At 35.5% G+C, this 72,089-nt stretch overlaps 3 protein-coding genes and 3 non-coding genes across 6 annotated transcripts; 2 read left to right on the top strand and 4 right to left on the bottom strand.

The window, feature by feature from the left end:
- The first annotated feature begins 514 nt into the window (after positions 1-514).
- On the top strand, positions 515-8,337 carry LOC123317242 (L-dopachrome tautomerase yellow-f2-like). The gene is made up of 4 exons (XM_044903672.1): positions 515-1,042; positions 5,321-5,629; positions 5,782-6,242; positions 7,826-8,337. The coding sequence occupies exons 1-4, from the start codon at positions 610-612 to the stop codon at positions 8,285-8,287; spliced, it is 1,665 nt and encodes a 554-aa protein (XP_044759607.1). The 5' UTR covers positions 515-609; the 3' UTR covers positions 8,288-8,337.
- On the bottom strand, positions 4,234-4,305 carry Trnae-cuc. Its single transcript has one exon. It is a non-coding gene; the product is annotated as a tRNA-Glu (tRNA).
- Trnae-uuc lies at positions 4,821-4,892 on the bottom strand. Its single transcript has one exon. It is a non-coding gene; the product is annotated as a tRNA-Glu (tRNA).
- Positions 8,338-11,637: 3,300 nt separating the features above from the next.
- Trnae-uuc lies at positions 11,638-11,709 on the bottom strand. The gene has a single exon. It is a non-coding gene; the product is annotated as a tRNA-Glu (tRNA).
- Positions 11,710-48,410: 36,701 nt separating this feature from the next.
- On the top strand, positions 48,411-50,733 carry LOC123317022 (segmentation protein Runt). The gene is made up of 3 exons (XM_044903369.1): positions 48,411-48,980; positions 49,615-49,767; positions 49,889-50,733. Exons 1-3 carry the CDS (start codon positions 48,536-48,538, stop codon positions 50,425-50,427), a joined length of 1,137 nt encoding a protein of 378 aa, XP_044759304.1. The 5' UTR covers positions 48,411-48,535; the 3' UTR covers positions 50,428-50,733.
- A 16,586-nt stretch (positions 50,734-67,319) lies between these two features.
- LOC123316975 (pyruvate kinase-like) lies at positions 67,320-69,138 on the bottom strand. Its single transcript, XM_044903301.1, has one exon. It carries the CDS (start codon positions 69,041-69,043, stop codon positions 67,391-67,393), a length of 1,653 nt encoding a protein of 550 aa, XP_044759236.1. The 5' UTR covers positions 69,044-69,138; the 3' UTR covers positions 67,320-67,390.
- Between the last annotated feature and the right edge of the window lie 2,951 nt (positions 69,139-72,089).

A 72,089-nucleotide genomic window follows, 5' to 3' on the forward strand; every position in this document is an offset into this window, starting at 1 on the left:
GACAACCAATTCTACTTTTGGCCACATCGCTGAATAGGTAATCAAAATAACCATCATGTGATGTGTCACAATCCATATATTTCTATTTGAAAAAATAATGTAGAAGGGTGCGGGGCGTAGGGGGTGAGAAATAATTAATTCAAAAAAGCATACGATAATTGCTTCGGACATAAAAAATCGACAGGTGCCAAGATTTTCCTTAATAATTCTTTGTACAAGAATCATAGCAGTTACTTTTTTGGCACGCTCATTAATTGAGGGATTTTATGGGGGTATACACATAGAGAAGATTTTATGTTCGTCAGTGGAAAAGTAGACTTCATCAACAGTGTTATCATACCGTGTTGTTTTTTTTTAATGAATGTAATAGATTCTCGACAAAACAGAGGTCAAGCCAATTCAAAGACTATCATTAAATTAGCCCAATTAATTTAAACTTATTGTTCTGAAGACATAAAGCGTAGTCCACTAATCAACAACTTGGTACCGATAAGAAGCGACTGGTGAATACGAGCGCCGATGTTTTCAAGATTATAAAATAAAGATTTTATAAAACAACTTCTTAGTCGAGTGTCATCCTCGTAGACGCGAAGGTTCAAATCAGCGACCATGAAATCGCCGCTTTGTTTCTGTCTTGTTTTCGCGATATCATCAGTGATCGCTGTGAACAACCTCAGAGAAGAATTCACATGGACCAGGATCGACTACGACTGGGGGAATAACAGGAGGACCCGCGATGTTGAGCTGGAAGAACGTTACGGGTATAGCTCCAACAGGGGGACTACCAAAAGGCCCGAAACGCATCATCAGCAGGAGGAGCTTTACTTCCCGGATTCGGCACCTGGGTACAATTCTGGAGCAAGGCCGGGATCAGGCTTTAGACCTGGCGGCACCAACGGAAGAAAGCCAACATTGAAACCATACAATCCACAGAATCAAAATTATGGCGGTGGCCATCAGAATCAGGGTGGAAACCGTGAGCAGAGTCAAAATTTGGCTGGGGGTCAATCGAGCAGTCAGACCAGAGAAAATTATATTTATCGTAAGTGATTGTTGAAATTCTATTTTTCGGAAAAAATAGAAAACTGTCCACATTTAACGATATGACTAGGAAATTATTATTATGTGCGATTTGAACAATATATATAATTTATGTATAGCGATCTCACAAAATATCCACGTTCGTGAATTTTACTATTCAATATAACGTTTAAATTTGACTATTGTAAACTATTTTAAAACAAATTCTAAACTGTCAACGTATTTCATCCTCAAATCGCAAGAAGTGAAACTAGAATGGATTTGTATGAAAAACAATATCTTATAGGGGAAAAACTAAATGGATAAGCCTGAAACACCTTTTATCAGGTTTGTTGGGAGCTCTGAATCATTTTTTTTTTCAGTATTCAACGAGGAAAATATATCCATGTTGTCTATGTTTCAATGAAAACTTCGAAATTCGATATAGCAGAGTATTTATTGAACCATAGACAACATAAATATATTTCTAAATGCTGATCTTATTTCCCCAAGATAAATTTGAGTAAAATGAATTGGAGTAATTGAGAAGTTACTTTTATATTCATTTATACAGAGTGAGTCTTTTACTCGTACAAATATTTTCAAAGTAGATTCTTGAGGTCAAAAGAAACACTTTTTTCCATACCATTTTTTCCTGTTGAAAATCATAAGAAAATGTTATTTTCAGTTCTCACAAACGCGTTCATCCAATAAAATGAATTTCAGAATATGGTTTTTCATTTATACGATGAAACTTTTTCGATTACAAGATATCACCCAAGTCTTCCAATTTTTCATTATGACTATTACGTATAATTAAAAATTCTAAAAAGAAGAAACCAGCTCTGGAAACTAAGTTGGACGATATCTAATGAATATTTGCACGTTTTGTGAAATAAGAGTATTCTTATTTTCTCCGTTTTCGAGTAATTTGATGTACAAAAATAAGAAATATCTGTGATATTCGAAAAATTAGGTACTTTGTTTGGATCCAACCCTGTTTGAAAGATCCACACATGTGTTCTGACATAGATTTAGCTTTTTTTTCTGAAGGGAATTTTGTTTCTCCAGGGGCGGAATAGCTCATTATAAAAACTTAAAATGGCAATATCTTTTTATCAGAGCCGAATCGGAAAAAAGTGTTTCTTTTAACCACTATTGAAATATTTGTACGAGTCAAAGACTCGCCCTGTATATTCGAATTGTGAATTTATAGAGAATCCAGGAATTATCAGAAAGTATATTGTGCAAGGCAAAGTTTGGCGTTTTCGGGGAAACCGGAATTTGAAATAAGAAAAATATAGTCAGAATTTGTCTCAGCCGAATGTTTTCGAAAACCAGTAAAATCTACGAAAAATGATTTTTCCATGCCTATGTTCGATAGTTTTTCCTATGGACAGTTTTTGAAAAATACTTTCTCGTTGATGCTTCACTTATCAATGAACAAGTGAACAGCTTATGCTGCTTATGTAAAACATACAATGCATCTTCAGTATTTACGTGAATTCTTTGTGATTGCTAACTAATCAACTTTATTTGGTAGGTACTTATTAATATTGGCGATTCAATAATTTCTAATTTTGAGTTGCTCATTATATGGAGAAGTTTTTGAGGGGACGTGAAACATTGATAAAAGAACTCAAAACAGATTATACGATTTTCACTGAATGACACGTGTTTCGCCATCACAATGGCATCTTCAAGTGGGAGAAGACGTGTCGTGGTTTAAAAACCCGTTTTGTGAAAATCGTTACATCTGTTTTAAGTTAAATAATGGCTTTTCATCAAGTAAGTAAGTATCGGCCACATCAATTCAATATATGAGGAGAGCTTAAACCAGCTTCTTGACCACCTGGTACTTCAATTATTTGGTACGAAATGCCATGATTTCTCATAATATTTGGTCCTAAATTCAGCTTATTGATAGTAAATTAGTTCCGAAATCATTCTGAACACTAAAATAAGTTTTCCGCAGCTCAAGTAGGTAAATAAGTATAGGTTCATTAAAATGGATGAAAATCGAACGTAAAATTCAATTCACGTGTCGTGGTTTAAAAACTCATTTTGTATAATCTGTTTCACGTTGAATTATGGATCGTACGTATCGGCCACATCAATTAAATAATTGATGAAAGACGAGATGAAAGGTATTTTTTCCCACAAAATTACAACAGCTAGGCATTCAATACACAGCTATTTTGGCATATTTCATGAATATTATAATAAGGAAAAAACGGGTAGATGAATTTATTAGTTTTGAAAAAATTACATCAGGGCTTACAGTATTCGACAAGATTTAGTTCACCTACAAATAAAATAAATTCACCTATATTTAAACAACAAAAATATCGCACACCAAAAACATCCTCAGGTTTTTGAAAATTTCATTGACTAAGTATATTTTTATGTGTATTAACGAAATTTATATAGATTTTACCATATGTTGATATGCTACTATAATATAATATAATATAGTCACATCAAATTTCGAAGGATTATAGTTGTTTTTGTAAATTTGTACATTCCTGATCTTGTTGCTTTTTTGATCTTATACAGTTTAAATGTTTCATATCTCATGTTTAATTTAAATTCACCGAACAATTAATTTGACAATTAATGCTTTCAGAGCAAAAATTTGGGGCTATATTATTGTTGATTATCGATATTCGTACTATACGTATTTCGATCTAGATGATTGCATTGAAAAGCTGAACTGTATTAGAGTGATCATCGTAAAATTTTATCTCGTATACGGTTATTCCAAATGGGGTCAGTAGTAGATGTTAAAAAACAATTATGTGAATAAATATGAATAAATAAAAATAATAATTCAAACTAATTATCCAAGTGGTGATAAATTAGATTCCGAAACCAGAAACGTAAAAGAATTCCTATGTAGAAACAAACAAAAACATTGATTATATATCAAAATGAGTTCAATGATTACAGCTTCATTATTTCAGTGTTATTATTTTTGATCGTTATATTTCCGTCCGCTTCAATTTAATTTTCATAGTTTTTTATGAAAACTTTCCGTCTGACACATTCCGTCTGTTCCGATATTCCTGAACAGTACTGTCAGTATTTCAGAGACGATACCCATTGGCCCAGTCTTTCGAGTTCTATTGTTATTCGATTGCGGGCCAGTAAAACCAGCAATATCGGAACAGGCCCATTATTTATTGAATCATATATTCTTTAAAATCAAAAGTATTCCGATACCGGGAATCGAACCCGAGCCTCCTGGGTGAGAGCCAGGTATCCTAGCCACTAGACCATATCGGAGTATATGTATTCTAAGATCTGATCGAATGCCAAATCTATGATATTCATTTTTATTTTTAAATTTTCGACAAAAAGTAATCAAACATGGAATCGAACATAAATAGGTAATATTCTATTATATCTCTGTTACTTTTGATGTTATTAAGATGTCACTTTTCGGGAAATAATAGACCATACTATATATTCATACATATATTATTATAAAAATGAAAACCGATTCTTTCTGAGTTCTGCAATGATTTTTAGAATTCCTACTTTTATTGTATGTTTTGAGTAAAACAAAATAGAGATTTTGATTATTCTATCTTCTGTTAATTTTCCCTTCTGAATCTCCTACATTCAGTGAAAAATAAAATACAAGAAGCTAGTATTAAAATTTAAATATGTATGCAGAATATACTGACCTATTTACATCGGAGATACCATGCCATTTTCTACAAGATCAAATTGTATTTAATGACAATTTCTGGTATAGCGCGTAAAAAATTTTCTTGGAATTGAGACATAAAAATTAATTCCGATACCGGGAATCGAACCCGAGCCTCCTGGGTGAAAGCCAGGTATCCTAGCCACTAGACCATATCGGATTATGGATACATTCCCGCCATACGAATACAGACACGGACTGTACCTTTTCTTTCTATCTGTGCATAAAATAGGGTCAAAAAAAAGTGACAGAGAGAAACTGAACATCGGCCCTGCTAGTTGTCTTTTTCTAGAATTTTGATTGGTCCGCACTCACCTCTATGTCAATTGTCAACAGAAAAGAGATAGGTAATGGCCCGACGATCATTTCTCTCTTTCAAATAGAAAAATTTCATGCTAGTTTAAGGAAAATAATGAATATATTCACATGATGTTTATTTCGTCAATCTTTGTAACCAACAAACAAATTTTTCTCAGATACCCTTATAACTATTCGAAGTCAACCAGAGATATTACTTATTAAACAGACTACTTAACTTATACTTTCATATATGTAAAAATAAATCAGTTTTTTAATATTTTTTTGCAGAGAACAACATACCAATGGGGGCGGGTGTCTGGGGTGACAAATTGTTCATCACAGTACCTAGAAGACGACATGGTGTACCGTCAAGTTTGAATTATGTCAGCCTCAACTCCCAAAACAAGCACAATACTCCTTTGATCCCATATCCAAATTGGGAAATGAACGCTCTACCAGAAAACTACAACTCGTCAAATTTCGACAGTTCTTCCCTCAGCTCTGCTGATAGAAATCGTTTCGTGTCAGTCTATAGGGTTGCTGTGGATTCTTGCGATCGACTATGGTTTGTTGATACAGGAAGATTAGAAATACCTGGTAAGTTCAATGAGATGAGCCTATGGAGATATGGATTGTCAGATTAATCAGAAAGATGGCTGTTCTCAATTGGTATTTATTCCCTACCATTTTTCATAGTGAATATCTTCATTATCTCAGTTGTCACTTCACTGATATATTCTTCATTTCAGATGCACCAATTCAGGTACAATCTCCCAAACTGGTCATCATGGATCTTCGCACTGATAGAGTTTTGAGGCAGTACACATTCCCTGAAAGTGACCTCAGACAAGCATCTCTTTTCGCACATGTGGTCGTAGAAACCGAACCAAACGATTGCACAAACGCTTATGCTTACATACCGGACGTGGGAGGCTACGGTTTGGTCGTATATAGCCTCAGAGACAACAGATCTTGGAGGGTGACCCACAATTACTTCTATCTGGAGCCCTTGAGGGGTGAATTCCAAATTGCTGGCCATACCTTCCAGTGGAACGATGGTGTTTTCAGTACCGCCTTGAGTCCATTGTACAATGGCCGTAGAGACCTGTATTTCCATTCTATGGCGGGCACTAACTTGTATAGAGTCCCAACGGAGATCTTGAAGAATGAAACTGCAGCTACCAGGTCCTATCATGGCCAGGATTTTGAAGTGAGTACCTTGGTTGTACCAGGAAATCTAGCTTTTTGAGGTATCTCGATACTAATTTGCAAAAATTTAATAACTACACTGCGCAAAAAAATTAACGCACATTATGGAAATCTCAAATTTATTCTACAACTGAAGGTGTTCTCAATGATAATTATTTTTATCAGAATTATGCATGCATATGTTATCCACTTTCAACGGTTTTCTTCAATACAGATGTTTTTTCCCAGCAGGAATAAAAAAAGATGATATTATCAGATTTTGAATGTATTGGCTCCATTCTGAAATCAGTTGTTCTCGATCAATTCTAGTGATCAATAGTTTTTCTTTCGTTTGATTTTCTACACTCGATCGCTATGCAATGCGAAACACGCAATTTGACCCAAGAGGAATAGGCCCAAGCGGTAGTTTTGCGAGAAGAAGGGTGGACATACACAAGAATTGCAGAAAGGTTTGGAGTTTCCCATACAAGTGTGTCCAGAATGTTGCAGCGATTCAGGGAGACAGGTAGGAATGTCCGAAGACCAGGACAGGGTAGACCACGGGTAACAACTGCCACGTTACTTGAGAGTTTCTTCGTTGAGACAACGGTTTGCAACCGCTCGTCTCCTTCAAATTCAGCTTGAGCAAACTCATGAGGTGCACATTAGCACTCAGACAATAAGAAATCGCCTCAGAGAATATGATTTAGTCCTCGTGTCGCCGCAAGAGGCCCAGCTCTTACCCCAGCCCATCGAAGGGAGCGGTTGGATTGGATGAGTCTAGATTCTGCCTCTACCATTGTGATCGACGTTCCCTTGTATACAGACGTCCACATGAAGGATATGCTCAGTGCAATTTCCTGAATACTACTGGTTTCGAGGGAGGATCGATTATGGTATGGGGTGGAATATCTTTGACTGCTCGCACAGACCTAGTGGTCGTTGATAATGGAGCTATGAATGCTGATAAGGAACATTCTTGAAGAGCATGTAGTGCCATTTGCCCCATACATTGGTGAAAATTTCATTTTTATGGACGATAATGCCAGACCCCATCGTGCGCGCATCGTTCAGGAGTACTTTGAAGAGAATGAAGTCTCTTCTTAGGAATCCAACTCGGAGAAATCTGGGAAGGATTAGATCAGAACATTTTAAGATCACTCATTTCGAGTATGAACCGTCGTTGCCGAGCTGTAATTAACGCAAGGGGTTGAAATACCAAGTATTAAATCACTTATCAGCTTCTCAGTATTTTGAAAATTGTTCATTTCTCTTCTTTCACATAAGATTCGGTGAAATCCTGAATTTTTCTTCCATTTAATGTGTCTTGTTTCGTTCAAAACCTTCCCGAGAGAACATAAGAAATAAGTTATAAAGTCAATGTAGTAGAGTTAACTTTCATTAAAATTGAGATTTTCAGAATGTGCCTTAACTTTTTTGCGCAGTGTATATCAGATGTTCCCAGTTCAGAGAATGTGCCATAAAAATTGTTTTATGACTTTGATAATAACACTTACCCCTGATCAAGCTTCCTTGACTGTCATTTAATGACCTAACTATTGGATATACACCACGTTTAGTCTTGAATGTTTCTTCCATTTCCAGACCATCGGTGATCGTGGAGAAGGAAGCCAGACTTCAGCATCGGCCCTAGATGAAAAGACTGGGGTCCTCCTCCTTGGTCTGGTCAACCAAAACGCTTTGGCTTGCTGGAATATAAACAGGCCTCTAACCGACGTGTCCATTGTTCAGAGAGACGACGAGAAAATGATCTACCCTTGTGACCTGAAAGTCTACAACGACAACATCTACCTGCTCACAAACACCATGCCCGGCTTCTTGTATGGTCAGCTGGACTACAACATAGTGAATTTCAGAGTTTGGGTCCAGACCGTAAGGGAGGCCATAAAGGGAACAAGTTGTGAGGCGGGATCTGGTAACTCTTACGGCGGTTCTGGTGGTTCAAGAGGGGGATCTAAAGGAAACCGATATGGAAGTAGTGGTTCTAGAGGCGGATCTTATGTTGACAATGGAAGTTATGCTTCCAGAGGAAGTTACATGGGATGAACTTTTTATTCTGAGAATTTGCCATGATATTAAATGTGAATGATTTTTTTTTAAGTTGTGTTTATTTTCAAACCTACATTGGTGAAAAACAGAATCCGAAAAATTATGCCTTTCGGGAAATACAATGGTCAAGCCGTAAGCTGTCCATACACGTTCAGATTAAACATACAAGTTTCCTGAACAAAAATCCAAGTAAAAAACTGAATTTAAGGTTTGGGCAACTTCCAGTTTTTCCCTCGTTTTCCTATCAGTACTCTCAGTTTTTTTGGGTATGACGTTCGAGGTTTTGAATTGGAAAGTGAAAACTGCAGAAATTGCTCAGTTTATTCAGTTAATCACTCAGACTCACTCAGCCCCAAATCAGAGACATGTGCAAGAAGACAACGATCTATTTTCCTAAAAAAAATATTCAACAGGTTGTCCCAAAATTAATGCAACCAAATTTGGTCACAGATTATAGAGGCAGGAAGAGGAGACTCATATTTTTTAGGAAGCCAGCTCTCGGAGTTACAGCCAACTGAGTTTCAGCCCTACAAAAAGTCTTTTGATCATCTCAGAATATTTTTATGTTATGAAAATCACTGAATTTGGTACAAAAGAGTTTTTTGATAGGCGTAATCTCGAAGTGCTTTAGCAATATGGATCTCCTTCTACTGTGGCATGATGCCTTTGGAAGCACATTTTTTTAAATCCTTGAAATTTTTGAACGATTAGAATGCCCCCTTAATTGAAAAACTCTCCTGACTCTTGCGATTGTTCATGTTACACAAGCTTTTTTGAAAAATCTGAAAATCATTGTGATAACAAAAAAAGAAAATTGAAGAGGCTGCAACTACGAAAGAGGAGGGATTCGATTAAAATCATCAATTATATTCATTAAAATGATTCGGTCATATAAATGACGAGTTTTGAACACATGGAGAAGATAACTTTCGAGTCAAAACAACAAATTATTTACCTATATCAATATTTTAAAATTTTAATTGAGCGGAAAAAAATTATTGAACTGAATGTAGTGATGTAATTTTTCAGCATAGAAATTTTTAACTTGAGTCAAATCTAGATGTTAAAACAATGTGATGGCAGAGAAATGAAAAACAAATAAATAGCAGGTATAAGAGCAAAAGCTACAACCGTCGCTAATGCCGATGATGGGCGTATGAGTCTCATGGGCGAGTGCATGTTGTGTCGAGAACTGGATCAACGGTGTAATTATGGAGAGTAGAGAGAAGGAGAACGATCGCCGTACTAAAAATGTGTCTCCAAAAACGGGGAAAATAGGTGTCGCTGCGATTACAACGGGTTTCGATAAGGAGTGGGGATTCAAGCGTCAATTTGAAATGAACAGCCTTCATTTTATTTAAGGTTATGTGTCATCGTGGTTTTTCTGATGATTTTTCAAATACCTTTCTTCAAATCTATATTGAATATAAGTTCTCTGAATTATATGCAATAAAATGCAAGTCGAAATCAATGAAATTCAAAAGAAATCACTGATCAAAAAAATTGTACCTACTTTTGTTTATCATTGTTTATTGAAAGCAGCTATGTTAGTTGGTTTACTAATCTTCAAAATTATATGAATCCGTAGTGAGGAGCAGTACACATCAAGACAACAAAAGGTAGCAGTCTCAGATTTATCACTTAGGTATTAGAGTAGATTCTTTTGCCAATACTCAGCTGAGAACCGATATAAACCATATATTATGTTATGCCAACAAAATTCTTCAAGAATATTTACTTCTGAACCATGTAGTTTTATTGGTTAAATATTCTTATTCAGAAGAGTCAACTTCTCACGAGGGATGACAATTTCGATTTCGTTTATAATGAATCCATCATCTTTTTGATATCTTCATCGCAAAAGTGCTCTTGACACACAAATTGATTGGGAGTTGATTCTTGAGATAAGGTTTTTTCCAATTTTCTCTCAAAAATGCTCTCGGAAATTTTATCTCTTCTCCTTTTCTTTCCGATGCCAAAACACTCTTATACTAGCGCACGCTTCAACATTTCACCGTGGTCATATGTTGTTCTCTTATCAAAAATCGACAATAATAATATTCCTATCATCTGTCACCAGGGAAACAGTTCACTCAGCCAACGAGCCAACTACAATTTGATTTGTGTAAACAAAATTTTGCACTCTCGTGATGGCCAGCGCGCCTGTTGGCAAAAGCATGAACTACTACTATTGGTACATATTTTAGGGGACAAAAAATCTGTGGTCTCAAAGCAGCGATCGTTCTCCTTCTCTCTACTCTCCATAGGTGTAATGATCATATCATGAGGCCAACAATTTGTTTCGGAGATGGGTCAGGAGCTCAGTGTCAATTTGCGCACAGATCTTATTTCAGTTATGACCCCATATATCTATTATATAATAGATATATGTATGACCCAAACTGAAGCGGCCCATAGACGAGCAACCAAGTTGGACGTCTGTGGGCCGGTTGGTGGTTGATATTCCTTCAACTTCGTTTGTTTACGACCTCGTTGAAAACATAGTTGTCAACTAAGTTGCTCATCTGTGCGTCCTTAACGCACTTATAACAGCATTGAGGTATAGTGAATTAATTGTAGAACCTATTACTGTTTTTTTTTACGGCAGCCATGGCCGATTTTTTTTAAATTATCGATAATGCTCGTCCATACCTGCCTAGAATTGTAAACGGCCGCATGCAAATGCGATGGACCAGCTGCCTCTCCAGACCAAAACTGTATTGAGCATGTCTGGTCTGCCATGTTACAGCAATAACAGTACTTACTTGACCCACCGCAGACATTGCAACAGTAAGCCAATGCTTCGAAATACATTGGGCGAAAAATTCTTCAAACCTTCATTAACAACCTCTTTAACACAATGTCGAATGAGGTAAGAATACTACGAAGAGCTTCCTTAAGCAGACTCTTCTCGATATTAAACCTTGATTTCAAGGTGATAGAAGATTCCACCAGAATAGTACCTTCATTTTGGTTATTTCTTCACTAAGTTGCCGCTCTAAAGCAATCTTTCTTACTGTTGACATTTCAGCAGGTTCAGCAGGTATTAACTGAAACTGTACAGCTAACCGTTCATAATATATTATTACATGTTCGCAAATTATCCACTTTTTGAACATTGGCTGTATTCGGGTTCGGCTTTCTGACAGTCCGAGAATTGTTCTAGGACTGCGCAAAACTGTTGCCACTGTTGCGCCCTAGTATTAAATCCTCTGCGCAGTTCTAGAACCATTCTCGGACTGTCCGAAAGCCGAACCCGAATACAGCTATATTGTATGTTTCTCATTCATGCGACATAGCTAATATCAAATACCTATTGTATTTCCTAAAACTTGTAAAAAGTTATATTCCGATACCGGGAATCGAACCCGAGCCTCCTGGGTGAAAGCCAGGTATCCTAGCCACTAGACCATATCGGATCTCGTTTCTTTGAGGTGTTAACAAAATGGAATGGATATAGTCCATTCACTTTTATAGAAGCACTCTGACACAACGGACTGAAATTGGTACTCATAAAATGTCATTAATATATTAATTGCCACATCTTATATTAATTAATATCACAAAAATGCTGATAGAGATTGAAAAAGAGAGAAGACAGAGTATCAGGAAGTGTTACTTAGAATTGAGGGGCCGCTCATTCAAATAGTAACCCTCATAGTCTAAAATCTACAATATATCAAACTGTATCGAACATATTCAATGCAGGTACATTTATATTATATTGTTTGTAGCATTTGCTCTGATATTGAAAGAAAATAATGTTCAGGTGCATTATTGCTCAAACCCATTTAGCTGACCAACTGAATGGGGGATAACATTTGAATACTGAACTCAAAAATAGAAAATTTCGCGAAAAAGTGGTATGTACTTCCCCATTCGAAAATGGCTCAAATTAGTCAGGTTTTTAATTAATCTAAAATGTTTTTTTTCATATTGAATAATATGATGTAATTAATATATCTAAGTGGATATTCTCCCTTATCAAAAATTTAACTTTAGTCCGTAATTGGCAACTAAACCAATGCAAGTAAAAATATGCACAAATTCAAGGTCTTTTCTTTAATTAATCCGCATTACTTCCCACTTTATTCGAAATTAGAAAAACCACTTTTATTTTTCCCCTTTTGATTATTTCATTCAATCATTCTCTTCTCTTTTTCTGAAAATCACAATTTTCAATGCGACAATTTCAAATCAAATATTCAAAACTCTTCACTTTGCGTCTAAATTCAATGTTAAAAATACAGTTCCGATAAAACTCAAAAAATGGTTCTATTTCAAGATGTTTATACAAGGGAAAATTGAAAGAAGAAAACAAACAAAAGGATGAGAGGTTCCTTCAAAAGAAAAGTTAGAGGAACATACATCGATAATACAAACCAAGGTGGTCCCATTGAAAAAATACTGCCGTCATGGTTTCGAATACAAATTCCTGAATGGAATATGCCTAATTTGGTGAGCTTGAGAATATTTGAGAACCATATACCGAAATAAATCGAGTCGGGGTAAATATTAGAACGTTTTCCACTACTACGGTTTCAAATGAGGCTTGTTTGCTTGTTTTGCTAATTCAATCGGATTTTTATTTGCATTATGGCCGATATGGGTTCACATCGGCTTACTCCGGTATTTCTTTGACGAGGGCCATTTCGTGCTTAAAGGTAGGCACACACAAACAGGTAAATCTGCGTGGCTATATTGTCTGCAAACTAAATTCATTACTGAAAAGAAAATGGATATTAACTGTTTTATCGTTTTTCACTTGGTTCAACTGATATAAGGTTTCATTGAGTTCAGAGTATATTTCTCAAAGAAAGCTGCAAATTCCACATAACTTGAATACAATTTCACAGCATTTGTGGCTTCATCTACAGCATATGACACAGTATGGAAGGATGGTTTGATTTTCAATATTTATACACATTTGAATTGTGGAAAGATGGTTCGCTTACTTAGAAAACATTCTGTCATATAGAAGATTTCGTGTTTTTGTTTATGATAACAGTAGTAATTTCAAAACTTTGAATAACGGTCTTCCACAAGGATCAGTTTTAGCAGCTCTTCTATTCAATTTATATCTGTGTGATATCCCTACTACTCCTTTTAAGAAATTTATATACGCTGATGATATTGCCCTCATATTACGTCATTCTGATTTTAGATGTATAGAGAATAATCTATCTACAGATTCAGAAATTTTGAGGAATTACTTATTCGAGTGGCGTTTGCGTTCTAAGCCAAATAAAACCGAGGTTTCGTGTTTTCATTGAAATAATCATCAAAAATATAGAAAATTGAGTGTAGTAAGGATAAATTCATATGCATACCAATTATTATTGTATTCATTGCCTCCCTGTTAATAGGCGTGATCATTCTTTATTGAGTGTAGTTTTCTGTAATTCTTTTTGGAACATAACTTCAATCCTAAATATCTGAAAGGATGTATTCCTCGCTGAATTTGAAAGCCCATTTGGAGAATTTGCGTCAAAAGTTAAAAGCTAGGAATAACAACCTGCATAAACTAGCTGATGCAGCTACTCTTCGAACGGCAGCCCTAGCTTTGGTTTTGTGGCTGCTGAATATTGTTGCCCCGTTTGGGTTAATAGAGCTCATGTGCAAAAAATGTATGCACAGCTGAATCTTTCTCTCAGAATTATAACTGAAACTATTAGATCTTTACCTATTCAATAGTTGCCAGTTCTTTCAAACATTGTAGCACCTCATATTCGTAGACAGACATTCCAGAAAATACGATTCTAAGATTGAAGTCGCGTGAACCTTTATGGTCCAAATCTTTCCTTAATTCGAATATAAGGGACAAAGACCTTTGGCAGTCTAAATGGAATACGTGCACTATTTTCAACCAAGAATTACTGATCCCTCGAATAGAGTTCCTGGTTTTGATCTTCCCAGGAAGGTGTATTCTGAATCTTATAAGAACAGGTCACAGACGTTGCAATAGTAGAGTCATTCGGGGCAACTGTGCGCACTTTTGCCTTTCAAGCCATACACTATTTCAAATGTTGAAGCTAGGAAAATTAAAACATATTCATAAGAAAGAGAATTTTCTAATCTATAAAAAAAACATCAAAAATCAAACAAACAAGAACGTTTTCTTTCCGCAAAAAAGAATTTAATAGAGAAAGTCGGAGTGCGTTTACATGCCCCGTATTGCGGGTAAGTGTGCGCACCCTCACGGGGTAAGTGAACGCAGTGCTTAGTGAACCACACAATCAAAACAAATTACAAAATAATGTCATCAAAATGTTACAATATTAGAGAAATGCTGTTTATTGTCAATACAGAAGCGCCTTCTTACAAGCAGTGCATTATTGTTCGTGCCACCATTTCTGTTAAACACAACACTTTATATATTCCCCTGTTGGTGGCACTTCATATTTTTCTGAACCATTAGGACAATATTGATCGAGTCTTAACCAAGAAAATCAACAATGTCATAATTTATTCCTCACTGAACTAATGCCCATATAATGAATCTATGCGCACACTTACCAGCGCACACTTTCCCCAGTAAGCCAAAATTTGAATTGACGTTCTTATAGAGTTAAGCAGCTAAGAGAAGCTAAAATTTTTTATTATATATTTAGATTAATATGCCCATGATCGAATAAAATATTGTTTAACACTGAAGGACTCGGAACTTGGACCTGGCAGAATGTGCAGAGATGCTAAAAATTAACAAGAAAACTAGTGAATTTGATTGATTGCAAATAAAAAGTTAAAGAAACGTGGCACGGCGCACTCCTATGAAAAACTAATATGGCGATTCTGCGCCCTTGCTTCACCCAAATGAACCCCTTTTTCATACATTGCATAGTCGAGATATACGCACTGCGCACACTTACCCACTGCGCTCAGTTACCCCGAATGACTCTATGCTTTTCAGGTGGAATTCAATTGAAAACCCAAGTTGTGAATGCGGGGAACCACAAGAAACCATAAATTATCTAGTTAATCATTGTCCAATTTATGAATTTCTGGATGGTTTTAGGGCTATTCATGCAGTTTCCGAATCTTTTTTTAATTGGGTTCACAATTTTAGGTCAAGCTGACACATTGATTCTAATTTTATTATTTTAACTTTTTCTGCTTTTATTTTCTCTCTATTTCTAGTATCTTGGAGAAGACGTATGGCCATATGCACCGTTTCATTAAACGAGATTAATTCCTTAAACATCTTTTTTTCCATAGGGATTCTATGCGTTACGTTGTTTTTTGGCCGTTTGCACCGTTTGTCTAAACAACGATTGTATTCTTGAACAACGTTTAATTCCTTAACCGGGTTGCACCGTTCCTAAACGTTGATTATAAGGCCCTTAAACGTTGTTTAAACTAAACGCAGAAATTTGCTCGATTAAAGCTCGATTAAAACGTTGATTGAAGTAATACTGATGATTTGGAAGATGAGATATTACTTGATGATGATCTTGATGCACTTTGGCAATATCGTTCAATCAAACGTTGCATACTGCCACTACTGGATCCTTTTTGTCGAAGAAAGTATCAATTTTTGCAGTACGAGTTACCCTTCAATACAAAATATTTCAGCTTATTTCGTGCACCATTTCATTTCTTCAACAGCACTTCAAAGTTAGGTCGAAATAATCGATTTTATTTTATTATAGCGGGGAATTGGTCGAACTTATTGAATTCCAATTTTTCATGCATTTTAAGGTAAATGATACTTTAGGAGTCGATGATATTGAAACCATGCCTTCTTTGTAATTGATCTTAATACGTAATTGGTGAAATATCTGGAACAAAAATCACAATAACAAGAATGTAGACCAGATTATCTACAACAGGATGGCAAAACATGGAACTTTTCTTATTCGTTGTATTTAAAAGAATGATACTGCTAAGAGAAAATATCATAGGACTCATAATATGTAAAAAATGTATAATTCGAATTCAACAAGTCTAACCATTTGACCTAATAATAAAAAATTGTTGATAAAAAAAACCTGTTTGAAGCATGTATACAAAATATTAAATACCGACGATATGAATTTTGTACGTTACTTTTTATTTACTCTGAATGTTGCACCTAAAATGTAGGAACCTAGGCAAATAGTTTTGGCTAGTAGAAAAATCCAACATTAGTAATTCAGCAGTGATTGAATATCAAATGTCAACCACGCCAACCTGACGAAAATAAAACTAAGGAATATCGAATTGATTGGAGAAAAGATTCAGTATAAAAGAATTTATCGACGACCTAGATCTTTTTAAGAATATTATAGTTCATGGAGGCCTTTAGCAGTGCAACTAAGCCTACAGTAGCAGAGTAAAGTAAAAACCATTTGCCGCAAGCCGTTTAGTTTTGGTAATAGGCGGCTATTGTGAGGTTGTTCTCCCATTTTTCCGTCCCGTCTTGCAATGTACCATCCCAGTGGATATCTGTAGCAATAAAATTGTTTGAAGTATGCCGATACAACCGAAATATGCCGAAATGCGGTGAAGCCTTCAATAAAACCTGAAGATCTTTCCTTTCGGTACCACGCAACTATTTTACAGTTATTGGTGTATATCTTTCACTTTACAGCTTCCAAATACTGCCTACTTTCTACAATAAAATTTCTCCAAACCTTTATTGGGGTTGAATATCGTATAACTCGGATTGACATATAAAGGGTCCTCCGAAATGAACGCCATTTTTTGAAAACACTGAATTCTTCCGGATATTTTGACTTACACTAATGACAGCTGTGGTTCAAAAGACAAATTGACCTCAAAAGTGAAAATCTTGTTGAGAACATGAAATTCATTCGTGATATCCAGAAGAAAAAATTAATCCAGAACAAATATAAGGAGATAATGCAAAAATGTTCGCCAACATATCCGTAGTAAAACGCCTAAAGAAGATCTAAAAGCCAATATCAGACTATTTTAGCATGCCAAATAGTAGCTGGGGTACGTTTTTATTACCAATGTGAGTAGGTAGTAGTGTGTGTTTTGTTGTTTTTATATGCATTTTTTTAAGTTAGTGATAATCGAGAGACTGAAATAAAAATAAACAGTATGGTAAAATTAGTTTTTCTGTGAACTGTTGGTTGAAATAAATATTCAATTTTATTCCAAAAAAATAACTACAATCGGAAATAAATTACAGTGATTCAGCGTTTTAATTATTGTTTGAGATACTATTGACTTTATTTTTGATTCAAGACACTTTGGTATTTCTTCTGATAATCACAAAATAAAAAAAAATAAAGCTAATGGTGAATTTCCATTTTGCATGAGCTTCTCAACGAACAACGTAAGTTGAATGGGGGGTGCGCTAAGGGGTTGAATAAAAGCACTAATTTTGTTTGCAATAAAATGGGGACAATTAAAAATAAATTGATCATTTTGAGTTATAAGTTTTAAAGCCATATCTGTTGATCACACAGTTTAAACGTCACGCCTTCAATGTATTTTGCGCACAGATTAACAGGTTTTTATCATTTTTTCCGAATTTTTTGGTTATAACACTCTGAAATTATTATTATAATTTGAGTTGCCCTCAAATATTTTCTCAGATCGCGAAATAAATTAAATGCATCTAAACATCAGTTATAAAATAAACGATGATTTTAAAATACTTTTTTGCATCTTCTGATACCTGATCGACAAAAAATAGTTCATTTATTCAATTATATATTAATAACCAGGAAACGCAATACGGCGAATAACAATTAATATGTTTCACAAATATTATTGCATGAAAAAATACAATGAATACTGCCAAAAATATTATGAAATGTGCGTTCAAAAAATTCGTCAAGTAGGCTATGGAATTTTGAACATCGATACTTCGTGTCTGAACGTAATTCTTAGCTGTACTATTTTCCAGGTGAACTGTCAAGTTAACGTTTGGATTGTATTAAAACTATCAGAGAATTATAAAGATGGACGTGCAAAAAGCATTTACCTACCATTGAATCCTATTTCACAATTGGGGGAAAATAGAAGTGTCCAAGCAAAGAAGAAAACCCCAGAGATAGTCAGCAATAAAGAAGATGTGATGACAGAAGCTCCACGAACCTCTGTTCGGGTTTTATTCCAAATGCCTGGAGTAGATATCCGTTGGCATATACCACACGAGTTCAAAAAGACATCATTTTGTTTCCATAAAGATTGACATGTTATCAGAAAGTTGAAAAGTTTGATTACCTACCCTTGTAGCGTTCAAAAAAATTGCAGTTCGGTATGCATCAGTCAAAGCCAAATCGTAGGACCTACTTTTTAAAGAACTTTGACAGTAGAACGTTTAAAAGAGAAATCATCATGTCTTTTTATAACCGAATTGAATTTTGATAAATTGTCCAATTGTTATTCTCTGTAATTCAGTTATTTCGTTTAGTTATGGATTTTCAGTAATGACCAAATCAATTCAATATTTTTTATAGATAGGTAATTAATAAACATATTAGGATTTTGTGTTTTATTCATATAATCATTGAGTTTAATACTCAATCATATTACTGAAATTGCTAGAAACTTTTAAGGAAAAAAAAACAAAATTGTTCCACGATGTATTCAATATTCATGTATCTTACGTATGAAATTTGTGGACTTCGGATAAAATTATGCTTTTCTAAAGTTGGGTGAAGATATTACAGGTTACTTTTTCTGAAAAGTGCCTTTCCACCTTCCAGAAAAATTACGATACATTAATAGGTTAATGTGATCATTGTTTACATTTCGGGAAGATAAAGTGATTCAAGAAAAGACATACGTTCGGCCACCGAACATCGACCTTCGAAATTCCATAGAATACTTGACGATGAATTTTTTTGAGGCACGTTATAACTCCGCCATATACTCCGATACTAAAAAATTATTTTTCTTATAAGAATTATTATTGAATTCGTTTGAGCAATATTATTGATATGCTCGAAATTTGTCGTTGGGTTTGAACTTCCTTCCTGCAATATAAATATTCCAAAAATAGAAACCAACCATTGACCGAAGACCCTTAACCAAATATAAAATTCGGTAGTATTGCCTTGTAATATTCTGGCCATATTTCATTTTATGGTATTGTAAATATAATCCCTTCAATATTTTTTCATACCTGGTTTCATGACTTTACTGTGAAGTATGCAGTAAAACAATAAAATTGTCATGTCGGTTTCCTTGTGGTTTGACCCCACAAAAATTTTTTGAAAAAAAGGGATTTTTATTGCGGGTCTTTTATAAACAGTAGCATATGCATCTATGGTTTATTGCCAACCCTCCACTTCTCTGTGGTGTTTTTAGCGGCGCGAAGATCATTGCAACACATTGGTAGCAAGTTCCTGCAGTCGAATCTTCATTTAATTTATGCAACAAAAATGTAACGACTAAAGATTATGGTTTATACAGGGTGTTTTACAAGCTCTATGACAAACTTTGGCAGATGGTAGTTGTGCTTATTCTGAACTTTTTGTTGAGAAGATACAACCATTTTAAAAATTATATTTTTTGTGAATGCAAGCTTTATATCGACGAGCTAAAGATGCCGTTACTCGGCGGATCAGATTTGGGACGTTTCGTTTTTGGTTTCCTGCATCTTGAATTCTATCAAGTAATTGTTGATGAGATTGGATTTCAACATGACAAACAAGCTGCTTCATACGTCCCCATAATTAAAAATCTATGGGATTTAGATCAGGCGAACGAGGTGGCCATTGTATTGTTCCTCCTTGAACTATCCATTTATTGTTTCGGAATGATTCACGAAATACTATGTGAGCAGGTTGGTTTCTATTGGGATCTTTTCTCCAGTATTCTCGAGATGGTCTTCTGAAGTTTCTATTAGAATACCCATACTAAAATGCAATATCTGCATATTCCTGGGTCGTAAAAGAATGCATTGTTATTCAAAACGTACACCAAGTGTCAAATGAATACTTATAAAAATAACGTCAATTAGCATCTTAACCCATATTTTCTGTCGGCTTACTTAATCAATACATAAAAATAATACATTTTTTAAATGCTTGTGACTCCTAAATGAAAACGAATCGGGCCTATGTTAAGAGGGAAAAAAGTTCAAAGGAAGCTCAGCTTCCTTCTCCTTCTGTCAAAGTTTGTCATAGAGCTGGTAGAACACCTTGTAAAATCTCTATAATCGCTGGTAACGACTGTTAATTTCGTACCTGTTAATTGAAACGAAAAGACATTCTATTCTCCGCAGACTAAGCGGATCTCTGAGGAAATCACCATACAAAAATATCCTGCAGGGAAAACAAAGAAACCAGGGGACTTAAAAAGACCGTAGTCTCCCCAGCAAAGCGATCGACTCGATAACCGATAACCATAAAACTGTCGCGATCTTACTCTTTTCCGGTAAAACCCCGGTAAGGACACACTAAAACAGTGCATCGTCTGCGAAATCTGCACATATATCGTCGGGGCAATCTTGATCCCGGCTTTTGGCTTACCAGAAATCGCGCCTGGAATTGTTTCCTTAACGTATCGCTCAGCCGATACCAATTGCGAATATATATGGTATTCTATTTAACGATGCGAGGGTGAGGGGTGGTTTTTGTATCGATCCTCATCGATAATGTTCTTACTTGCCTTAGGGGTGAACCTATATTAGATCGATCAAGTTGTCTGATATCGCTCGAATGAGAAGCATATATGTATACTGTATACATATATATTATATATATATAGACACTCCATTCGCTTTTATTTTAGCACTCAGTTGGCCATGGAAATTTGACACATTTCACTCCGTATAGTACGAAAATGTGAGGTTATGATAATTGTCAAAACATTTTTGGGTTTTAAATCAAGTAAAAGTTTCTGTTATCAAGTATTTTATAACAATGTCGAATCTCTTCGGAAAATGTGTGACGAACATAATTGAAGTTTATACAAACTGATTGAAGGCATACCAAATGCAGTTATTTGCATGGAAAATACAAGAGATCAGTATAATATCATAATATGCACTAGCTAGAGGAGAGTTAATGTTCGTTATCTTTTTTGGCTAAAGTTTAAAAACGTTACATCAGTTGTAGATTTCAAAAATATTAACCCGAAGATGAAATGCATATGATGCAGTGGTTGGGAATGGGCATCTCCCGAAGGAATTAACAGATAATGACAAGAATATTAAAATCTTCAACAAAAATCATCTTGCATCAATGTAAGTAAAAGGAATTAAAGGAAATTTCAAGTCAAGATGAACTTGACCTACGAACAAAAATTTTACATGAATAAGCAATTAACAGGATAACTGGCGCGTATTTGTGACTGTTCATCTTAATACATTGATATAATAATGATAATTAGGTATTTATTGGTACCTTAAGACATTCACAATGTATAGGACAAGTCAAATGAAAAATAGAAAAATCAATTTTCGGGATTTCTTAATAAATTTTTAGGGTTTTCACTTCCAATCTCTGAAACGAAATCAATTAAAAATGAAATAAACAATTTGCTCCTGCGTAAATTATTGCACTAATTTGTCAGGAGCAAATTAACTATAAAAAATTGTTGCCTGACAATGAACTGAAAATAAATAACGTTGAAATTATAATTTTATGTTGTAACGTTTCGGAGTCTATATCAGACTGCTTCATCAGACGAAAAATCTATTTTCGAAAATCTTCTGAATTGTGGATTTTGTTTGACATTAATTGTCAATCGATATCCAATTTTCGGGAGATTATTCTATGATGAAATTCATCGAAAATCTTTTCGCATTAATTCACTCAAACATAAAATTCTCAAAGGCCACCACTTTTCTGGGTGTCCCAATAGAAGGAAATTGTTTATTCTCCTCTTCATTCAAAATCTTTCTTATTGTGGAAATATTCAGCTGAAATATAAGTCGTTTAGATCCAGATGAAACATTATATAAAATCTCTTACATTGAATGTTCGCTACCGTCTGACGTATTGTGGATTTTAGAATATCAGGGTATAATTTGAATGAGCGGACCTGAATTCTAAATAGCACTTCCTGAAACCCTGTCTCTTTTTTCAATCACTTTCGGCATTTTCGTAATAAAAATTGATATTAGTTGTGGCAACGGCGTTACGACATTAACGACATTTCATGAGTGCCAACCTTACGCCGTTCTGGTTACAAAAACTTGAGAAAATTATTTCATGGCTAACCGACTGCTAAAATAAACGTGAATGGAGTATATTCTGCATCACAAAAAATTTACATCAAAATACAAATATACTGCTCCACAAAAGTTGAGGAAGTTCAAAAATACCCGTATTGAAATATAAGTGTACTACAAGTTAAAACCTACTTTGTAAATAATGTACAGTGTGTCCTATTTTGCTTGAGACTGCACTAAATCTCAGTTTTTATAAAAGATAAAGACATGCGTTTTTGACGACCCTGTATCGCTTTTTCATAAAACTTTTGAAGCCAAAAGCAGAAATATTCCAACTACTGTTATTCCTGAAATACAGGGCGAAATCGAAAATGTTCACTTATGGAGATATTATTATTTCTCAGGCCCTGTATAAGATAGAAAAAAAATTAAAACTGCCTATGATAGACATTTTCACATAAAAGCCAGTGAAATAATAAATTTTTTTTCAGAGCACTGTTTTCAAGATTGGGCACAAACTTGGTATTTTTTAAATGACCTTGTATATCTTGACGTCAAATTTTTGCAATTTTTTCTCTGAATGCATTGATGTATCACAATCTGACATTTAATAATTTTTAGCTTCCAAAATCAGAAAAATCCATATTTGTGTTTTTTTTTCAGTCATGAATTCTTTCACACATGCATTTAATTATTACTTTTTCAAAACGCCCTGTGATTTGAATATATTTATTTAATTATATTTCAAACTTTTTTAAGTTTATCTTGAAGAATGATATTTTGAGTTTATGTTTGAAACATAAATAGATTTAAATCACATGACGTTTTGAAAAAGTAATAATTAAAAGCATGTGTGAAAGAATTCATGACTTTTTTTTGTCTAGCAGGAAATCAACTTGATTAATGTCAATTTAGAACATAAGATTTTTTAAGAATTCGTCTGATGAAGGAGTCTGATATAGACTCCGAACCGTTACGAAGCTATCATTTTAAAGTTCCATTTTTAATTCATTGTCAGGCAACATTTTTCTTTTATCTGATTTACTCCTGAAAAATTAGTGGAATAATTTAAGCAGGAGCAATGATTTCAATTATTCAATTGATTTTAGAGAGTGGGAGTGAAAACCCAAAGAGTGTCGGAAGAAATTGATAAAGGCTACTTCAACAATCTGATCTAAAGTGTGTAAAGGTGTTGTTGTAGGCTGTGGTGGATGTTCGAGAACACATTGAACACAATACTCTTTACTGATTTCATTTTTACAATTTTTTGAGTGAACAGATTTTGTGCTCTCCAATCCCAAATCAAAATCAGGTTGGGCCAACAAGGCATAATAATTTATTTCAAAAACAGGGGACAAGAGGAGCAATTTAACTACTCGTCTTCGGCAGTTACAAACCTCCACGTAAGGATTAACTCGCTCTTGACCTGTAATTCCATCGATTTAACTCTGGCAGGGCTGGAAAGTGCATCGAAAAACCGGTCATGAAATATATTCACTGAAATTGTCTGGGGATTACATGTAAAACGAGGTTTTTCTCTCTTTTATTTGTGAAATGTAGAATGGCTCTAATTTTCCAACGTACTGCCAAGGGTGAACAATGTTGAACAACTCGGCGTATTCACGGTTCACAAAATTCATATTGGTTTGAAAATTATTGTGAATATCAGCATCATTTCATATAGTACAGTGTGAGTAAAAAGAAACAAATAAAATTAATATCTTTGGTATTTAGTTATTTGCAGAAAAATGATTGAATATCTCAATTTTATTTTCAAATGTATAAGTTAGGAGTTATGCACCCTCCACGAAGGTTGGAGAGTAGTTATTTTGTTTTGCCAGCACGTGACAGTCGATTGACTAATATATTATTTCCAAGCTTACTAAATTAAAATGGTCACATAAATATACTTTAGAGTCGAATACGAAACCTCATCGACGAAAATTTCTTTCACGTTTGATCAAGAATATTATGGTGAGTTTATGCAGAGTTACTATGAGTTATATCTAAGAAAGAAACCAATCTCATGGGCGGATAGCAAACTCTTGCATGCCATCTGACATTAATCTGTATGAGCCGCTGTATGTTTCACTTCGAGTTTCCAGTTTAAGATCACCCTGTTTTCAACTAATACTTATACTCCATTCACTTTTATTTTAGCACTCGGTTGGCCATGGAAATTTGACACATTGCACTCTGTATAGTACGAAAATGTGGGGTTATGACGTTTGTCAAAACATTCTTGGGTTTTAAATCAGAGCTATGTTGTCCGTTCTACTTAAAAATTTCAGTAATTACGTATTTTACCACAATGTCGAATCAATTCGGAAAATATGGAGTCGAAAATATGAGACGAACATAATTGACGTTTATATAAACTGATTGAAGGCAAACCAAATCTAGTTATTTGAATTGAAAATAAAAGAGATCAGTTTTTAAATATATTTATTTTTGCAATGGAAGAAAATTGAATCATTTACAATTACAGTAGATTGAGGACAGTTAATGTTGGTCATCTTCTTTGGCTAAAGGTTGAAGTTGTTACATCAGTTGAAGATTTCAAAAAAATCAATCCGAAGATGAAAGGCATCAGGCATGTAATGCAGTGGTAAGGAAAGGGTACCTCTCGAAGAAATAAACGGGTAATTACAAGAATGTTAAATTTTTCAACAAAAAATCATCTTTCATCAATAATTGTCAAAATAATTAAAGGAAGTTTCAAAGTGGGAGGAACATCACCGCTAAACAAAAATTTCACTATAATTAACAATTAACAGGATAACTGGCTCGTTTTTATGGCACATTTTTGATACTTTGATATAATAATAATTATTTATTCACTGATCCCTTAGGACATTTACAATATATATATACTTCATTCAAATTTATTTTAGCAGTCGGTTGGCCATGAAATAATTTCATAATCTCAAGTTTTTGTAACTAGAACGAAGTTAGGTTGGCACTCATGAAATGTCGTTAATGTCATAACGCCGTTGCCACAACTAATATCAATTTTTATTACGAAAATGCCGAAAGTGATTGAAAAAAGAGACAGGGCTTCAGGAAGTGCTAGTTCAAATAGTTATACTCTGATATTCTAAAATCCACAATACGTCAGACGGTAGCGAACATATTCAATGTAAGAGAATTTATATAATGTTTCATCTGAATCTAAACGACTTATATTTCAGCTGGATATTTCCACAATCAGAAAGATTATGAATGAAGAGGATGACAAAGAATTTCCTTCTATTGGGAGATCCAAAAAAGTGGTGGCATTTGGGAATTTTATGTTTGAGTGAATTGATGCGAAAAGTTTACTACAGGATTTTCGGAGAATAAGTTCCCTAAAATGGATTTTTCTATTTTTCATTTGACTTGTCCTATACAATGTAAATGTCTTGAGGTACTTATAAATACCTAATTATTATTATTACATCAATGTATTAAGATGAATAGCACAAATACGCGCAAGTTGCCCTGTTACTTGTTTATTCATGTGAAATTTTTGTTCAACGGTGAAGTTGCATCTTAAATTGAAAATTCCTTCAATTCCTTTTACTTATATTGATGCTAGATGATTTTTGTTGAAGAATTTAACATTCTTGTAATTATCTGTTAATTCCTTCGGGATATACCCATTCCCAACCACTGCATCATATGCATTTCATCGTCGGGTTAATATTTTTGAAATCTACAAATGATGTAAGCCAAAGAAGATAACGAACATTAACTCTCCTCAATCTAGTGCATATTATGATATTATACTGATCTCTTGTATTTTCCATGCAAATAACTGGATTTGGTATGCCTTCAAACAGTTTGTATAAACTTCAATTAGGTATGTTCGTCACATATTTTCCGAAGAGATGCGACATTGAGATAAAATACGTAATAACAGAAACTTTAACGTAGAACGGGCAACAAAGCGTTGATTTAAAACCCAAAAATGTTTTGACAAGCTTCATATATAACCCCACATTTTCGTACTATACAGAGTGAAATGTGTCAAATTTCCATGGCCAACCGACTGCTAAAATAAAATTGAATGAAGTATAGGTCAAGTCAAATGAAAAATAAAAAAATTCTGGAACTTTTACTACGATAACATTAATCGAAAATCCTGTAGTAACTTTTCGCATTCGTTCACCCTAAAATGAAATTCTCAAATGCCATCAGATTTTTGGGTCTCCCAATAGAAGAAAATGTTTTGTCATCCTCTTCGTTTACAATCTTTTTGATTGTGGAAATATTGAGCTAAAATATAAATCTTTTAGATTGAGATACAACATAATATAAATTTACTTACATTGAATGTTAGCTACCGGCTGATATATTGTACATAAGTATCAGAATATCAGGGTTATCTACTATTTTAATGAGCGCACCTGAATTTTAAATGGCACTTCCTGAAACCCTGTCTTCTCTCTTTTTCAATCACTTTTGGCATTTTCGTGAAAATATCTGATATTAGTTGTGGCAACGTCGTTATGACATAAACGACATTTCATGATAGCCAACCCTACTCTGTTCTTGAGAAAATTATTTCATGGCCAACCGAGTGCTAAAATAAAAGTGAATGGAGTATATAATATGCATCCTATTAACCATTTTAGTAGGCAAAAACCTCTTAAGACAGAACATTTTCTTCTCTCTTCATTCATCGAACGGTCCCGCTTGATAAACGAAGCAGATAGATGATCTCGATAAGGTCGGCATCAAAGAAAGGAAACCGAATCCGTGAATGGCAGGATGCGGCAGTGCCGATTTAAACTGCTGGTGTACCAAAATGAATCAATTCCCCCGCGACTACGTCGACGATGGCAATCTCCTGAGCAATGGGGAGCGACATACCCGTGCTACCTCACCGGCCGCATTGTTACACTAAACTGGTACCTTATCTCCGCATTTATCAGGGAACATCCCTGCATCCGACGGGTTTCATAATGCCCCTGAAGTGGTCCCAAACATCTTTGAGGCACAATGTACTGGACGGAATTGATGTCAGACTTTAGTATCCGAAACTTTACGTGGAGATGGGAAAATTCGAATAATATGGCTGATTCTTCTCCCTAATTATCAGCAGATTGTTATCAGTTATCCGTAATTCACTGTCGTTATTCGTGGTCCGCAGCTCACCGACCGTTGCCATCCGTTATCTGTGGTTCGACATGCGTTATCGCAGTTCACCGTGCGTTACCCGCTGTTCGCCATCCGTTATCCATGGTTAACGGTCCGATTTTTGCAGTTTATCATACTTTTTGTCAGTTCGCCGATCGTTACCCGCGGTTTGTCATCCGTTATCTGCGGTTTGACATCCGTTATCCGGGGTTCGCTGTCCGTTATCTGCTGTTCGCCGTCAGTTCTTTAGGATTAACCGGCACGTTACCCGCGGTTTGCTTTCCGTTATCCGTGGATCGCCGTCTCTTACCTGCGGTTCGTCATGCGTTATCCGCGATACGCCATGCGTTATCTGCTGTTCGCCATCCGTTATCCATGGTTAACGGTCCGATTTTTGCAGTTTACCATACTTTTTGTCAGTTCGCCGATCGTTACCCGCGGTTTGTCATCCGTTATCTGTGGTTTGACATCCGTTACTCGGGGTTCGCTGTCCGTTATCTGCTGTTCGCCGTCAGTTCTTTAGGGTTAACCGGCACGTTACCTGGGGTTTGCTTTCCGTTGTCTGTGGATTGCCGTCTCTTACCTGCCGTTCGTCATTCGTTTTCAGCGGTTCGCCGTGCGTTATCTGCAGTTACCTATCCGTTATCCATGGTTTGGGGTCCGTTTTTTGCGGTTTAGTGTCCTTTATCTGCGTTTAGCGACCGTTACCCTCAGTTTGTCGTCCGTTATCGGCGATTTGACATCCGTTATCTGCTGTTCACCTTCAGTTCTTTACGGTTAACCGACAGATTACCCGCGGTTTGCTTGGCGTTTGCGCCGTTCTGCGGTACGTCATACGTTATCTGTTGTTCCTCATCCGTTATTTACAATTCGTCATCTGTTATCCATGGTTAACAGTTCGTAATTCGTAGTTCGTCGTCCTTTATCCGCGGTTTGCCGACGATTACCCACGGTTAGCTATCCATTATCTGCAGTTCACCGTCCGTTATCTGCGGTTTGCTTTCCGTTACCGGCCGTTCATCATCAATTGTCCGCGTATCACCGTCCATTTTTTGCGATACGTCATATCTCATCCACGGTTCTCTGACATATTACCCGCGGTTTTCTATCCGTTATGTGCTGTTTGTCATCCGTTATCTGCGGTTCGTCATATATTATCGCAATCGCAGCCCGTTATCTGTGCTTCATCATATGTTTTCCGCGGTTCACGTTCCGTTAACCATGGCTTGTCGTCCGTTATCCGTTATCTGCCATTCGTCATCCGTTATCTGCGGATCATCGTCCTTTATCTGGGATTCGCCGTTCGTTATCCAGAGTTGACGGATAGGTTACCCACGGTTCACCATCAGTTATTTTCGGTTCCTTATCCGTTATCCACCCTTCGTCACCCATCATCCTTATCCGTTAGCAGCGGATATCCTCGGAATACCATCCTTTATTTGCAGTCGGTCTTCCTTCATTCGAATTGCTGTCCGGTATCTGTGGTTCGCCGTCCGTTATGCTCGGTTCACCAACACGTTAACCGCTGTTTGATATCCGTTATCTGTAGTGAGCCATCCGTTATCCACGGGTCGTCGTCCGTTATCCTTATTTTGCGTATGTAGGTTGATTGTCGTTTTTTATCGACCATTGGCAGCAGCCATTTATTAGTGCCCTCCTTGATCGAATATTTGCCGTGTATTATACTTTTAGTCTCCGACATCTGATCATTGTCTTACTTTATACTCCGATTATCTTTGCCATTTGTCGTCTGTTCTGCTTGAATCCCTTTTTTTAATTCACAAGTTGACAGTTGTGACGAAAATTAATGTAGGATAATCGACAATCGACGTATGATGTAGATCACGGATATAATAATAACAAATAATATAATAACAAAACGCACGAGAAATAGAGCAAGAACTCTTCAGAGATAACAGATGTTATCACACAGTTTATTGAACGCTATGTGCCGATTTTGCGATACACAAAAGATCGTACCAGGATTCCTTGATTATAAGAAAACATTTTTGGGACTTCTGGAGTGAAACAATCACATTGTTATCATTGTTACTTGATCTGCGAATAACAGTGTAGTTCGTTATATAGCCTGATGCATCCCAAGTAGGTTTCCCACCATTTCCTACTATCGTACTTTCCTGGATGAAATGGACGCCGCAAACGCTGAAATGGTAATCGAATTTCCGAAAGCGGATTCGTTTGAATCATGTGTGTGGAGGAAAAGGCAGTATGTCCTAGAATTCACAGGTAATGACCCTGCCAGATGATCGATAAAATAAACTATTCGCCTTGCAAATTTTAATTTGAATAGAATTCAATCAAATGAGAAAAAAAAATTAAAAAATTTTTATCCGTGAAAATGAGAATGAGAAATACCCGTATCTTTTATGAAATTTTTATTCTTCAATGAAAATAAATGACCTCCTCGAGCCATGAAGAACTCAGAATAATAATCAGATATTAATATAAACAAACATGATTTTGCAAAAAAGAGTAATGGACTGTATTACCAGATAATTGAGCTGGAGATGGTATTGTAAAAACTTTTATTGTATATCTTTCACAATCATAAAATGAATAAATGAAGTCACCTGCATCAAGCTAATACAGTAATGAGAACAAATATTAACAACACCTATAGACTCAGAGAGACATTATTCAACTAAAAGCAGAGATAATCCAGAGTGGTTCAAATGAGAATTCACTTGAGATCAGACTTAAACTTTGAGAAAGTTCAATGAATTCAAAATCAACACAAAGTTTACAGTGACAAAGCGGTCAATGAAAATTGATTGCGGAAGCCCCTTCATTCCATCAGAAAAACAGACGAGACGCAGAATAATGAATTTTAATGAGAAAGCTGGGTTTAAATAGTGAAATAGGCCAAGAGGTGAAACTAAACTGTCTTAGTCTGGTCATCAATGAGAGATCAATACATTAAATGTGAGTCGAGCAATAATTATAATTTGAATATGAGCATAGTTCGGATATTTGTTGATCTGAATGTTGAATGAGAAGAGCAAGAATATTATAATTAATATAAGAAGAAGAAGAATATTATTATCAATCTGAGAAGAGCAAGAGTATTATAATTAATATGAGAAGTGCAAGAATATTATAACTTATATGAGTATCCTTGGTCTTGAAGAGTGCAATAATCATTGAATGAATACAACATTAACAGAGACGGACTGCTTAAAGCAGCCGTAAGCACGATTAGAACTTCCATCAGAAAAATAGATAAATTATGAGAGGTACAAATCGAGAGTACTAAGGAGGTAAACAACTAATAGTTGGTTTCGAGAAGAGCAGAAGGCTGAACACTAACATGTCTATCGAGCACGATGAATGAATATGAGAATGTATCAATGAGAGTAAAAAGCATGATGAGTAGATGATACCAATTAAGTGTGCACTATTTCCAGAGCAGGCCATCCAGGGTGTAACCAGGACGAGAGACTGTCAACCATGGCTTACAACTCACCGATGAATCATATTTGAGAAGTTCACATCGAGTTCTGAACAAAAACTACTAAATACAGGGTCCACCCTGGAGAACATGAGGATTCATCCATCTGAAACTGCACAACAGTAATAAGTCATATGTAAGTAAGGGGTGAATATCAGAGTTATCTTGAGGAATGAAATAAACTGATTCAAATTCAAGAAATGATCATGAGAAGACAATAAATCAGTATTCATTATCGATGAGAAAGACATGAGAAGGTTGAAACCTTCTTCTGGTGCTAGATACCCATCTCCATGTGAGAAAATCTAGAGGGGTCTGAAAATCTAGTTGAGGTGTAAAATATATAGTTCTTAGCAGACAAATGAATGATTTGACTCGATTTGACATATTAATTGAGCAGTACTAATCAGGATTTTCAATCTGTTTGAAGATTTTGAAATAATCTTGCACGTGGACACATTTCATTTATAATGAAATCATGAAAAGGACGGAAATGAATTAATCAATAATTTTGAGAAGAATGAGAGTACATTACCTTTCGAGAACAAATTAGCACCGGAATTGAACGAGAAGACTTTAAAGAGAATTACTTCAATGAGATGAACCAATAGAGAAGCACTACAATAATCGAGGTTAATGAGAAGTCAATTCAACAACGTGAACAAAGAGAATGATTAAAAGCTGTAGTTTTCCGCTTCTGAAAAAACTGAGAGTGGGGCTGCTGAGTCGGTCAATTAGCGCACTGCAGAATTGGGATACTAAACGTGGCTACCAGAGCTGGTCAGGAGCATCTGCAAAAGAAAGGTCGTAGGGGGGCTTCGCTAAATTTTTTACACATATTAGTTTTCAAGTGGATGCTACTGCCACTGCTACTGAATACTATACTGCGGCTGCTTGCATTCTCTTATAAATAAAACATAATGACCATTTCGTCGATGCAAAGTAGATGCTTCCGAAGATTTTTGACTTATTGGTCATCCTCAGAACAACACAACTCCCAACTTGAAGGGGAAGACAATTGAAGCAATTGAATAATAGCAGACGGCTGCTAGCTTATAATTCGATTTTGAATATCTGAATATCTGTTAGTTCGTCTACACAATTATTGTTCGAATAATATCTGCAACATATTCCTCCGCGACAATGACGAAACGAAACATCCCACGAAACTCACAACTAACCCCCACCTAAGAAATGCATATTACATAACATAATCCCATCAATACACCTTCCGAAGCGAACCAGTCTTCTCTCAAGACAAGGAATATTTCATGCAGCTCCTAGACTCCCGCATAAGATCTGTTAAGTTCAAGTCTCCAGGGGGATCAGACACTGTCAGATAATTAATTCATGTTTCTACCCAAGTTGGAGGAGCTTTCGATCATCCAAACTAAACAACTAATTCCTAAGACGAGTTTTACGACCCTTACTCCAATCTGTTGCTCCAGTGTTCTGAACATAATGCCCTCTCATCTGACTACTATATCGATGTCCTGAAGATAACGCTATCCATTAATATTGGTTCCTTGTTTATAACAAGGTCTTGGAGTCGTTGTAGGTTGTATGGAGAATTAAAGAAGAAATTCTCTGACATCAGCGATGTGAAATAATATTGAAGTTTAGGATAGAACTTTATTTGCATAGTCAAGTATACAGTACCAAATACATTTTTATTCTGTCACTCAAGGATAGAAATATTGGTTCACTACAAAGTCACTTTCTCATAAGAGGATGTTGCTTATATCGATAAGAATCAATTGTTCATATACTTTCAGGGTGAGTCTTTGACTCGTACAAATATTTCAACAGTAGATTCTTGAGGTCAAAAGAAACACTTTTTTCCTATACCATTTTTTTCGATTCGGCCCTGATAAAAAGATATAGCCATTTTAAGTTTTCATTATGAGCTATGCCACCCCTACAAAAACAAAGCTGAATCTATGATACTACACATCTGTGGATCTTTCAAACAGAGCTGCATTCAGCCAAATTACCCAATTATCAGAATACCACAGATATTTTTTATTTTTTAACATCAAATTACTCGACAACGGTGTATTATCCTTGAGTATTCACCCCTTTGAATACTCAAAGGTATTATACGAGAAAATATGGGGAATACTTTCATTTTCTGAACTTTCAAATAATCATTAGATAGCGTCCAACATAGTTTCAAGAGTTGAGTTCTTTGAATTTTTGATATTTTTATGGCACATAATGGTCATAATGAGAAAACTGGAAGACGTGGTTGATATTTCGAAAAAGATTAATCAAATAAATGAGAAACTATATTCCAAAATTCTTTTAATTGGATAGAACCCTTTGTGAGATAGAACTGAAAATTAATTTTTTTATGGTTTTTCAACAGCCTGTACTTTCTAAACCGATCCGATTCGGAAAAAATGGGGAAGGTAAAAAGTGTTTCTTTTGACTTCATGAATCTACTGTTAAAGTGAAAGACTCACATAGGTTTGTCACAGTAGGATGGTTCAAGTTCAAGAAGTTAAAACAGAGTTTTTTCACAGCAATAGGCTACAGTTATTTGAAGGGAATATTGAATTTTTTTTGATTTTCCTCTGGATTCATAAGTAGAATTTTCTCCTCCTGATTCCTCAAATTTTTCATAGAAAATAATATATTCCTATCATAATTACATACACTTATCTTTACGGTTTTTGCGGTTATAATTTTGTATCCTCAATTTTCGGAAATTTAGTTTTCCTAAAATCTACGAACAGTTTTTGATACCACATTCTATATGTTGAGGGCAAAATTTATACCTAGTCTCAATTTCAGCACTTGAATAATTAATTCCCAGCAGGTTTTAGCGAAGAAGAATTTTATTTGAAAAATTAAAAATCTTCAATTAAGAACTCTTTTTATGATATAGCAAGAATATTCGATGTAAACAAATGCGAAGGACTTAGGGAAATGATTCCTCGATGAAAATGAGCGGGAGTAGTTAATTTTAATTTTTTTTCGAAATCGACCTCCCTTCCAAGATACAGCCTTTGGAAGATTATGACGATTATGACAGTTTTAAATTTTTTTGACGGGGTTTAAATACCACTGATTCATAAAACAATGCATAATATGAAGCACTAAGTAGATGTTACTTACAAAATTTTCTTAGCTCTAATAACTTTATTATTAGGGGTTGAAAATAACAACCCCTTATGATTTTCCTTCAAGAATTGTTTTCGTGGGATAGATTTTCGAAAAATAAAATTCCCTTACAAGCAGTTCTGATGACTGTTCATTTCATTTCATATAAGTGTTCCATAGAATGACTTCCTCCTGCTAAAATACATGCATCAACTCTCTGCCTTATAGACCTTTGTATACTGCTTATAAGTTTTTATTTATTCCGAAAAAAGTATCGACGGTATCGAAATTTTGCAACAGAATTTTTTTCTCCAGAATTGAATGCGAAACCATAAGAGAATATTACTTTTCGAAAATCTATCCCACGAAAACAATTTTTGAATGAAAATCATAAGGGCTTGCTATTTTCAAACCGTACTAATAAAGTTATTAGATCTAAGAAAATTGTGTGAGTAACATCTACTTAGCGCTTCAAATAAAAAAAAGTTAAGAACTGTCAAATTGTCCATCATTATCTTATAACATGATTGAATTGCAATAGAAAATATTTCCCGAAATTTGTTTTATTCTAGAAGCAAGTTTTATACGAAGAAAAAAAAATTGAAGAATTAAGAGAAAGAAATTCTACTTCTGCTGCCAAGGAGTGTCAATGTTTTTTTCAGATAATTATAAAATTGCAACATAAACCATGTTGTAGAACCATGTCACTTTTTCATGATTGTGAAGGTTGAATTTCTTCCATCTTCCAAAGGAATCAATTTATGTCTGTATATTTTCTGGAATCTTCTATCAAAACACATGTCATTGAATTATGTGGGGTGCTTAATGAAGATACGGAAAAATATTGTCTCATTACCATTTTTCTTGCTATTCAATCCTCAATTTGAATTTCCATTAGTCCAATTTCGTTTTTTTTTATTCCGAGTTCTTCCTAAGGACTGTTTTGAAAAAAATATTGTTTAATATTCCAAATACACGCGTTTCCAAGAAAAACGGTAAGAGCAACAAAACCGAACAACATTTTTTTAGTATTAAGTTAGTAATAGGAATAGATACACTATAAATACTTCTATTCCAGATATTTTATACAATCGACGTATTTATCGGCCTGCATCTGCTTTTTTGTAACATCTTATATGTAATTATCTGAAATCACTTGTTCACCCAATATCTAAGATTATATTCATATTTTACCCCACGTTTCGTCATGAAATATTTATGTTTTTAGGGAAGGAATCATCCCATGCATATTTGAGGCATCTTCTTGTCTGTCACTGAAATCAGGATGCCAACTTACATCTAGAGATCTAGAGATTATAGTTGATACTTAATCTCTTATCACATAGAGTTTGTATCAGAGAATTTCAGTAAGAATATTTATTGGAGACGTGTTCGTGGCGAAGAAGCAAAGTATAAATTTTCCAGTATTTTCGAGAAAACAGGAGAATTCTCTGATTCAATACGAAAAATTCGACACCACTAACGTTACCGAGTAGATTCCAGCCATCGTTTAGACTTCTCGAACAATATAAAACACTCGAACACTTCTAAAAATAGGTCACTACTCTGACATAGCATAATCGAGTGTAATTTTACAAATCCATGTTTATTCAGAGATACATCCCAAGGCGAGGTTCCCATAAAAAGACTTTACCTGTAGGTACATAAGATAGGTTCACAAATATACCGAATGACATATCTTCGAGAACTCCTCGCTTTGTTTCAAGTAACTCGGGTCGATTTCAAACAGAAGATAATACGATTACCGGTAGCTCTGAGTTTCTAAATGTTTACCTTTCTTTTCTTATGCCCTTCGAAAAAACCGTGCAACCAAATCTTTCTCTAACCGTCCGCCGAGATTAGAACGATCTATTCGATGTTTTTCATTCTTGCGACTCTCAGGAAATACAATGGTATTTTGAGGACACCGAAGCTGAGAAGAATGCAGGAAATGTAGAAACGCAACCGTCGGTTTGTTGTGCGGACAGAGTCAAGCGGAAAAATCAAAGGGGCTGTTCTTATTTCTTATTTATACAATTGATCGACCATGTGCGAAAGTGGATGGTCGTATTTTATTAAAAGACGTGTGCCTTCGGGTAAATGAACCGTGGCCTCTCCGACAAAAGTTGTAGTTTGTCGACTGTGCGACATTTATTTATTTGTTGATTCATTATTGCTGCACCCAGAAAAATGTATGGTCATAACGGGACGTTTGATATTTAGGATGAGGGAAAATTCGTGAGTCGTCTTCTTGGTTAATTCCAACAAACCCTAAGCGTAATGGAAACATAGTATAGTAAACTAAAAAAAAACCTCGAGAAACTGTTAATCACGTAAAATAATATAAAAATGACAGTATCATTAAGAAAATTTCACACATGTGATTTTTAACTAATCAGTGTATTTCTGAGAGATCACCATCGCAACGGATGAATTTTAGTGGAAATTTTTTCCTCGTGGGTAACCAACACCGAATTATACTGGAAATTTTTTTTACGTTTATAATGACAGAATTTTTTTTTTGACAATATAAGTTTTATTTGTTCACATGAGAATTTTGATTCATTTCAACTACAAGCTTAGATATTTTTTACATATTGGGAAGTATACATTCTATTAATCTGACAATTCAAGCGTGACGAAAAAGGGTGGGAGGGCTCCAAACTTGCAAAAATAAACAACACGTGTACATTCTCTAGTGCGGTGGCTTTTGTCTTACTTTGAAGATAATGATTAAAGAATAATGGAGAAGATATAATCTGACAGTTGCAGCAAGCCGAAACAATAAAATTATGACAATAAAATTTGACCATAAAGGTCACAAAATCAGTTTTTTTTTTAATGATCTCCTCTATTGAGCTTCAAACTGTTTTCGCATGCATTATAGAAGCTGTAGAGCTTAACATTTTCTACAGATGTTGTCAGAAGCAATTTGTTCTACTTTTGAAAGTTTTTGTAGATATATGGCGATGAATTTACATTAGACTGCGTTACTATATTGACCTTGGCCTTTTGCATGTGTGGCTAAGCTCCTCGTCCTTATCACCCTTTAGCTCGAGGACAGTGAAGGTTATGAAAAATTTCCTCAAACAAAAGTTGCTTAGAATTTTATCATCTACAACTTCAATAATGAATACAGAAACGATTAGAGGTACAGGGACGGAGATATTTAAAAAAAATATGCCTTGTTATTATCTTCAAAATGCCTCTTCAAGAAAACCCCTCCTGATTAGTGTCAGATTAATGGATCAACACGTCTGCAACACCATCTGTATGAAAATCTGACACGCTCGAGTATGTACAAGTAACGATTTTTGTGCATTTTCAAAGGACCACTGTGACCTTGCGTCACGTCCGAATTGTCTGTCCCTTGAAAAGTAGCTTCCTTGGAGTCCAATTAGCATATCCTCTAAAACACTGACACGTTCGATAATTTTTTTTATCATTTTCAAATCTTCCGTACGGCCAGCCCCACCACGCAAACTGCCAGCTTAACATGAATTTATTATCAGAGACATGTAGGCCATATATACAGTATCGTAATCTGACAGTTTGTACACCTTATAAATCTTTGAAAACCTGTGGACGCTTTCCCCACCGCTGAAAGTTCATACATCAAGGACTTTTTTTTCTTTCTACCCTCTTTCCCCACGACGCTCGAGTAAATACTGATTTAGCATCGTCGGCTCCCAAACTATACTCCATTCACATTTATTTCAACAGTCGGTTGGCCATGAAATAATTTTCTCAAGTTTTTGTAACTAGAAAGGAGTAAGGTTGGCACTCATGAAATATCGTTAATGTCATAATGCCGTTGCCACAACTAATATCAATTTATATTACAAAAATGCAGAAAGTGATTGAAAAAAGAGACAGGGTTTTAGGAAGTACTATTTAGAATTCAGGTCCGCTCATTCAAATAGTTATACCCTGATATTCTAAAATCAACAATACTAATTTTATATAATGTTCCATCTGAATCTAAACGACTTATATTTCAGCTGAATATTTCCACAATCAGAAAGAAGAGGAATGAAGAGGATGACAAAGAATTTCCTTCTATTGGGAGACCCAAAAAGTGGTGGCATTTGAGAATTTTATGTTTGAGTGAATTAATGCAAAAGTTAACTACAGGATTTTCGATTAATGTCATCGTGGAATAAGTTCCCGAAAATTGATTTTTCTATTTTTCATTTGACTTGTCCTATACATTGTAAATGTTCAATAAATACCACAAATACGCGCCAGTTGTCCTGTTAATTGTTTATTCATGTGAAATTTTTGTTCAAAGGTGAAGTTCATCTTAACTTGAGACTTCCTTTAATCCCTTTTACTTATATTGATGCAAGATGATTTTTGTTGAAGAATTTAACATTCTTGTAATTATCTGTTAATTCCTTCGGGAAATACCCATTCCAAACCACTGCATCATATGCATTTCATCTTCGGGTTAATATTTTTGAAATCTACAACTGATGTAACGTATTCAAACTTTAGCCAAAGAAGATAACGAACATTAACTCTCCTCAAGCTAGTGCATATTATGATATTATAATGATTTTTCATGTAAATAACTGGATTTGGTATGCCTTCAATCAGTTTGTATAAACTTCAATTATGTTCATCACATATTTTCGGAAGAGATTCGACATTGTGATAAAATACGTAATAACAGAAACTTTTACATAGAACGGGCAACATACCGTTGATTTAAAACCCAAAAATGTTTTGACAAGCTTCATAACCCCACATTTCCGTACTGTACAGAGTGAAATGTGTCAAATTTCCATGGCCAACCGAGTGCTGAAATAGAAGTGAATGGAGTATATAATGAAGTAGAACTGTCAGCATCACAAACTATTCGATAAAGTTCTGATGAAGCAGCCTGTTCATGCAGGAAATATTCTAGAAGTCCTTCAATTTCTCGAGACATAGGGTTGGAAAACTACTCCTTGACTTCCAGGAGTCCCAGGGTGTGGTGGTAGCTCTGTTCGTTATTGAGCTTTTGGGATGATGTTTTGTCCCTATTTTTCTCTGTAAGTCTGTAATCGTATAGTAACTTGGTGTTATCCCTATCATCGTGACCGCACGTTTTTCTATCCGATAAATGCAAACATTCATTTTTCGCATCCGGTCACGAAACACCCCGTATTCAACACTGGCTGCCAATAGGTTTGTCTCCCCAATCGATTCGTGCTCCATGGGTAACAGTTGCCGCGAAAAACGCCCGCTGCCGAAAAATCGAATATCGCGATGTCATTCTGCAGTGTTTGATTGATTATCGACGATCGGGTTGGTCCCAAAACGTGCCCCCCGATCGGGGTCAATCGGTGTGCTTATCAAACGCATCCGATCGTTCATTTAGCTCATTTATTCCTACATAAATCACCTATGTTAATGACTGTTACAATTCACACACAGTGCCCCCATGTTGTTCTAATTTTACATCCTAACGATGTCAATTTTTTGAGCACGTGACGTAGTTATTGCGGCACCCTAAACGAAGATGACGTGTGCGTCGTCAATGCGATGTGATGCGGATAAATCGGGAATGGGGGAGAGTCCGTATCGGTTATGATCCAGATAGGATCTTTAGGGGCTCAAGGTTTAATAATAAGCGGAAAAAAGGACCGGAAAAATTTTTCTTGTCGCTGTAACGACTGGAAAATTATACGACGCAGTGGAATCAATCTTATCGAACTTGTAATTATACGAATATGCGAATATTTGAAATTCATTTTGTCAATAAAGAAAAATATTATTTTCATAAATTTTTTTCAGGCACAGTTTTCAAAATTTCAAAATTATAAGATTTTCTAAAATTGTTATCCTCTATACCCATATACATGGTGTATAATTCAATATTAATGCTGCTCCTAGATACGATGATTTTTGGGTTGAGTATTTGACGTCTCTACTCACATGCCCTGCAATATTTGGAGAATGATATCCCAAAATTTTTTAAAAATATTGGTCTAAATAATTGTCCTCCATTTTCTACAAAAATTATTGCCCGTTTTCAAAATGATGGTGGTTTCCGATTGAAAAAATAAAATGCATCAATTTATAACTTTTCTCTTATTTTCAATTCACGATAGATTGTAACTGAAACATTTAGATACATATGGATATTTTGTATGTGCCAAATTCAAAAAAAGGGGAATCTGGTTTCAGAGATATCGAAGAATGTTTTTCTCTACTATCTACTATCTTTATTGTCGAGAGGTGGCTCACTATTCCTAAGAGAAATTCCTCTCAAAACAGTCCCTAAAGGAATGAATACCGAATTCATTTTTATAAAATATCCTGTTTATTGTTGTTGTTGATCTTAAAAACTTCTTTTCATTTTTTCATATGTTTCATAAGTATTGACACATTCAAAATGAATTGAATAATTTTCAATTTCTTTATTTTCCTTCACAACAAATATCGTTGAAATTTTTAAATTTGAACTTTTTTTGCATCATTGTACAATTGTTGTTGATGATTTTTTATAATACAGGTATGTAGGTATATACCACTGGTATATTTATGATAGATAATTTCCAAAAATTATTTTATAATATTTCTAATAAAACATTCAGTCTGTGTCTCGGTAAGGAATAGGTATCTTGTATTTGGCCCAAGTGTCTTTTAGACTGAATTATTTTTTATTCTCATTATGCAGATGTTTTTCCAGTTTTAGTTTTTCTATGGATATCTGAATGAAAAACCTGGTATATTCATCCCCTCTCTTCATCTACTCAATTTTTTCGTCCGAATTGTTTATTAAATTTAATTTATTGTCTATATTTTCCTATGAAAAGCATTGACATCGAATGGTCCAATATTTTAATAGTTGTCCAAGTTGAACTGGAAATCAGAAATTATATTCTAAATGAAATTTGTAATTTGTGTGAATCGTGAATCTTCCCATAATTCATATGTATGTCAACTTACCAGGGGGAAAAGGTCCTCTCTGGGAGAAACAGATTGGTTATTTGTGTAACTCCTTTCATTTCGAGGTTATATATCTAGGTTAGATGATTCCTCTCTGTTACTAATTTGAAATGTACAAAAACTTCACCATGCTATGAGAACAAGATACATAAGTACATTGGACCTTGTAGAGTACCTCTAACAGAAATTGGATCTATAGCGGGGATTGTCTAGGACAGCCTGTTAGAATAGTAAAAAAAAACGATCATTGTATACATACTCGAGTGTCAGATTAAAATATATGTGGTTAATTACATATTGAAAAGTACCTATATATGCTCTCAATTTGACAATTTAAACTTGACGAAAATGTGTAGGAGGGAGCCAAACTTGCAAAAAAAACGTCACGTGTACATTCTCGAGCACGGTGGCTTTTTTTCCTATTTTGAAGCTAATGATTCAAGTATAACGAAAAAAATATAATTCTACAGTTTCAGCAAGCCGAAGCAATAAAAATTGGCCATAAAGATCACAAAAATCAGTTTTTTTGAATTATCTCCTCTCCTGGGCTTCAAATTGTTTTCGCATTCATTATAAAAGTTGTAGAGCATACCATTTTCTACAAATTTTGTCCGAAGCAAGTTCTACGTTCGAACGTTTTTGAGATATATGATATATATGATATATGATAATTGGATGAATGTAGATTAAACTGGGTTTCTACATTGACCTTGGCCTTTCGCATGTGCGGCTGAGCTCCTCGCCCTTATCGCCCTCTAACTCGAAAACGGTTATAGAAGTATGTAAAATTGCTTCAGACAAAAGTTTTATAGAATTTTATTATCTACAACTTTCATAATGTATACAGAAACGATTAGAGGTACAGGAAGGGAGATATTTCTGAAAAATTTCTTGTGGTCAACTTCAAACTGTCAGATTAAGAAAACCCTCCTGATTAGTATCAGATTAATAGGTCAACATGTCTGCAACACCGAGATTAACCATCATTTTAATTAAAAATTGTGAAACTAAGTCAAGTGTTTTCTTCTCTTCTTTTATCTAATTCAATTCATCATGTTTCACCAAGAGTTATGTGAGGAATCAATTTCGATTAACCATCTGTATGAAAATTTGACACGGTCAAGTATGTACAATTTTTTTTTTGCATTTTCAGAGGTCCGCTGTGACCTTCTATCACGTCCGAATTGTCAGTCCCTTGAAAAGTAGCTTCCTTTGGGTTCAATCAACATATCCTCTCAAAATCTGACACGCTGGAAAAAAATTTTTTTTTACCATTTTCAACTCTTCCGTACAGCCAGCCCCACCACGCAAAGTATCAGATTAACATGACTTTATTATCAGAGACACGTAGGGCACATAGATTATCTTAATCTGACACGTTCGAATATGTACACTCGACTCGATTTTTTTTACATCTTTGAGAACCTTCAGTGCATATATCATAGAACCTTTTTCTTCTAATCTTCAAAATCCACTAGGTCTCCATGACGCTCGAGTAAATCCCGATTTAGCTTTGTCGGTTCCCAAACTATTAAACATTGACTCAACGTTCACTTTTCATCGTGGAAAATAGTGAAAACTGAGACCTTTACAAGAAAGTTGTATTCGAAGATTTCCTCAATCGATCGAATTTATGAAAACTTCACTAAGCTTTCCTCATTATAACGGGATAGATGAAGATATTTTCTACAGATTAAGATAGATTTTTCATGAAAACTCTTATTGAAACACCAAAATATAAATATATATAATAAAAAAACAGAAGTGTATAAACTTTTTATTTACAAAAATTGACACCAGGGGGCTTATCACATTTAAAAAAATTTCTTTTCAAACGATTCATGTCTAAGTTTTGTTGCGCAAAGTTCATCCACATATGGCTATTATATTAGCTCTCTAAAGAATATTCAAACAAACGGCCCTATCTTAATCATCGAAAAATAACGAATCGTAATGATTCCATCATTCACACCATCCAGACTTGTTTTTTAATCCCTGGATAGGAAATCTCAAATCAACCTAAGTGTTGTTCAATCTCCTTAATGAATGCCACCTCCCTTAATTGTGTAAACAAGGGTCTTCGGATTGTCGCAATGAAAGAAAGCGCGGGTTAAAACAAAAGACAGCGAAACACTCGAACCGGAAAGATTTAACACTTTATTGTTTCCACCCCTCCGTTTGTTCGTTTCCGGACAAAAATACGGACTCTGCCTGATAATTATTCGTCGCTTTCAGTCCCTGAAGAATGAAGGGGCGTCCCAGTTGTTTCAGTTTTCAATTCGAAATTGAATGGTTCAGCTGTTCTGGTCGTTCTTTCCAGGAAATAACGGTTTCGTTTTTTTTTTCCTTTTTTCATTTTTTTCCATTTGATGTAGGAAACAATGTCAGTTATATGGAATGATGTAAGGAAAAATTGTTCATCAACGAATAATCTATTCATTTCAGTGTAAAATGAGAATTCACAATTATCAGCAATGAGTGTATGAAAGATTTTCCACGTAATGTATTAAGCTACATACGGGGTGCTGCATTTGAGTAAATTATCTGAAAAACTATTAACTTCAGAAAAAATTGTCTTAAATGCAAATTGTTACGTATTGAGGGTGACAGAAAATTGACTTATTTTTTTTAATGACGACCCTGATTCCAAGGTTATCTCAACTTGATTTTTTTGAATGGAAAGGTATATTTTTTCGTGCAGTTTCTTATTCTACATAAAAAAGTACATAGTTACTTTTATCTTGAACTTTCTTCGTCGGATTTCAAGATTTCGAACTGAATTCAGTCTAAACGGGGGGCAAAATAAAAATAATTTCAATAATGATCATGTTCCTTTAATTTCAGAGCTTTTCAGTGAATATTTGAAATTATGACTTTTTCTCTCAAATTAGATGCCGCACCCTGTATAAAATACCGTTCTCCAAAAAAACAATTCAATAGCTGCATGACCTGAATTTTTCGTATGTTACCTCCATTATTAATTTTAATTTTAAAAACTTTAAATTCCATGCATAAAATGTTTCTTCTTCTTTATTTGCAATAAAGACATAAAAAAAAATCAATAAAAATTCTAGGATCCATTTCGAATACACTGTATATTATAATGTTTTTTTGTTGTGAATATACACTGACAGGGCGATAAATATTTTAAAATTGCGCTCTCTTTGATGTGAGAACATTTTATAAAAAAAAATGTCTTTGGTTTACTGAATTCATTCAATATTGGAAACTGCTCACCTAATACCTTGAAATACACTAAAATTCATCTTGAATTATTTAATTTTCCGTAAATTTCTATCGAAATGTTTTGGAATATCCATTAATTTCTGGGTTTTAGTTCAAGTACACTCAATTAGGAAATATTTTTCGGGGACAACTTCTTGATAAATGTTTGTCCAAAAACTGCTCAGTTGTTTCCTTATTTTCTTTATCTGTTTTATACAGGGTGAGTCTTTGACTAGTACAAAAATTTAAGCAGTTCAGGTCAATAGGAACACTTTTTTTCCCTATATACCATTTTTCTCCGAATCGGCTCAGTTTAAAAGATACAGGCTGTTGAAAAACCATAAAAAAATTTAGTTCTATCTCACAAACGGTTTTATCGAATGAAATGAATTTCGGAATATAGTTTTTCATTCATTTGATGACTCTTTTTCAAACAGAAGATATCACCCACATCTTCCAGTTCTCTCATTATGACCATTACGTATCATAAAAATACCAAAAACCCAACTCTTGAGACTAAGTTGGACGTTTTCTAGTGAATATTTGAACATTTTGTAAAATAAAAGTATTCTTCATATTTTCTCGTATAATACATCGTTTTCTAGTACCTAATTTGATGTTCAAAAATGAAACATAACTGTAAAATTCGAATTGGTTACTTTGACCGAATGCAACTTTTTTTGAAAGATCCGCAGATATGTAGTGTGATAGATTCAACTTGTTATTTTAAAGGTAATTTTGTTTTTCAGAGTGGCACAGCTCATTATGAAAACATAAAATGGCTATATATTTTTATCAGGGCCGAATCGGAAAAAATTGTATAGGAAAAAAGTGTTTATTTTGACCTCAAGAATCTACTGTTAAAATATTTGTATGTGTCAAAGATTTACCCTGCATAGTTTCCGCCATCTCATGAATATTGACGATAATTCATTCATTTCAAAATTGGTTAATATAATATACCTATTGCTGAATATAACCCAATATTCTTTTCTATTAGAAGATTCATTCCTTTTGTTCTCAGTAAAACAAACAAAGTGTATTCTGCACCTATTTCAAATAAGTTAGCCGTATGTAAAACAAAAAGTAATGATTGCATAGTTGCTCGATTAACAGTTAAACCTTTTCAACATGAATCGAAGCTTTTTGTTCGAGAAAATAATCATTCAAGAATGTTGAGCTTTAAGGGGATGAAAATTGAAATTTCCAAAAATATGATTATGCGGTCAATAAAAATTATGAAACTCCAAATTTGTCATCATCTACACTTTTATGTTCATCGGTCATGAACAGTAGTGTGTTATCGAAAATTTGTGAAGTTAGGAATAAATTTTTTATCTTATTTTTCCTAATTTCCATGCTATGATAACATAGCATTGTGTATAAACACACTATTGTCATTATTTACATCATAAATTATCTTTCTATACCTATTTTGGATAATTAGGGACAATTGACAACATATTTATAATTTATCATCAGTTTTGGGACTACTTCTTATTTTCTAGCTCGAAGGAAAAAATCCTTATTCCACTCAAAATATAGCATATGTAGAATAGGTAAGTACTCTACTCAGTTTTCATAGAGTGGATGATAGAATTATTATGATGGAATAAATTAGGAAAACTCAATTGATTTCAAGACATAAATGAATGCTCTGCATGATAAATTAATTTAAATTGTTTCTAGTTTGAGATTCACAATCCTTGCATTCGTTTAAATTCAACATTGGTTGAACTGAAATAATCCACCAAATAGAATATTGAGTTATTTATAATGCATACTAAACATCACACTTTTCAGATAAAATTTTTTTTTTTGAGAGGATATGTGTCTTTCAGTTTTCAGATACCGAATGCAAAAGTGCCTGCCTGCCAATCTGGAAGTCGATCAAGCCTAGAATAGTCCCCTGAGTAATCCCATTTGACGACTCGAGCTCATATCCTCGAAAAAAAACAAGGGAAAATTCTCCAATTTTTATTTGTATGCACAGAATTACCAAATCAAATATCCCCCCAAAACAATTTTCAACCCTCATATCCAACTAAACAATCTCAAACAAATCGGCCCATGAATTGTGTCATAAAAGCATCCCGAAATTCAGCGAAACTCCGTTTCTCATCTCTGAACTCGCCAATGTTCGCACCCTCGAAGCGAAAACAAGTGAGCGTCACTGGGTGAAAGAGCTAACAGCTGAAAGCAACATTTCAGGGGTGGGATTTTTGAGGGGGTGGCTTGGTGTGTGGCATGTTAGGGGAGGGACTAACCACGGTGAGGCCTCAAAAACCGCGTCTGGGATTGGCCATATTGCATCTCTCTCTGGATCTGGCATCGATGATTTTTTCTCTCCTTGTCTTTCGCCCATAAAGCAGCCACCGTCTATCCTCTGCGATCCTCTCTCTCTACTACTTGTTAATCCCAATTTCAGGTCTCACTCGTTTTATTACACTGTTACGCAGGGCCGTAATAGACTGCTGTTCCCGATTTTGCAAACAAAATACCACAATCTTGAAAAGTATTTGAATACATTCATCTGAGGCCAATCGATACTAAAATATTCATCGAAATTGCCCAACGAATGTAAGAATATATATGGCTTTATGTGAATCTAAGGCCCGAGTCTAGGATTTGTACTTAAACTGTACAATTGGGCCTTAATGAATCTTCATGAGCCATGCAAATTTCAGTGTATGCCTCAAGCTATTTCTGCCCGTTATTCAAAGAGTAAGGAGATGATTTAAAAATTACCAGAATGTCGGTCGTTAAGGGCGTTAATGCCGCTTTATGATAAGTAACACGGTAGTTTTTTAATAAATTCATACGACAAATGATTTGATCTAAAGGGGAATTCTCCTCAATTCGGGTTATCATAGCATATGCAAGTTTGAACTGAATTGTTATGAGTTTTATTCATGAATTTTTCAAATTCACCACGGAAACTATTGAAAATCAATCCTCAAATATTAGGTTTTAAAATTTAAATCGCTTCGTTTCTAGTTTACCATTTGGCAACAGCGCCTACTAGAAAATGAAAAGAACAATTGATTGTTTATAAATAACAGCTGTTGATGTACAGCCATCATAAGGCGCTTACTCACTGGCGAGCCACAACAGCAACCGGCCATAAAAATCCCATAAAATTTTACGACCTTCCTCGGTCGTGGAAGGCTTCATAGACAGCCATCTTTGTCTATCTCATCAAGATAGTGTATTTGTTGTCCTTTATTATCAACGTATATTTCAGTCGATGTTGCCAACTTGTGCAATTGAAACGAAACGATTTAAATTTCAAATACCCATTTTTATTTTTCCTTTTTGAGTACTTGAAATATTTTTTTTGGGAAACGCTTGAAATGGTTATTTCAAAAAAAAAATAAGGCACAGATTCGCTTGTTGAGAGTAGAAGTGAAATTGAAAAATTCTTTTCATTCCTTAACTTAGCTGTACCTAGTAAATTTTACTTGAGATTCACATTAGACTCCATATCTGAATCCATAAGATGGATCAGTCACTCAGAGAAATGGATATTGAATTGTCTTCAGTAAAAGTTAATGAAATGAATTTCATTTCACTCTTAGCTCGCACTGTATATTTTCAAACTGAATGAGAAGTTAATGTATCTCATCAATTCTTATTCAATCATGAATTTCTAAAGACAGGTGAAATATCTGAATTTTTATCGATGAATAATTGTGCGTGATGCATTCATAACGCTATTCTAAATATCTTGTTCATATATAATGAAAAATTGTAAAAATACTTCAACCCAAAGTGAACCCTGTGCCTGTCCTGAGTTCACACTCATTCAATGTATCAAATCGTATATCTCACTTCAGCAAATGTAAACGATACTTTGATCTTTGTCAAACGTGGGCCCGCGTGCAGGTTTCTCACTTTCAACCATTCATGAGCGATATTTTTTCTCTTTCCCCCAGTTGACAAGACGCGAAGCGTCCTTTTCCCTCACCAACTTTTAAAATACAAACATCTCCCTTCACAATTTTATAAAAGTTGGGTCTAGCTAGGGTTCCACCTATCTCTCTCTTTCGTCTATTATAAGGCGACAAATCACGTCCCTCTCTTTCGTCCCGGTGCCTATTTACGTTCGTTCTATAAAAACTACCCTCTTCAGAGAGGCGGGGGTGCTAATATTCGACACTCAACGAAAAACTTTCACCAGTCCCACACCGACTTTGAAATGTGCCACACCAGTTTTTAAATCGCTCGCCGTTTCAGTGTTGTGTTCGGAAATAAGACGTTTCGTCGGTTGAGTTCAGTGAGTTAATTTTTTTTTTGTGGGAAATCCATGCATCTGCCGAGCAACCAGCACGCGCCAAATATGACGGAAGTTTACGGATCCTTGCAAGACACCCTTCAGGAGTATCACGGTGAACTTATACAGACCGGAAGTCCGGCGATATTATGCAGTGCGCTACCTAATCATTGGAGATCGAATAAAAGTTTGCCGATAGCGTTTAAAGTGGTCGCCTTGGACGAGGTTCAAGACGGTACTGTGGTGACCTTAAGGGCAGGAAATGACGAAAACTTTTGTGCGGAACTTAGGAACTGTACAGCAGTGATGAAAAACCAAGTTGCGAAATTCAACGATCTCAGATTCGTCGGTAGAAGTGGCAGAGGAAAGTCTTTCACTTTGATTATCACCATTTCTACAGCGCCTTACCAAATTGCCACCTACACCAAAGCCATCAAAGTCACCGTAGATGGTCCTCGAGAACCCAGGACAAAATCAAGTAAGTAAAGTCGAAAAACAAAAATTATACGTAACTAAAACTATAGAAGAAATATTCATGAAATCCAACATTTCCAATCATTATTTTTAGCTGAAAAAAAAAGCCAAATGAAATTCTCCCCATCTAATAAACCCGAATTTATATGTTCTGTTTATTAAACAACCCGAAACTCCATGTTAAATTTTCATCAACAAACACAACGTTATAAACAAAGGCGTCCTGTTGCAAGAAGTCCCCATTAAAAATTTTACGTCTGGTCGTTATCCAATAGCGTGTTTTCAAATCGGGTTTATTGGACATGTGCTTCACATTTGGTATATTTTACGTCCTAAACCAACCATGCAGGCAGATTATAATGTCTTATTAATTGTCGGAATTATTTTGGAGCGACTGCTGCTACTCATAATTTTTAGGTGTTTACGACGGTTTGTATTATTATTGGATGGAAGATCTGAAAATAACGCGATTTTCGAGATTTAATATCATAATACAGAAGAGCTCTCGATCAATAGCTCCATTTGAATTTTGAGCTTTTTAATCCACTGTCTACAGCCATAGAAATTTATTGATGAATTTTCAAAAATACTATTGCTGATTGACTAAGCAATCGCTCATTGATTTCTCCCTTTTTCAGACTACCAATACGGTTATGGATTGCCAGGAACATTCAGCCCATTCTTCCTCAATCCTGGTTGGCTGGACGCTGCCTATATGACATATGCCTGGCCCGATTACTTCAGGAGATCAAATATGCAACAACCAAACGTCCACCCTTCGTTAGTTAAAGGTAAGCATTGTCTACAATTCAATTTTTTTCGTATAATAGGAAAAACAGTTTGTTCAACTTCATCACTAACAATGGTGTTCGTAAAGCTGGATAATATTAAATCAAACTCTGATTTTTTCAGGTTCCCCTCTTCCATCTTCTTTACCACCGACCGGCGAGGTTTTCCTACCACACGTAGGAGCCCCACCTCCAAGTCTTCACCATAGCCATCTTCTGCCTTCACACAGCCTACCTGGATTCCAGGACATCTCCAAGATCAACCTGGAACCTCTTCAGTTTAGATCTGTGCCACCGTCACCGATGGAACAGCTATCCCTGAGGCTGTCGCCAATGTCTAGCACCCTGAGCGTCAGTCCACAGCCCTCGAATGTACAACAGGAGACCAGAATCCACTCGACAGTCGATCAATCAACCTCCGAACCTTCGGACGATGAAGACATCGATGTCGTCAAATCTGCCTTTGTGCCGATCAAACCCGCCAATGTAATGCTGCAAGAAATCCAGCATCCCGATTCCACGGTTCAAGACAAGGAATTGCCCAGAAACGAACTAAAGGCGCCTAGTTCCAGGACCGTTAGACAATTGATTGAAGCGAAGTCTCCAACGAGTACCAAGTTACAGAGTTCTCCGACGATAAAGAATGTTTGGCGGCCCTATTAGTTTCAAAGTTTGCGAGGACATGAGAGTGATTTCAATTTTGGATTGCGGAGAATTTTGTTGCAATATTATCGATGGGTGTACATAATTTTGTAGATATATAAATAACAATGTAAATATGTGAATAATAGTTCGACTGTAAATTGTCTGTAAATATTGCGTTAGGTCTTTGAAGAGATTTTAATAAATTATATGACGCTGCAATTGTGATAGCAGAATAGTCTTTAGATATTTTTGTACAAATTATTGAACTATTTCTGTGAATATTTCTGATGATATTTAGTGAAATAAATTGTGATCTATTAATTATCCGACGTCTATTATTTCCAAACACAATATATCATTATGAATCCTTTAAGGGATGGAGCTGTTTACAAAATAAGCTGCAATGTTCCATATTGAAGGGCATCTCGCACCGCACTGCAGAAATTGATCCTTTCCTCGAAGAAAAAAAATCCAGGAAGTCTTCCCCAAGTTGTCAGAAAATTTTATCTCAAATGGAAAAACAAAATTAGAAAAATGTGACATAATAAAAATTAAGCAGTCAGATTATTGACCAAAAATTAACAGCCCACAGCCCAATTCAAAAGGGATTCGGAAATTGTATGTATGTATAGCCCTAAACCCATCCTGAAATTTATAAATCGGACAATGAATAACCAGATGATTTATGGTTTCTTCTGGTTCTCAGCATTCACAACTAGGGCTTTCTACTTAATTCCACCTGAAAAGCATACTTTTGCAACGTCCTTGACCTGTTCTTATACGATTCAGAATACACCATATTTTCCTGGGAAGATCAAAACCAGGAACTCTGAGGAATCACTAACTAATTCTTGGTTGAAAATAGTGCATGTTTTCCATTCAGATTGCCAAATATCCTTGTCCCTTAAATTCGAATTAAGGAAAGAGTTGGAACATAAGGGTTTAGGTGACTTCAGTCTGGGAATCGTATTCTGTGGTATATAGGACAGAATTGGAAATGAGTCGAGAAAGGAGTGAAATTAATTCGAAGAATTTTTGACTGCAGTCTGTCTACGAATATGGACGGTACAATGTTTGAAAGAACTAGTAACCATTGAATAGGTGTAGATCTAATAGTTCCAGCTATAATTCTCATAGAAAGATTAAACTGTGCATCAATGTATTGAACATGAGCATTTTAAGCCCAAACGGAAACGGGGCAACAATATTCAGCAGCCGAAAAACCCAAAGCTAGAGCTGCGGTTCGAAGAGTAGTTACATCAGCACCCCATGAAGTACCATCTAGTTTATGCAGGATATTATTCCTAGTTTTCAACTTCAGACGCAAATTGGCCAAATGGTGAGTTCATAAACATAAACCCTTAGGTACGTTACAAAAAAAAAGTTTGACTATAAAAATTTGAATAGAGACTTTATTGGTCGAACGATATTTTATTTGCAATTGGGCTGGTAAATTTTTATGACTTGGAGTATTACCAGTTGTCAATCGCCGAAGGCTTAAGTTAAGAGGTGAGAATCGTTTTTATGGTCCTGGTTTGGGTTCCTGCGGTGGGTAAGACTATACCATTTGTTATTCCTTTTACAGTTTCGATTTCAAAATTTTCAAACATCAGAAATGATAAGAAGAAAAGAAACAAATTGTTGAAATAAGAAGAAATATTTCATATCCAACAACTTTCATCAATTCCCTTCTTCATAATCAGTGTCGTTAATTAAAAGATGACTTATTGAATGAATTAATCAGTAATTAGGAATCTAGTATGTCTACAAGGTGTACCAAGTTCGAGGGCCTATTAGACGTTTCTGGAAAACTGGACCTATTTGAAATTGAAAATTTGGATTATGATATTGTTCGACATTATCTACCGAGCTAAAATCGATACTAAAATATTCTTGAAGCCTAAGCATTTTCAGTTATACAGGAAATGAAAGTTAATTTATGCAAAAAAATTTTTTTTTACTTTTTCTTTTCTGATATGATTTGAACAGAATTATATTCGGAATTGAATACCCTATAATACCAGAAACGATAAAACAGAAAAAAAAATTTTGAAAAATTTATTTCCATTCCCTGTATAACTGAAAGTGCTCACGCTTCAAGAATATTTTAACCCCCAATTTTCACATTTCAAATAGGTCCAGTTCTCCAGAAACGTCTAACAGGCCCTCGAACTAGGTACACCCTGTATATAATAGAGGTGGGAGTTTTAACTGATCAACATGGCCATCTGAACAAAATTTCTCATTTAGGTCACCATCTTTATTCATCTATCTCTTGTCAAAATTCTAACTGTCGGTTGTTTTCGTCTAGGGTCTGCTTAATGGTAGGTATCAAATGAATTCACTATTGAGAAATTAACTTTATGACTTCCGACAAAGTATCTTATCTCTAAACTTTTATTGCCTGTTAACCTTTTTCGAAAACTTACTAATTCTATACCTACCCCTCTCAGATAACAAGTTGTTATAAATAATAAGAAACCTCCTAACACCTCTATTCTTCAAGGAATCTGTTAAATAGATATGCACACCACAAATATACCCATCCTGATGACTTCTGAGAAAATGAATTTTTCCAATTAACCCTTTCGTTCCGAGGCATATTTATAACGTGAAATGGATTATCCTGTATTGTACTATTCAATCCTTTCTTGGGAACCCCTCAGTTGGCATACTGGTTGCTTTTAATTGAGTGTAAATATAAATACCATCTAACCGTTCTAAGGTATATCGTATATTACAAGAGTTAGAGGTTTGAAAAACTTCGCTGCATCCTTCTATCGTCGAACTGTTACTTGATTTCAATATAAGTCATGGGAATAATGATAATATACAGTACGTACCTACTTCAGAGGCCATATTATTTCGAAATGAATTAGATATTTCCAACATTAGGATATAGATATTATCAACCAGGATCATAAATTCAGGATTATAAATTGTCATTTAGAATTAAAAAATCCTAAGGTTATGTCAAAATGTACATGGCGTCTTCAACTTGGGTCTACCACCTACCATGAAGAATTCTCATAAAATAGAAGAGTTGGAAGTTGGAAGCTACCGATAAAGAAATGGCACGTTTTCAAGCTCTTTTGTGAAGAATTATGAAAACTGTGCATGGCCTTATTAGTTCGTGACCAATTAGCGAAAACTTAAATTTGGACATCGATTGAAATTTATGTTAATGGCCTTTCAGAAAAAATAAGAAGAATCGGTTCGAAGTTCAACATACGAACTGTTTTTAAAACGCAAAATGATTAAAGATCTATATTAACAAAAACTAAACCTTTGAACGAAAAACAAAAATCAAAAAATTGTATTTACAACATACCCTGTATTTGTGGTAAAACTTATACATGTGAAACATCCAGACCTCTAGAAATAAGAAAACGCGAACATAAAAATAATATTAAGAATAGAGAAATTAATCGATCACAAATCGCAGATCACATTTGTTCTAATACGGGAGACTACATGATGGATTGAGACAACACTAAAATTTTAATGACGGAACCAGACCATTTTAAACGAAAAATTGAAGAGTCTACGTGTATTCTATTAGATCAAGATAATAATTTGGCAAATTGTTCGGTAGGAATAGATCATATTTGGATCAATTTACTAAAGAAGGAACTGTCATCCGGTAATTTCAAAATTAAATGAATCAACGTTTCTATGCAGTCTCTGTTTCTGTGTGTTGACAATTAATGTCAAACAAAAGCCACAATTCAGAAGATTTTCAAAAATAGATTTTTCGTCTGATGAAGGAGTCTGATATAGACTCCGAAAGGTTACAACTTAGAATTATAATTTCAACGTTATTTATTTTGAGTTCATTGTCAGGCAACAATTTTTTCTAGTTAATTTGCTCCTGACAAATTAGTGCAAGAATTTACGCAGGAGCAAATCGTTGATTTCATTTTTAAATTTGGACGTCTGTGAAGGCAGAGATCGTGCACAAAATCTTTCACTTTTTTGGGTAGGATCCATCAAGGAATTCAGAAAAATAATTCCCCTTCAGATTTCCATCATGAATGGATCACGCCTTCAAGAGTAAGGCTGATCTTTATTGAATAAATTATTCGATACAAACGCATGTTGAATTTGGTAATTTGGACCACATGGTTGCTATGCATGTTTTTCGAAAATTCAATAATAATTTATCTGTCTGCTGTTAATTTTTCATTTTATATGTATATCTACACCAAAACAGTAATGGAATCAAGGGTGGTTCTAGAGGAGGTGTCGTAGGGGCATTATACGAGAAAATATGACGATTACTTCTATTTTTTAAAAAGTTCGAATATTCATTAGATAGCGTCCAAATTACTTTCAAGAGGATTATTTGAATTTTTGGTAATTTTGTGGTACGTGATGGTCATAATGAGAAAACTGAAAGACGTGGATTATATCTTGTGAAATAAATGAAAAACTTTATTAAGAAATTATTTTCATTCTATAAAACCGTTTGTGAGATAAAACTAAAAATAACATTTTTTATGGTTTTCAAACATCCTGTATCTTTTAAACCGAGCCGATTCGGAAAAAATGGCAAAAAGTATTTCTTTCGACCTCAAGAATCTAATGTTAAAATATTTGTACGAGGCAAAGTCTCACCCTGTACAGGGTGGACAAAATTCGTTGTCTACTGAGGGGATCTCGATAAGTATAGCACATAGAAGAAAACGGATTACACATTGTAGAGCTTAGTAGCTTAGAGATTCTCAAAAGAACATGAAATGCTTTTTTCTTTGTTCAATATTTTGCCCAAGAATTCAAAATTACTAGATATTGAATCTTTCGCATCTAATGTATAACATTGAAAATTTAGAAAGTGAGTTGAAAATTTGGAATGAGTAGTTATCTGAATCACAAATTGATGAAAACAGAAAAATTGAAGATCTTATTGGACAATGTAATATTTTTCCTGCTGTCAAAGAATGCCTTATGCTTCTCCTTTCATTTCCATGTTCTATTTGTGCTATAGAGCATAGTTTCAGCACTTTGCGCAGAATTAAAACCTGGATAAGAGCTACAATGGGACAAGACCGACTTGTTGGTTTAGCATTCTTGAGTAGTCAGCGAAATCGGATATTGGATATTCCTAATTTTTCAAATTTAATATTAGACGAATTTTGTAAGCGTAACAGAGGACTGGTTTTCAGTTTAGAATAAAATATTTCTACTTTGTGGTATTACGATTAAGTATTTTGTTTTCAGAATTAATAATTTTTTATTTGTTATGTTTTTGCAATTTATAATTTGTTATTAATTTTGATAACACCTATATTTTTTGTTTTTACAATCTGGAGTAATACTATGTTATTTTGAATCATATTTTAGTGACTAGTTTTAAACTTTATTGTTTGCGTCATTCAGTGTATATTTCAAGGTTTATTATTATTTTTTATTATCTTCAAAAACATGGTTTTATTTTGCGTCTATTTATATTTTTTCATTTCGTTATTAATCGTTAAAACTTCTTTTTTTATTAGCAATTTTACCGAATATGTATTTAATTCCGTTCCTCATATTGTTTAAATTCATTTTTCTGTAGATTATGTTTCATGAAATGTTATTTGTTTCGAAAAGAGTTACCGTATTATTTTACATCACCTTATGTTGTTGGCGTTATAAAAACATGGTGAAGTGGAAAACCTCATAATTTATAATTTTTATTTTGCACAGCCGTCCCCCCACTGGCCTTCAATCCAGGAATATAATAGTTTTTATTTTTCCCCCCCTGAGAAAAATTTCCCCGATACATCCAAAAACACATTCCTAAAGAATTTTGGACTCAAAAAACGAGTTTTTTCTGTTAAATTCAATCCTGGAATATTTGCGTATCTCATGAAGAATTTTCCGAATGCACATAGCTCTACTGGAAGAAAGATAGGTCGGTTTGTGTCTGTATGAAAACCAATGGTTGGAATCCGGTTCGATTTCATTTCGAACATTCATCGGCGAATGGAAAATATCATTCCTCCTGGAACCTCGGCCTCGGCCAGGATATATTTCCGCGTTGGCATATTCATTGTTTGCCCTACGCCGGGATGCCCCAGAAGGATGAAATGCCCCATTCAATACGGCGGCACCGAAAAAGAATGCAAAAAAAGCCCGATAAAGCCGCTTCACACCGGTAGCGCAAAAACCAAACCAATTTCGGTGGAGCTTCATTGCTGAAAATCAGTATAGTTGATTGGCCGGTCCATTCGCGTGGTCACATGTGCACGCCGTCACATTTCATCGAATTTCACGGACCGTCGGGCCCTTTGTGCCTCCCGCAGCAATTTCGAAACTGGGGGAGTCGAATGATTCGACCGATACACCACTCGAACGCTGTACTTTGGGGCACTCTTGTCTACTACATGATGCATCATCGGCTGCTGAATTGCGAGATTCCAGTAACACACATTGGATCTTTGATTTTTTTTGGGATACTTTGTACCGACTGTGTGGCAGTATCGGGCCGATTTTCACCGTACGAGGTCGCTGTTCGCAAGATAGCTAGGTCAGATTATACAGGGTGAATTGCTGGATTCTGGCCTTTTCTGATTCATTCATTATTTGCTGTATCCCGTTACCGAGAATAAATCTTCAAAAAGACAAAAAAAAATAAATGGATAAAGGTGCAAACAGACTTATGATTTCTTAGGGCTAATTGCGACTGTGTGCTCTCCTGTGACTGAAGAGACCCAACCCTGACCTACAGATCCTTCCACACTCCAGGTGTGGATAGTCACCAACCAGATTTAGACGCCGCTGTATCCTTCTCGAGTCTCCATTATAACTGTGTACCAAAGACCTCCACTGTGATCTGTCTAACGCTAGTTGTTCCCAGTTATGATTGGCATCAACTGATGTTAGGGATTGATGTAGTATATCCTTAAACCGCTTATACTGGCCTCCTGGTTCCGGACTCCCTCTGTGAATTCGCCATACAGAGCTATTTTGGGAAGTCTTGTGTCTTGCATCCCCAGATTGTGGCCGCTCCATCTGAGTCGGGCCCTCGTTACTTGAGTCTCAATTGTTGTACAACTCGCGCGTTGCAAGACTTCTGCATTCGAAACTTTGTGGAACCATCTGATGTGCATTATCTGTCTTAGATGACGTTGTTGCGTTTGTTCAAGCTGTTCAATATGTCGCCTGTAGGGCGTCCAGCTTTCGGTTCCGTAAAGAAGCGTTGGAAGGACCACTGCTTTGTTAACAACTGTCCTTTGATGTTGTCAAATTAATTCTTCACGAAATCGGCTAGATTTTACCAGTGTATTAGATACGTGGTCTGAATGTGAGTGTTCAGTATAATCAAGACTTTCGGACAATCCGAGAATTGTTCTAGAACTGCGCACAGGATTCGATACTAGGGCGCAACAGTTTTGCGCAGTTCTAGAACAATTCTCGGACTGTCCGAAATTCGAACCCGAATACAGCCAATAAAAGTATTCTCCATATTTTCTCGTATAATGCGCCGCTAAGATCAGCGAGGTTATTTATGGTATTTTGCAATATGGGGGGTAAATCAGGAAAATTGCATCTGAGTAAATGAACAAATGAAGAACTTCACTTTGTGTTCTTTTCCTAGGACAAACTGATGAATATCCTCTTTTATCATCTCTCTATAGGATGCTTCGATGATAAACAAATAAATACCTCTTGGCATTCTGAATTATTCTTGAATAGTCTGAATTATTACCTACATTGAGTTGAATCGGATTCTTGGATTCTCGAATCAGTTGATTTTTTTTTAATCTCTTTGCAAGGACAAAGAATGGGAATTTGATAATTAATACGCCTATGTAACTTGATATACCCTTATGGAATAGAATTGAAAAGTTAGTCTTGCCATTTGAAAAAATAATGGCTATCAGGCCCGGATCTAGGGGGGGGCAAGCGGGGCGCTTGCCCCGGGCGCCAGCTTAAGGGGGCGCCAAAATCAACCATAGGTTAAAATTTTTTTACTTTTGATTTTCTCGGAAAAAATTTATTTCCTAGTGCTAAAATGGAAACTGTAGAATGGAAACATGATAAACCATCACTATGCCTAAAATCTTTAAAATCAATGAGGGATCAATTACATAACTGCATATTCAGTCATTTGCGAATGACCGCCACACTTATATAGGAAATAGGTTGAAAGATCTGATATGTTTACACTGCGTCGCAAGCAGTAAGTTCTTTGCCTGGAGAATTACCGACTCATCGCCTTCTCATCTGGAACTAAGGGCCAAAATTTCGGATTTTCTATAGACCATAACTTAAAAACTAATGTTTTCAGCATAATTCGGTTTGCATATTCGTAATCTATGCCTTAGTAAAAACACTAATTTTGGTGAAAATCGGTAAGATCGAAATTTTTTCAAATTTTCCATAGATGTACCGAGTTTTTCACCATAATTTGAGCCCCCCTTAACTTTGTTACTAAGAGAGGTACAAAGAAATATTTTATACAAAAGTTTAACGAAATTGAGATTTTTAAAATGTTTTCACAAAATGAAATATATACAGAGTGGGCGATTTTTTGAAGAATATTTTTTTGGTCTCCGATCAAAACCGAATTCACACTAATTCGAGGGCGTAGAACACGAATATGCACACAGATATTTTAAAAAAAATTTATTTTTCAAGTTATGGTCGATGGAAAATCGGAAATTCTGGACCTTCGCGGAAAAATTCATAAAATCTGAACTGTTCGAGATAAATGAATGAAGTGTGGTTTTTTATATTTGAAAAGAACCAATTCATCACCAAAAAAACAGCAAATGACTAGTGCCTTTTTTCTAGCTTCTACAGCTCCTCAAAGTTGACCAATATTTCCGAAATTTTGCACTAAAAGTGATTTATTCCTCAAAATACTGATCCTCCAAAAATCTAATTGCATATTCGTGATCTACGACCTTGAATTAATATTTTAAATGATCCGGGTCGATATATGTAGCTAAAAAAAAATAAATTTTTGTTCGGAATAATTTCGTTCATGAAGCGCGGATAAAAACGATAGACGAGGGCGGGTTGCAAACGACATACTTGTAAATACAAACTTTTTTATTTTTCGAACGATTGCAACCCTAGTCATTTATTTTTACTAATTCGGGGTCGTAGATTACGAATATGCAATTTTTGGGAGTATTTTTGGAAAAGAATAACTCTTACTGGAACAATGAGAAAAAATATCTTTTGATGGAACAATAGGAAAAAAATTAGAGTGATTTTTTTCCCAAAGTACTCATCTTAGGAAAAATCTAATTGCATATTCGTAATCTATACGACCTCAAATTAGTGAAAAAAATAGCTCGGGTTGAAAGCGATGACGAATATGCAATTAGATTTTTCCTACGAACCTTAGAAGGAGGGGGGCGCCATCATGAATTTTTGCCCCGGTCAGAAAAAATCGTAGATCCGGGCCTGATGGCTATATAGCATTTTCTCAGCTCGAAAATATCGAAAATAAAAATACAAATTATATTGATAAAAATAATTAACCATGGATATAATTTTACATTTCACTGAGTTGTATATTTCCAACTAATGAACTGTCTCTGTTACAGCTTCCTACCGTATACATCTTTCGACAAATTTCAACTGAGAAGACATTAAATGATTATAAATCAACTAAGGACACATCGGACTGAAGAAATTGCAGTAGACATGTGGTGTTACCACTTTTTAAATATTTAAATAAAAATATTATACAATAAATCATGAAATGATTTTCTTTACAGGCAATGTTTAGATAGATATATAATGAAAAAAATAGACAAAAACAAATAAATGAACAGAACTAAGCCCGACGGGTGTTTCCGGTGGGGGTTCCGGCCCCACAGGGGGGCATTTGGATTGTTAAGGGGGCAATTCTAAAATGGACTAAACACTAACTCTTTTGCTCTGGGCCAAAAACGTAAATATCTGTACAGTGAGCGAATACTAATATTAAAAATTATGTATACAGGGTGGAATTTTGAAAACGAAACAGACGGGATAACAGACGCAATAAATTTTTGGACTCGTCGATTCTTGATACAACAGGGAAAACTGAAGATTGAATTTACGATCATATCGCTTCAACTCTTGTCAATGTTACAACCCCAACCCCTAAATTTTGAATAGGATTGAATAAGTGATACCTCATTTCGTTGAATATCCTGTGTGAATCAATCCAATTTTCACTAATTTATTCTGTGGTTTCGATGATAATCGTAAACTGCCATATACCAGACATCAGATTATTACTGTTTGACTGTTTCATCCACAATTACTGTTAAAATGGTTTATTCATTGGAAGGAAAAATTTAAATTATTTCTTCATTTCTCTAAAAAAATTAGTACGAGAACTGAATATAAACATATTTGTCACCAAAATTAAAGAATGAAAGAATAAAAATTCGATTGATTCACACAGCATGGAAAACCAATATTGTTCAAATTTTAAATGTAAATATGTACTTCGAAAACAAATGCATTCAACGACAAAAATTAAATATCCTGAACTCAGAACAGACAGGCCTCTCTAATGAGGTATCATTGATCTTATGTCCCCTATTCAAAATTTTGGGGTTGGGGTTGTTATATTAAGGGTTGAAACGATACGGTTGTGAATTTTGTTAAAAGTTGTTTTCCATAGAAACCAAAACGATTGTATCCGATAATTTTTCCCAAATTCCGCCTGTTAACTCATCTGTTTCGTTCTCAAAAGGCCTCCCTGAGTACTACATGGGGGGAAGGTGTAAACAATTTTAAAATGGCTCAAGTGGGGCAAGGCACAAAAAAGGTTGGGAAACACTGCTCTAGTCACAAGACCAGTCAAATAAAAAAAACATACATTGAGAGGCTTTTACCGCTTTGTAAAATAGGAATCTCCACTTAGGACTCTGAAACCTCTAAAAAATATACTAATCGATAACTTGCAATCTGTAAAATTGCCATAGTTATAAAACGCACCAACATGAACCCGCCAAAAACAACGGGTCCGGTAAAATACGAATCCGGTCGCATATACACCTACCGAAACGCAGACATTCCAGCATTACAACGTCCACCCGGAACAAAAAACCGACAAAAACGGGAACAAAACGAATAAAAATCGATTCATTTGCATACGGCCAAAGCCGCCCAATATTTACAGTCCTTGATTGGGCTGGTAGGCTAACTTGATTAGCGATTAGGGTGATTGTGACGGGAACTCAAAGGTATAATTAGCAGTGCCACTGCGGGGAGCCCTGGATTTTCATAAAGAGCTGTTTACCCTCGGATACGAGCTCTAGGTGGATGGGACCTTGATGGACAAAAGTACGAGCAGCGATCGAGGGTCTAGAGATGGAGCGTCGATAGGGGTGTAGCAACGAATATCGACGGTCGCCATCGATGCCCAGATTTATTTTTAGAAATACTTTTCAATACTCGCAGCAATTTTTGTTGAAACTATTCACCACAGTGAACCCAAAGTAAAAAGAGGGACATATTGACTTATAAATTGATTTCCATCCTTTTGACAGGCTCTCCTATGTTCCCTAGAATATTGTTCCGCGAACTAAGCACCTCAAATTTCATTCCTCTAAGGATGTGTAAGTCTCTCGCAGCAGACAAATGCAACTCGGCACAGGTAATTGAATGCAGATCTAAACGCTCCAAATTGGGAAGTTTGAACAGACTGCAGCTGATTTGGGTACCTGGACACTCGGGCTTCAGAGACAACGAACTATCTGATGCTCTAGACTGAGAAGAAGCAACATCAGGGCTCATTGGCCTGGAAACAAGTATAGGAATTTTCAATTCCTCAACCCGGGAACGGAACAACAGCTGGACAAGGCAAAAGGTCCTGGAATATTAGCGTAACCGTCCTGGACCTCGTCACTCGCACAGGAACATCTCAGTACTTCCCAGCCTATACACCAGTCGTTGGCTAGGATTTTCTAGAACAAATCTGAGATCTATCATGGCGGTTTTCACAGGACATTGTAGCCTCAGAGCCCATCTTAAAAAACTCAGCATCGTCAATGACCCGCTCTGCAGACTCTGCTTAGAGGAGGACGAAACGATTCCCATCCTCTGTGACTGCCCGGCGGCAGGCAGGGTCAGACTTGGAGTCTTTTGCTCTCCGAAGATGGTTGTAGAGGAACTTAAGAATCACTAACCCTCCGACCTCTGACATCATCTCCTTTTTGAGTAGGATGGGACTGGAGGGAAAGACAAGCTCTACGAGCTTGCCTGTGTGATACAATAGACCGCTTGGTCGCAGTGGCAGGTTTGGTTTATCCGTCCAACACACCCAGCAATCAGTATCAGTATCAGTAAGGATGTGGAGTTTGGGGAGTTATATTTCACAGTGGGAATAGTTAGTTCAACTGCGATCATCATCGAAATAACGTTGGAACATATATTGACCTGTATACTGAGTCTCCGAGTCTGTAAAGGTGGGTAAAGAGCAAGGATTATAGACCACCGTATGGCTCATTCCTTATTTTCATACGGAGATGTTCATATTCTGTGTGTTCATTTTCCATTTTGGTTGCAGCAAACCAATCAGGATGCATTGATAGGGTAGGCTTGGTGACGTCACTCATACTGAAGATATCAGACGAGATGTCAGACGCAATCATTGAATTGAGCCATACCTTTTGGTCTATAATTCTTAGGTAGAAGACAATTCTCCTTTAACCCACGACGTTTCACATTTAGGTACGTCTAATGGCTTTTACCTTGTACAGCTTCTACAGCAGCACTTGCACTCATACTTGATTTACCTCAATTACTACTACATGTAAGTAAATTTCCAGTGTACTGGATGTAATAAGAATATCCCTCAGTGGAAAACTCCAACCTGTGAACTGAATCAACTTAATTCAAAGTATCTTGGTAAAGATATTGATAGGTGTGAAATGATGTATTCCAAGTATTTGGTAAATTTTTTTTTAATATTAGGTAGAGCGCTTTCGGCTTATGATAGCCATCTTCAGTACCTTTGTCAAATCAAAATAAAAAGGAAACGGACAGTCATTCGACCAAATCGACAAATAACAAATGCCACGGAAAATTTCACTCTCAAACAACAATAAAATATCAATAATATCATTAATATAAAAGTACTAAGGTGGTAATAAGTACGTGACTATTTTATTGTTGTTTGAGAGTGAAATTTTCCGTGGCATTTGTTATTTGTCGATTTGGTCGAATGACTGTCCGTTTCCTTTTTATTTTGATTTGACAAAGGTACTGAAGATGGCTGTCATAAGCCGAAAGCGCTCTACCTAATATTAAAAAAATTGACCAAATACTTGGAATACATCATTTCACACCTATCAATTAATTCAAAACTCTTGGTGAAACGATTGGTTGTATTTGGAACAGTCATTGGTGACTGCGAGTCTTAGTGTGCCTAACTTTGTGAGACAATGGGACAAACTGAAAAGTCATTCATATGGTGAAGTTACAGATCAAAATTAGAACGCCTCAAAAAGAACCTCAGAGATATCTACATAAAAGCGGATATCCAGATCAGGCCTTTGGGTTCACTTAATGACTTACGGCGATTTTCAATAAACCTATCTATCCATCGTTTCACTTACTGACGATTAGTAACCATTGGTAACCATTCTAAAATATATCTACAGATAGTTCATAGAAACGAAATCACATGCATTTTCTATCTTCAGTAACTGAAACAATGGATGGATAGGATTATTGAAAACGGCCGTTAGGAATGCTCTAATACCATGAAGTTATCAGCTTAGGTCAATAAGGTGATTCTTCTATATAGTCAAAGCATTGTGGCGTTGAAATGAAAAAGCTGACTTGCACTAAGGTAATCAAGGTGTACAACTGCTGGACCTGAACTTCTTTGTGGGCTAGGGAATGATGAAGACAAGGTAGTGCTCCTACAGTGAAAGGTGAAAAACAAAAAAATCTCCTGGACTTGCTAAGGCAAGAAGCTTTGTGAAGCTTCCTCCAATATATAGAAGAAAGCTTTTGGAGCTACCTTCAGCTAAGCCAGGTGATGGTAGGACCGCCCAAAGGACACTGTCGATAAAAATATCTTCTGTACTGCATAGTCCATTCAGTAAATTAGGAAGGAACACCAACTATAGGTACATATGGGGAACCTCGCCAGGTGAGGGCCAAGGTTTTTTAGGAGTTTGCCGGATTTGCCCATACCTTTGACTTCAGCTGAACGAAATATCCCAGTGGTAGAGTTTTTGTAAGACTAAAGCAAACTGTGAGGACTCAATAATAAAAATAACTAAGGAAGGAGAGATAAACAGGATGTTAGTAAAATTCAACATAGAAGTGAAATTTGAAAAAGTCACCGTTTCTTTTCAAAGGGCCTCGTACAAATACCCTACTCAAACTCATTAAAATTATTATATTCTCAATTCCTATTGAAATATTGTGAATCTTCTGCTTTCAATATCGTGAAAATTATAGAAGTCTGCAAAATCAGAATATGTCGACGTTCACTGCGAGACTATTATTTAGGCACATATTCACTGGCTGCAAATAAACCTATAATATAAAACTGGGAACAAATTAACCGACGGATATAATAACCGACGATATAACAGCTGGTCAGAAATAACTGAGGTACTACCTATGTATTAACTGAGAACATACTGAGGACATATTACCGACGATATAACAGCTGGTCAGAAATAACTGAGGTATTATTAACTGGAAACATACTAAGGACATATTAACTGGGGGCATATTAACTGAGGACATTAACCAAAAATGTACTGAGGACATACCAACTGAGGGCATATTAACTGAGGACATATTAATTAAGGAAATATTAACTGAGGCATTATTAACTGGGAAAATATTGAGGACATATTAACTGATGTATTATTAACTGGGAAAATACTGATGACATATTAACTGAGGCATTATTAACTGGGAAATTACTGAGGATATATTAACTGGGGACATATTAACTGAGGCGATATCAATTGGGGACATGTTACCTCCAAAGTCGCATTAACGATATTAATTTGATATGGTCTGTCCTGGATCTCAACATCGATCCCGATTCCACTGTCGATGTTGAAACATCGAACGTGGGGACTACTCCTGCAAACATCGCAGCTTCTCCCCCATCCCCTATCGAGCAGCAATCCAGACCCGATCCCGACGAGGCCTAATCGAATGCCGCGCTCTGTCGACTGCATATTGAGCTTTGACGGCGATTCTGGGCTGTCTGCCACTGACAAATACGGCGCCTTTTTGAGCCGATCCACTTTATTAACTCACCCCGACCACCAACACTACCGAATTTCGTGTACCGCGAATATTTTGTCACTTTTATTAATAAACGAGCCAATCAATAGAGGCCGTGCCAATTAAATTTTTGAAATAGAAGTCCGCTGTTCACTTGTTAATTACCGGTTAGGATTTAGAGGGTGCTATAGGAGTAGAAAATGGAATCGTTATCATTTCTGAAGGTTTTGATAGATGCTGAGTTATACAGAAAGTTTTGAGGATGAACGTGAGTATATTTCGACTGCAGAATGAATTGGAGATTTGGAAAATCATAGACTGTATTCACATATCCCAGTCCTAGGACTTCCATATCGAGTCTTAAGTAGGTAAAACTCGAATTATACTACCGCATACACAAATTCCTTATTTTTGATATCCTCAGAATATCTAGAGAAGTAACAGGTGATGAGAGAATTAAAAGTCAGAGAGCCTGGTCCTCTCTCAACAAGTACAACTCATCAGTGAACCTACCTAGTAATGTTATGATTAAAAAAGTAAACATTGAGAAGAACTTAAACACGTTGCTCTGTAAAAGGAAGGAATGGGAAAAAAGATACATTGCCCGGAATTTCAAAGTTGAAACCATTAAATGGTATACTGATGGTTCAAAAACCAAGACAGGTGCTGGCGCTGGAATATAGGGGACAAGCACCAAATGTACCTACAATATCGTTAGGATCCTGCTCGAGTGTTTTTCAGGCAGAAATTCTTGCAATCGAAAGATGAGTGGACATAAACCTAGGAAGAAACTATCAAGGATGTGACATAGTGATCCATTCTGATAGTCAAGCCGCTATCAGAGCATTGAACTCCTATGTCATCGACTGAAAGCTGACATGGGATTGCCGAAAGAAACTCAATTATAGGCAAGAACAACAAGGTCTCCTTAGTCTGGGTTCCAGGACACTCTGGAATCAAAGGAAACGAGGAAGACAACACACTCGCCAGAAGGAAGAAACACTCTGGAAGAATTTTCCAGGAATTAATCATTCCAAAAACTTTCTCGGGAATTTTAAGACTGCTAGATTCAAGAGATATTTGAATCTAAGCAAGAATAAGTTCACCGGATTCGTCACAAGACATTGTCTACTTATGATGAAAATGGGCTTATCCGAAATTGATGAGTGTAGATTCTGTGGAGAACAAGAGGTAACTCCTGTTCACCTTGTTACAGAATGCAATTGCAAGCCTGAGTAAGGAATCTTTAAGACGAGAAAATTATATGAGGAATGAGGACTTAGCCTCCTTGAAGCCCTCTCAAATACTGAAGTTTTAGAGTTTTAGATGGCGCAGTCCTGAGAACAGCTCTGATGGTGGCACAATAGACCTTAAGGTCGCAGGGACCTGTAATTCCCTTATCAAACTATAACTATAACTATATGTTTGATACACAAAAGTACCTATATCAAATCGTGTGATGATCGTCCTAACCTCAAATGGCCTCAAATCACCTTCCTCTTGAGTAGTGGTGCATATATCAGAATGAAAGGAACTCAAAAAACCCATTGTCTATGCTAAGAATTTTTATTTTAATTACTCCCTTCCAGTAGCCCTACCAAGTTGTTTTTGAAAAGTTTCTACCCTTTCTGAATGCTGTGGCTACCATATGAACACCTCAGAGAGGCAAAAAACAGCACTATTCTTGAATGCAAGTGACTTATGGATATTGGATATTATACTATATTGAAATAAAAACGTTCACTGCGACACAAACACAAAAAGCAATTGATGAATTTCAATGGTCTCCCTCCTCGTTGGCTTTCACGACGTCGAACTCAGAGGCGAAAACAATTTTCATCGTGTTGGTAAAACCAGAGCTCCTCTTCGATCCGCAAACTACAATGACTATGTCTCCCATTCTGATGAATCCACTGAGCTTTCCGAACGTTATTCCCAGTTGAATCCTGGCCTCAACTTCCGCATTCCAATCGGAACCGTATTTCGAGATGAACACCAAAGGTATAATCCCTCTGTATATTTGTAGCTGTTTGGCATTCTGCTCCAGTTTTATGACAGATATTATGGGACACCTCGGTCTGAATCGGGACAAGATCTTAGCGCATCTTCCAGTCCTCGTGACTATGACTATAGCTGCAGCGTTGCATTTGAATGAAGACTCCACCACTGATATGGCTAGGGAGTAAATCGGTTCTGCAGACCATACGAAATTATCGGTCAATTCGCTGAAGATCCTCCTTTGATGAGCTGCCGATTCTCCTTCCCTACAAATTTGGTTCATCTGCCTTATGCTCTCATAATATAAGTTGTTATCGACGTCGCATTGTGTCAAGACGAAGCAGTCGACTCCATCATCTATAAAACTCACAATTTTGGTGATCTCAGCCTCGGAAAGAGCCCCGTACTCAGCAACCTCAAAGCTGCACATGACAGGCTTCCCGATTTTGTTGCATCTAGCTATTATAGACTTCTGTACTAGGAATATCTTCTCTCTCGGAAGTTCACCAATGAGTTCACTTGATCCTACAAATATTCCGTCTGCCACTTTGACGATGTCGTCGAAGTTCTCTATAGCTTGAGTATTGCCAATTTTAGCGATAACCAGCATTTTTTTCTCTTCATCTTGAAGCTTTTCCTGGAGAAGTTTTATATTTCTTTCGTCCACAATTGTCGTCATTATGACTGCATCAACTTGCATCTCCAGAGCGAATTCAATGTTTTTCATGTATTCCTCGCCTATCGGTTCCACTTCTACTGGGGCATTCACCAGAGTTACCGAGACGTTACTGTGTAAATCACCCGTCTTATTCACAATGCATTTGATCATTTCTTCTGCTACCTCTAGGGCGGAAAGTGTGACTTTTCCATTGTCCAGAAGCAGCTGATCGCCTGGGCGAACCAATTTACTTATCTTCTGATAATCGACATAGATGAGCTCTGAGGTAACTAAATTCTCGAAGGAAGGGTCTGTGGTGATTTTTGTCTCTTTTCCTTTTTCCAATCGAATTGGTTTCTTCTCCGGATTTTGCAAGTTTCCCGTACGTATTTCCGTCCCTCTGAATTCTAAGGCAATAGCTAAGGGATACAAACGTCCTAACTTCTTGCTGAATCGATCGCAGGTATGTCTCAGTCTGTTGATTATTTCCATACATTTTTCGTGGGATATTACAAGGGGGATTCTCGCCATGCTCATGCCGCAGTTGAGAAGTTCTTCGATGGCTAACACTGTGATATTTTCCGGAATTGTGAAGACCATTTGCGTGGTCCTATGTTTGGCTGCTGCTGATTCAGGGTTGAGGTGACACAAGTGGTCTATGTAGGTCCTGGCGAAGGCAGCCTTCAGTTGTTGGTTGTGTATTCTTCCGTCTGCTGAGGTGTAGAAGTCCACCATCCATGGTAATTTTGGGCAATATGCTGTACGTTGAGCCATTATGATGAATGTCAGAAAAAAACACGAATGATTTCACACCGAATGAGAAATTGCAAAAAAAAGCGTACGTTGGATTTGGAAAGACGTAAGGATTTTGACAACATAAAAGTTTGAAGTTTGGGAAAGGATATTCTGTATGCTGATAGGATTTATTTCAGTATTCTGTGTTTTTGGAGTCTCATTCTAGAGGATTGATAGGAAATAAATCTAGGAAGATACACTGAGAGAACGAAATAGTGAAATTACAGTGAAAATCTTGGGTTATTTGTGACCAACGATAATCACTGGAATTTCACAAGGAATATTCTGAAACGAAAACCTTGTAAAATCACAGAAAATATAAATCACAAGTTGGTTGTGATTTCACATGAAATTTTTTCTAATGATTTTTCTAGAAACTAAATCTGTGAATACTCATTGTGAAATCACAAAAGAATTTTATGGTATCAACTGTAAAATTACATTTATTTTACATTTATTCTGTGAATTCGCAAGGAATTATTACAGAAATAAATTGTAAAATTAAAAAATTTTGGAAAATTACAGGATTCAATGTGGAATCACCTCTCGTTCTCGCGAAAATACGTCGTGAAATTTAGCATCAATTAGACCGTAAAATACTATAATTTTGTGAATAAACAGAGCAGATTCACAGAATTTAATTGTGAATTTCAAGTATTTGTTAAAATTCCAGAATTCATTGTAGAAATACCCCACACCCTTTTGAAATTACTTCGTGAAATAACCATGAAAATTACTGGATAATTGTCTTTATTTTGTTATTGATCAAAGTAGTTGTACAGAACTAAATGGTGAATTTCAAAAATTCAACTAAATTTGGCACTATCACTGCCTAAAATATACACTTCATTATGGAAAAAAAAACATTAAATTAAATAAAAAACAACAACCACAACATAAAACATAGTCATCAATAAGGAAAACAAAAAATTTGAAACATTATATCAGTTAAAAAACAACCACAACATGAAATTAATATAATCTTCGATATAAAAAACAATATGAAATATTATATCAAACAAAAACAACAACCACAAATATCATATAAAATGATAAACATTTTCAAAATATAAAAAAAATCAACATAATTGTGAAGCATTCAACTATGAAATATCAGCTTCTGAAAATATTGATATAAGTATGCGCTTATTTAGCGGTTCATATCATAAGAGTATAAAATTAAAATTCAAAAACAAAGTCTTTTTCCAACAAAAAAGACAATCTTCTGGAATAGATAAATATATGGATTTGTTTTCTATAAAACTTGCTCTTGTCGTGCTTGACTTACTTCCAGAATCCGGATGAATGTTGAAATGGATCCTTCGGAACATCTCCATAGATTAAATTGAGGGCCTCCCTGAATACATAGGTTGTAAACACATATCGTTTTTCCATAAAGAATTCGTATCGGTGGTTTATTCCTGAAAAAAAAAATTAAATGAGTAGGAATCCAATAAGCAATATTTCGATACAGAATAATTGAATAATGAGTTGTATGCATGCGGTGTTCAATTTTTTTCATTAGTATCTGCCAAAGGAAAACCACAAATCGAAAAAATAAACATCGCTTTCAAAAAATGTGAACTATATACTTACCAGTATATATTTCTTTTGTCACACACTTGAAACCTTCAAGGAACTTGGAAGGCAGAAATACTTGGAACTTGAAAGAACTAAATCATAGGAAACAAAAAACTGAACCATGTAATATAATAATAATAATAATATTTTATTTACAAATGCATACATAGGTAAGTACCCCTAAAATACACTTATAAATTTTTGTCGTCAAAATTACACGACTTGTCAAAAAAGGCATGTATAAACAGCTCAAAATAGTACAACAACAACATTCAAAGACTAACATAAGGCACACCACAAAATAGGTCAAGACATGAATTCTTCCAGGCTATATAATGGCCGCTCCAGTAGCAGTTTTTTCACCATTTTGCTGAATTTTGATTCGTTGAAGCTTTTAACATCTTCAGGCAGTCTATTATAAAGTTTAAGCGCTGTATAGTTTGCTCCCTGTTGTGTTCTCTTTATCCTAGCCAGTGGAACTGTGAATTGGTTTCTTTTCCTTGTACCGTATGAGTGAACCTGTGAGTTGGTCGGAAATTTATGTCGATTCCGGTGAACGTACTTCACAGCGGCGAGGATGAAAGCTGATATACACGTAAGTATTCCCTCTCTCCTGAAGATGTCTCGACAACTCTCTCTTTGGCCCATGCCAAATATAGCTCTTATGGCTTTTTTCTGTTTTATTAGAATTTTCTGAGCCGCGCTGCTGTGTCCCCATACGATTATCCCATAAGTCATCTGTGAATGGAACGTAGAGTAGTAGGTCAGTTTGGCTATCTTCACAGTGGAAATCATTTTCATTCTCTTAATCAGATATATAGAAGATGACAGTTTACCGCACAGCTCCTCAATATGGTCGTTCCAACTTAAAGAAGATTGAAAAGTTACGCCAAGATAAGAGAGTGAATCATTGTTATGTTCCCTACTACTCAATAGTAATCTTTGTGTTTTATTTTCGTTCAGCAGTAGACCATTTGACGCGAACCATGTCCGAGCCTCCGAGAGTGTTGCCGCTGTCTTAAGCTCAAGTTGGTCCTTAGTTCTTGAACTATTCATGAAAGCAATATCGTCAGCATAACTGCATTCTTTATCCGATGTAAGATTTACGTGTAAGTCGTTTGTATATATTATAAATAATATTGGGCTGTATAACTCTTCGCACTTCAGAGTTCTTGAAGACACAGTGGATCATTCCAGTATGAATTGGGTTATGGGGTAAGTTAGTGAGTAGTTACGATAGGATATGGGATTGGGCAACGAGCAGGTGCCAGTTGCAGGAAAGGTTTTGATTGGCCACGGAATGAATCTAGAAGAAATATGTGATTTTACAATTGCATTATGAAATTCCATTGAAGATGTGAATTCGGATCCAGCCGAGTGACGTCACGTACCGCATAGGTTGAAAATTACTTGATATTTGCAATCATATTGTAATATTACGTTC

This window comes from Coccinella septempunctata, chromosome 7, assembly GCF_907165205.1.
Source record: "Coccinella septempunctata chromosome 7, icCocSept1.1, whole genome shotgun sequence".
Classification (NCBI taxonomy): domain Eukaryota; kingdom Metazoa; phylum Arthropoda; class Insecta; order Coleoptera; family Coccinellidae; genus Coccinella; species Coccinella septempunctata.

Coding starts and splice junctions, on each gene's coding strand:
- LOC123317242 (XM_044903672.1), top strand. CDS start 610: ATGAAATCGCCGCTTTGTTTCTGTCTTGTTTTCGCGATATCATCAGTG. Junction 1,043..5,320: donor CAGAGAAAATTATATTTATC/GTAAGTGATTGT, acceptor ATTTTTTTGCAG/AGAACAACATACCAATGGGG. Junction 5,630..5,781: donor AGGAAGATTAGAAATACCTG/GTAAGTTCAATG, acceptor TCTTCATTTCAG/ATGCACCAATTCAGGTACAA.
- LOC123317022 (XM_044903369.1), top strand. CDS start 48,536: ATGCATCTGCCGAGCAACCAGCACGCGCCAAATATGACGGAAGTTTAC. Junction 48,981..49,614: donor AGAACCCAGGACAAAATCAA/GTAAGTAAAGTC, acceptor TCCCTTTTTCAG/ACTACCAATACGGTTATGGA. Junction 49,768..49,888: donor CCACCCTTCGTTAGTTAAAG/GTAAGCATTGTC, acceptor TGATTTTTTCAG/GTTCCCCTCTTCCATCTTCT.
- LOC123316975 (XM_044903301.1), bottom strand. CDS start 69,043: ATGGCTCAACGTACAGCATATTGCCCAAAATTACCATGGATGGTGGAC.